Genomic DNA, 72,089 nt, shown 5'->3' with positions numbered 1-72,089 from the left:
AAAGGACCTCAAAGAGTGCCCCAAAGTTTCTACCGGAGAATCACGACGAAAACATGTGCCAACCCCTATGCATAGGTTCATGGATGGAACCCACAAGTTCATCACCAAAACATACATCAAGTGAATCACGTGGTATCCCATTGTCACCACAGATACGCACGGTAAGACATACATCAAGTGTTCTCAAATCTTTAAAGACTCAATCCGATAAGATAACTTCAAAGGGGAAACTCAATTCACTACAAGAAAGTAGAGGGGGGAGAAAACATCATAGGATCCAACTATAATAGCAAAGCTCGCGATACATCAAGATCGTATCACCTCAAGAACACGAGATAGAGAGATCAAACACATAGCTACTGGTACATACCCTCAGCCCCGAGGGAGAACTACTCCCTCCTTGTCATGGAGAGCACCGGGATGATGAAGATGGCCACCGGAGAAGGATTCCCCCCTCCGGCAGGGTGCCAGAACGGGTCTAGATTGGTTTTTGGTGGCTACGGAGGCTTCTGGCGGCGGAACTCCCGATCTATTGTCTGTTCGGTAAGTTTTAGGGTATGTGAGTATATATGGGTGCAGGAAGTACGTCGGTGGAGCTTCGGGGGCCCCATGAGGCAGGGGGCGCGCCCTAGGGGGGCGCCCCCACCCTCGTGAGCACCTCCCTTGGCTCCTGACGTGGGGTCCAAGTCCATCCAGTAGCTTTCCTTCCAAAAATAACTTCTCCAGTTGATTTCGTTCCGTTTCGACTTCGTTTGATATTCCTTTTCTTCGAAACACTGAAATAGGCAAAAAAACAGCAATTCTGGGCTGGGCCTCCGGTTAATAGGTTAGTTCCAAAAATAATATAAAAGTGGATAATAAAGCCCAATATTGCCCAAAACAGTAGATAACATAGCATGAAGCAATCAAAAATTATAGATACCTTGGAGACTATCAAGCATCCGCAAGCTTAATTCCTACTCGTCCTCGAGTAGGTAAATGATAAAAACAGAATTTTTGATGCGGAGTGCTACTTGGCATAATTTCAGTGTAATTCTTCTTAATTGTGGCATGAATATTCAGATCTGAAAGATTCAAGACAAAAGTTCATATTGACATAAAAATAGTAATACTTCAAGCATACTAACTAAGCAATCATGTCTTCTCAAAATAACATGGCCAAAGAAAGTTCATCCCTACAAAATCATATAGTTTAGTCATGCTTCATTTTCGTCACACAAGAATGCTCTCATCATGCACAACCCCGATGACAAGCCAAGCAATTGTTTCATACTTTAGTAATCTCAAACCTGTAAACTTTCACGCAATATATGAGCGCGAGCCATGGACATAGCACTATGGGTGGAATAGAATATAATGAGGGGGTTATGTGGAGAAGACAAAAAGGATAAAGTCTCACATCAACAAGGCTAATCAATGGGCTATGGAGATGCCCATCGATTGATGTTAATGCGAGGAGTAGGGATTGCGACGCAACAGATGCACTAGAGCTATAAATGTATGAAAGCTCAACAAAAGAAACTAAATGGGTGTGCATCCAACTTGCGTGCTCACGAAGACCTAGGGCACTTGAGGAGGCCCATTGTTGGAATATACAAGCCAAGTTCTATAATAAAAAAATTCCCACTAGTATATGAAAGTGATAACATGAGAGACTCTCTACTATGAAGATCATGGTGCTACTTTGAAGCACAAGTGTGGTAAAAGGATAGTAACATTGTCCCTTCTCTCTTTTTCTCTCATTTTTTGGGCCTTTTTTATGGCCTTTCTCTTTTTTGGGGGGCATTCTCTTTTTTTATGGCCTTTTATTTATTTATTCCTCACTTGGGACAATGCTCTAATAATGATGATCATCACACTTCTATTTATTTACAACTCAATGATTACAACTCGATACTAGAACAAAGATAACTCTATATGAATGCCTCCGGCGGTGTACCGGGATATGCAATGAACCAAGAGTGACATGTATGAAAGAATTATGAACGGTGGCTTTGCCACAAATACTATGTCAACTACATGATCATGCTAAGCAATATGACAATGATGAATGTGTCATGATGAATGGAATGATGGAAAGTTGCATGGCAATATATCTCGGAATGGCTATGGAAATGCCATAATAGGTAGGTATGGTGGCTGTTTTGAGGAAGATATAAGGAGGTTTATGTGTGACAGAGCGTATCATATCACGGGGTTTGGATGCACCAGCGAAGTTTGTGCCAACTCTCAATGTGAGAAAGGGCAATGCATGGTATCGAAGAGGCTAGCAAGGATGGAAGGGTGAGAGTGCGTATAATCCATGGAATCAACATTAGTCATAAAGAACTCACATACTTATTGCAAAAATCTACAAGTCATCAAAAACCTCGGCACTATGCGCATGCTCCTAGGGGGATAGATTGGTAGGAAAAGACCATCGCTCGTCCCCGACCGCCACTCATAAGAAGACAATCAAATAACACCTCATGTTTCAAATTTGTTACACAACATTTACCATACGTGCATGCTACGGGACTTGCAAACTTCAACACAAGCATTTCTCAAATTCACAACTACTCAACTAGCACGACTTTGATATTATTACCTCCATATCTCAAAACAATCATCAAGCATCAAACTTCTCTTAGTATTCAATACTCTATAAGAATTTTTTTAACTATTCTTTGAATACCAAGCATATTAGGATTATTTAAGCAAACTACCATGCTGTTTAGGACTCTCAAAATAATATAAGTGAAGCACGAGAGTTAATCTATTTCTATAATACCACCACCGTGCTCTAAAAAGATATAAGTGAAGCACTAGAGCAAATGACAAACTACTCCGAAAGATATAAGTGAAGATCAATGAGTAGTTGAATAATTATGCAACTATGTGAAGAATCTCTAACATTTAATAATTTCAGATCTTGGTATTCTATTCAAACAGCAAGCAAAGCAAAATAAAATGACATTCTAAGAATGGCAAACATCATGTGAAGAAGCAAAAACTTAGGATCAACCGAAACTAACCGATAATTGTTGAAGAAGAAAGGTGGGATGCCAACCGGGGCATCCCCAAGCTTAGATGCTTGAGACTTCTTGAAATATTATCTTGGGGTGCCTTGGGCATCCCCAAGCTTGAGATTTTGTATCTCCTTAATTCCTCTCATATCACGATCTCCCTAAATCTCAAAAGCTTCATCCACACAAAACTCAACAAGGACTCGTGAGATAAGTTAGTATAAACCATTGCCAAAACCTTATCATACTCTACTGTAGCAAATCACTAAAATTATTATTCAAAATTGCATACAAAAGGCCTCTGCATATTTAATAGTCCTATCCTCAAATAGAATCATTAAAGAAGCAAACATATGCAAACAATGCAAACATAACAGCAATCTGCCTAAACAGGACAGTCCGTAAAGAATGCAGCAACATCCATACTTCCCTAGCTCCAAAAATTATGAAAGAAACTTACCATTGTAGTAAATTTATCAGAACTTAATATGCAAAAGGTTTCAACATTTTATCACATTCTGAATTTTCTAGGGAATTATTGCAACAGCGGTAAACTTTCTGTTTTCAAACAGCAACATGTGGACTTCTAACATAGGCATAGTAAAGGCTATCAATGCCACTTTTATTGAAATAAAATATGCAAAACATTGTTCTAAATAACATAAATAAAATCCTAACAAAATAAATCGACGCTCCAAGCAAAACACATATCATGTGGTGAATAAAAATATAGCTCCAAGTAAAGTTACCGATGAACGAAGACGAAGGGTGGGATGCCTTCTGGGGCATCCCCAAGCTTATGCTCTTGGCTATCCTTGAATATTACCTTGGGGTGCCTTGGGCATCCCCAATCTTAGACTCTTGCCACTCCTTATTCCATAGACCATCGAATCCTTACCCAAAACTTGAAAACTTCACAACACAAAACTTAACAGAAAACTCGTAAGCTCCGTTAGTATAAGAAAATAAATCACCACTTCAAGGTACTATAATGAACTAATTCTTTATTTATATTGGTGTTAAAACTACTGTATTCCAACTTCTCTATGGTTTATAAACTATTTTACTAGCCATAGATTCATCAAAATAAGTAAACAACACATGAAAAAAACAGAATCTGTCAAAAACAGAACAGTCTGTAGTAATCTGGATCAAACGTATACTTATGGAACTCATAAAATTCTCAAATAAATTTCTGGACGTAAGGAATTTATCTATTAATCATCTTCAAAAAGAATTAACTAAATATCACTCTCCAAATAAAAATGGCAGCAACTCTCGTGAGCGCTAAAGTTTCTGTTTTTTACAGCAAGATCAACAAGACTTTCCCCAAGTCTTCCCAAAGGTTCTACTTGGCACAAACACTAATTAAAAGCATAAAACCACATCTAAACAGAGGCTAGATGAATTATTTATTACTAAACAGGAACAAAAAGTAAGGAACAAAAAAAATTGGGTTGCCTCCCAACAAGCGTTATCGTTTAACGCCCCTAGCTAGGCATGATGATTTCAACGATGCTCGCATAAAAGATAAGAATTTTAACATAAAGAGAGCATATTGAAGAATATGACTAGCACATTTAAGTCTAACCCACTTCCTATGCATAGGCATTTTGTGAGCAAACAACTTATGGACAAGAATCAACTTGCATAGGAAAGGAAAACATGCATAACTTCAAAACTTTAAGCACATAGAGAGGAAACTTGATATTATTGCAATTCCTACAAGCATATATTCCTTACTCATAATAATTTTCAGTAGCATCATGAATGAATTCAACAATATAACCAGCACCTAAAGCATTCTTTTCATGATCTACAAGCATAGAAATTTTATTACTCTCCACATAAGCAAAATTCTTCTCATTCGGAATAGTGGGAGTATCATAGGAAACTCGAATACTATAAATTGTTTCCACATTAAAAGAGTAATGTTCAGAAAAGGGGTAACCATAATCATGACAAGTTTTATAAATATAATCACTACTTTTTATAGCATAAGTATCATCACAATAATCATCATAAGTAGGAGGCATGCTATCATCATTATAAACTTGCATATCAAAACTTGGGAGACTAAAAATATCATCTTCATTAATCATAGCTTCCCCAAGCTTGGGACAAACATTAATTGCAGCAAATATATTCTCAAAAACATCATCTTCATCAAACATAGCATCCCCAAGCTTGGGTCTTTTCATATCATAAGCATAATCACTCTCATCATTAATAGTATAGATAGCACCAATAGTATAGCAATTATCATATTCTTCCAAGCAAGTGCCAAAAAGATTTTCAAGATCATAAGAAGTATCATTATCTTCCACAATCATATTTTCATGGGGCACAATAGTAATAGGAGCATCACTATTTGGGAGAGATATCTTTTTACCTCTCTTCCTTTTTCTTTTCTTCTTCTTCACCATATCATGTGTGGGTTCAATCCTCTTTTTGGAGCTCCTTATTAATGAGATTGGTTGAATAGGAGGCTCCTCCTCGTTACCTGATTCATCATAAGAAATAACAGGAGGATATTGGGAAGTCTCTTCCCTTTCATTAGTATTCTCTTCATCCTCTATTTCTTTTCTTTTCTTTATGTAGTTGGCAATATAAGGATTTTCAATACAATTCACCGCACAATACATATAAATTTTCTCTAGATCAAAATCAAGAAATCTATCAAGATTAAACTTTGGAATACCCTCAGTTATATGTTTCATTTCCTCATACCCCAAAAGAAGACTAAGCTCTTTATGATGCTCAAGGGTAATCAAATTATCACAATTTTTGGATACGATTCGGTCATGAAACAATTTGCATTGGAGATTTAAATGACCATGTTCATTGCAAAGTTCACAAGGGGCGCGGAAAATATTGAATTTTTCAGCACAATCATCAAGACTTTCTTGCAACTATTCAGTTTCTAAGTACTTATGCCTCTTGCAATATCTATCTTCCCTATTGAAGGAAATATGCCCTAGAGGAAATAATAAAGTTATTATTTATTTCCTTATAACATGATAAATGTTTATTATTCATGCTAGAATTGTATTAACCGGAAACATAATACATGTGTGAATACATAGACAAACAGAGTGTCACTAGTATGCCTCTACTTGACTAGCTCGTTAATCGAAGATGGTTATGTTTCCTAACCATGAACAAAAGAGTTGTTATTTGATTAACGGGATCACATTATTAGAAGAATGATGTGATTGACATGACCCATTCCATTAGCTTAGCACCCGATCGTTTAGTATGTTGCTATTGCTTTCTTCATGACTTATACATGTTCCTATGACTGAGATTATGCAACTCCCGTTTGTCGGAGGAACACTTTGTGTGCTACCAAATGTCACAACGTAACTGGGTGATTATAAAGGATCTCTACAGGTGTCTCCAAAGGTACATGTTGGGTTGGCGTATTTCGAGATAAGGATTTGTCACTCCGTTTGTCGGAGAGGTATCTCTGGGCCCTCTCGGTAATGCACATCACATAAGCCTTGCAAGCATTGCAACTAATGAGTTAGTTGCGATATTATGTATTATGAAACGAGTAAAGAGACTTGCCGGTAACGAGATTGAACTAGGTATTGAGATACCAACGATTGAATCTCAGGCAAGTAACATACCGATGACAAAAGGAACAACGTATGTTGTTATGCGGTCTGACCGATAAAGATCTTCGTAGAATATGTGGGAGCCAATATGAGCATCCAGGTTTCGCTATTGGTTATTGACCGGAGACGTGTCTCGGTCATGTCTACATTGTTCTCAAACCCGTAGGGTCCGCACGCTTAAGGTTTCGATGACAGTTATATTATGAGTTTATGAGTTTTGATGTACCGAAGGAGTTTGGAGTCCCAGATGAGACCGGGGACATGACGAGGAGTCTCGAAATGGTCGAGACGTAAAGATCGATATATTGGACGACTATATTCGGACATCGGAAAGGTTCCGAGTGATTCGGGTATTTTCGGAGGTACCGGTGAGTTACGGGAATACGAGGAAGAAGCAATGGGCCTTAATGGGCCTTAGTGGAAAGGACCAGGAGGTGGCGCGCGCCCCTCCCAAGCCCAGTCCGAATTGGACAAGGGGTTTGGGGCGCGTCCCCTCTCTCCCTTCCTTCCCCTCTTCTCCCCTTTCCCCCCTTCTCCTAGTTGGACTAGGAAAGGAGGAAACCTACTCCAACTAGGAGTAGGAATCCTACTCCCTGGCGCGCCCCTCCTAGGGCTGGCCTCCTCCCCCTTGCTCCTTTATATACGGGGGCAGGGGGGCACCTCTAGACACACAAGTTGATCTTCGTGATCGTTCTCTTAGCCGTGTGCGGTGCCCCCCCTCCACCATAATCCTCGATAATATTGTAGCGATGCTTAGGCGAAGCCCTGCGACAGTAGAACATCAAGATCGTCACCATGTCGTCGTGCTGACGGAACTCTTCCCCGACACTTTGCTGGATCGGAGTCCGGGGATCGTCATCGAGCTGAACATGTGTTAGAACTCGGAGGTGCCATAGTTTCGGTGCTTGATCGGTCGGGCCGTGAAGACATATGACTACATCAACCGCGTTGTCATAACGCTTCCGCTGTCGGTCTACAAGGGTACGTAGATCACACTCTCCCCTCTCGTTGCTATGCATCACCAAGATCTTGCGTGTGCGTAGGAAATTTTTTAAAATTACTATGTTCCCCAACAATGGTATCCGAGCCTAGGTTTTATGTGTTGATGTTATATGCACGAGTAGAACACAAGTGAGTTGTGGGCGATATAAGTCATACTGCTTACCAGCATGTCATACTTTGGTTCGGCGGTATTGTTGGATGAAGCGGCCCGGACCGACATGAAGGAAATATGCCCTAGAGGCAATAATAATGTTATTATTTTATTTCCTTATATCATGATAAATGTTTATTATTCATGCTTGAATTGTATTATTCGGAAACATAATACTTGTGTGAATACATAGACAAACCAAACGTCACTAGTATGCCTCTACTTGACTAGCTCATTAATCGAAGATGGTTATGTTTCCTAACCATAGACATGTGTTGTCATTTGATTAATGGGATCACATCATTAGGAGAATGATGTGATTGACATGACCTATTCCATTAGCTTAGCACCCGATCGTTTAGTATGTTGCTATTGCTTTCTTCATGACTTATACATGTTCCTATGACTATGAGATTATGCAACTCCCGTTTACCGGAGGAACACTTTGTGTGCTACCAAACGTCACAACGTAACTGGGTGATTATAAAGGAGCTCTACAGGTGTCTCCAAAGGTGAATGTTGGGTTGGCGTATTTCGAGATTAGGATTTGTCACTCCGATTGTCGGAGAGGTATCTCTGGGCCCTCTCGGTAATGCACATCACATAAGCCTTGCAAGCATTACAACTAATGGGTTAGTTGCAAGATGATGTATTACGAAACGAGTAAAGAGACTTGCCGGTAACGAGATTGAACTAGGTATTGAGATACCGACGATCGAATCTCGGGCAAGTAACATACCGATGACAAAGGGAACAACGTATGTTGTTATGCGGTCTGACCCATAAAGATCTTCGTAGAATATGTAGGAGCCAATATGAGCATCCAGGTTCCGCTATTGATTATTGACCGGAGACGTGTCTCAATCATGTCTACATGGTTCTCGAACCCGTAGGGTCCGCACGCTTAAGGTTTTGATGACAGTTATATTATGAGTTTATGAGTTTTGATGTACCGAAGTTAGTTCGGAGTCCCGGATGTGATCACGGACATGACGAGGAGTCTCGAAATGGTCGAGACATAAAGATTGATATATTGGACGGCTATATTCGGATACCGGAAGTGTTCCGGGCGATTTCGGAGAAAACCGGAGAGCCGGAGGGTTACCGGAACCCCCCGGGAGAAGTAATGGGCCATATGGGCCTTAGTGGAGAGAGAGAGGGGCAGCCAGGGTGGGCCGCGCACCTCCTCCCCCCTGGTCCGAATTGGACTAGGAGAGGGGGGGGGCGGCGCCCCCCTTTCCTTCTCCCTCCCCACTTCTTTCCCCCTCCTAGTAGGAGTCCTACTCCTACTAGGAGGAGGACTCCTCCTTGGCGCGCCATAGGGGCCGGCCGGCCTCCTTCCCTTGATCCTTTATATACGGGGGCAGGGGGCACCCCATAGACACACAAGTTGATCCACGTGATCATATTCTTAGCTGTGTGCGGTGCCCCCTTCCACCATAATCCTCGATAATATTGTAGCGGTGCTTAGGCGAAGCCCTGCGATGGTAGTACATCAAGATCCTCACCACACCGTCGTGCTGACGGAACTCTTCCCCGACACTTTGCTGGATCGGAGTCCGGGGATCGTCATCGAGCTGAACGTGTGCTAGAACTCGAAGGTGCCGTAGTTTCGGTGCTTGATCGGTCGGGCCATGAAGACGTACAACTACATCAACCGCGTTGTGCTAACGCTTCCGCTGTCGGTCTACAAGGGTACGTAGATCACACTCTCCCCTCTCGTTTCTATGCATCACCATGATCTTGCGTGTGCGTAGGAATTTTTTTGAAATTACTACGTTCCCCAACACGACATTACGCGTACGCTTACGCGAGACTGGTTCTACCGACGTGCTTTGCACATAGGTGGCTGGCGGGTGTCAGTTTCTCCAACTTTAGTTGAACCGAGTGTGGCTACGCCTGGTCCTTGCGAAGGTTAAAACAGCACCAACTTGACAAACTATTGTTGTGGTTTTGATGCGTAGGTAAGATTGGTTCTTGCTTAAGCCCGTAGCAGCCACCTAAAACTTGCAACAACAAAGTAGAGGACGTCTAACTTGTTTTTGCAGGGCATGTTGTGATGTGATATGGTCAAGACGTGATGAGATATAAGTTGTTGTATGAGATGATCATGTTTTGTTGAAGTTATCAGCAACTGGCAAAATCCTTATGGTTGTCTCTCTATTGCATAAGATGCAATTGCCCAATAATTGCTTTACTTTATCGCTATGCGATAGCAATAGTTGCAAGAGCAATTGTTGGCGAGACGACCATGTGACGACACATTGATATAGATCAAGATGATGGAGATCATGGTGTCATGCCGGTGACGATATAGATCATGGCAGTACTTTGGAGATGGAGATTAAAGGCGCAAGATGATGATGGCCATATCATGTCACATATTTTGATTGCATATGATTATCTTTTATACATCTTATTTTTGCTTAGTTTGACGGTAGCATTTTAAGATGATCTCTCACTAATTATCAAGAAGTGTTCTCCCTGAGTATGCACCGTTGTGAAAGTTCTTCGTGCTAAGACACCACGTGATGATCGGGTGTGATAGGATCTACGTTCAAATACAACGGGTGCAAACCAGTTGCACACGCGGAATAGTCAGGTTATACTTGACGAGCCAAGCATATACAGATATGGCCTCGGAATACGGAGACCGAAAGGTCGAGCGTGAATCATATAGTAGATATGATCAACATAGTGATGTTCACCAATGAAGCTACTCCATCTCACGTGATGATCGGACATGGTTTAGTTGATTTGGATCACGTGATCACTTAGAGGATTAGAGGGATGTCTTTCTAAGTGGAAGTTCTTAAGTAATATGATTAATTGAACTTTAAATTTATCATGAACTTAGTCCTGGTAGTATTTTGCAAATTATGTTGTAGATCAATAGCTCGCGTTGTTGCTTCCCTGTGTTTATTTTGATATGTTCCTAGAGAAAATTGTGTTGAAAGATGTTAGTAGCAATGATGCGGATTGGATCCGTGATATGAGGTTCATCCTCATTGCTGCACAGAAGAATTATGTCCTTGATGCACCGCTAGGTGACAGACCTATTGCAGGAGCAGATGCAGACGTTATGAACGTTTGGCTAGCTAAATATGATGAATACTTGATATTTTAGTGCACCATGCTTAACGGCTTAGAATCGGGACTTCAAAGACGTTTTGAACGTCATGGAACATATGAGATGTTCCAGGAGTTGAAGTTAATATTTCAAGAAAATACCCGAGTTGAGAGATATGAAGTTTCCAACAAGTTCTATAGCTAAAAGATGGAGGAGAATCGCTCAACTAGTGAGCATGTGCTCAGATTGTTTGGGTACTACAATTGCTTGAATCAAGTGGGAGTTAATCTTCTAGATAAAATAGTGATTAACAGAATTCTCTAGTCACCATCACCAAGTTAGTAGAACTTCGTGATGAACTATGATATGCAAGGGATAACGGAAACGATTCCCAAGCTCTTCATAATGCTGAAATTGACGAAGGTAGAAATCGAGAAAAACATCAAGTGTTGATGGTAGTCAAGAACACTAGTTTTAAGAAAATGCAGAGGGAAGAAGGGGAACTTCAAGAAGAACAGCAAGCAAGTTGCTGCTCAAGTAAAGAAGCCCAAGTCTGGTCCTAAGCCTGAGACTAAGTGCTTCTACTGCAAAGGGACTGGTCACTGGAAGCGGAACTACCCCAAGTGATTGGCGGGTAAGAAGGATGGAAAAGTGAACATAAGTATATTTGATATACATGCTATTGATGTGTACTTTACTAGTGTTTATAGCAACCCCTCAGTATTTGATACTAGTTCAGTTGCTAAGATTAGTAACTCGAAACGGGAGTTGCAAAATAAACAGAGACTAGTTAAGGGTGAAGTGACAATGTGTGTTGGAAGTGGTTCCAAGATTGATATGATCATCATCGCACACTCCCTATACTTTCGGGATTAGTGTTGAACCTAAATAAGTGTTATTTGGTGTTTGCGTTGAGCATGAATATGATTTGATCATGTTTATTGTAATACAGTTATTCATTTAAGTAAGAGAATAAATTGTTGTTCTGTTTACATGAATAAAACCTTATATGGTTACACACCCAATGAAAATGGTTCATTGGATCTCGATCGTAGTGATACACATATTCATAATATTGAAACCAAAAGATGCAGAGTTAATAATGATAGTGCAACTTATTTGTGGCACTACCGTTTAGGTCATATTGGTGTAACGCGCATGAAGAAACTCCATGCTGATGGGATTTTGGAATCACTTGATTATGAATCACTTGGTGCTTGTGAACCATGCCTTATGGGCAAGATGACTAAAGACTCCGTTCTCCGGAACAATGGAGCGAGCAACAGATTTGTTGGAAATCATACATACTGATGTATGTGGTCCGATGAATATTGAGGCTCGCGACAGGTATCATTATTTTCTGATCTTCAAAGATGATTTGAGCAGATATGAGTATATCTACTTGATGAAACATAAGTCTGAAACATTTGAAAAGTTCAAAGAATTTCAGAGTGAAGTGAAAAATCATCGTAACAAGAAAATAAAGTTTCTACGATCTGATCGTAGAGAAGAGTATTTGAGTTACGAGTTTGGCCTTCAGTTAAAAACAATGTGAAATAGTTTCACTACTCATGCCACCTGGAACACCACAATGTAATGGTGTGTCCGAACGTCATAACCGTACTTTATTAGATATGGTGCGATCTATGATGTCTCTTACCGATCTACCACTATCATTTTGGGGTTATGCATTAGAGACAGCTGCATTCACGTTAAATAGGGCACCATCTAAATCTGTTGAAACGACACCGTATGAACTATGGTTTGGCAAGAAACCTAAGCTGTCGTTTCTTAAAGTTTGAGGTTGCAATGCTTATGTGAAAAAGTTTCAACCTGATAAGCTCAAACCCAAATCGGAGAAGTGTGTCTTCATAGGATACCCAAAAGAAAATGTTGGGTACACCTTCTATCACAGATCCGAAGGCAAGATATTCGTTGCTTTGAATGGATCCTTTCTAGAGAAGGAATTTCTCTCGAAAGAAGTGAGTGGGAGGAAAGTAGAACTTGATGAGGTAACTGTACCTGCTCCCTTATTGGAAAGTAGTTCATCACAAAAATCTGTTCCTGTGACTACTAGACCGATTAGTGAGGAAGCCAATGATGATGATCATGTAACTTCAGATCAAGTTACTATCGAACCTCGTAGGTAAAACCAGAGTGAGATCCGCACCAGAGTGGTACGGTAATCCAGTTCTGGAGGTCATGTTACTTGACCATGACGAGCCTACGAACTATGAGGAAGCGATGATGAGCCCAGATTCCGCGAAATGGCTTGAGGCCATGAAATCTGAGATGAGATCCATGTATGAGAACAAAGTATGGACTTTGATTGACTTGCCCAATGATCGGCTAACCATTGAGATTAAATGGATCTTCAAGAGGAAGACGGACGCTGATAGTAGTGTTAGTATCTACAAAGCTAGAATTGTCGCAAAAAGGTTTTCGACAAGTTCAAGGTGTTGACTACGATGAGAGTTTCTCACTCGTATCTATGCTTAAGTCTGTCCGAATCATGTTAGCAATTGCCACATTTTATGAAATCCGGCAAATGGATAAACAAAACTGCATTCCTTAATGGATTTATTAAAGAAGAGTTGTATATGATACAACCAGAAGGTTTTGTCAATCCTAAAGGTGCTAACAAAATGTGCAAGCTCCAGCGATCCATCTATGGACTGGTGCAAGCATATCAGAGTTGGAATATACGCTTTGATGAGATGATCAAAGCATATAGCTTTATACAGACTTGCAGTGAAGCCTGTATTTACAAGAAAGTGAGTGGGAGCACTACAACATTTCTGATAAGTATATGTAAGTAACATATTGTTGATCGGAAATAATGTAGAATTATTCTGTAAAGCATAAAGAAGTGTTTGAAAGGAGTTTTTCAAAGAAAGACCTCGGTGAGGCTGCTTACATACTGAGCACCAAGATCTATAGAGATATATCAAGACGCTTGATAAGTTTTTTCAATGAGTACATACCTTGACAAGATTTTGAAGTAGTTCAAAATGGAACAGTCAAAGAAAGAGTTCTTGCTTGTGTTACAAGGTGTGAAATTGAGTAAGACTCAAAGTCTGACCACGGCAGAAGATAGAAAGAGAATGAAAGTCATTCCCTATACCTCAGCCACAGGTTCTATAAAGTATGCCATGCTATGTACCAGATCTATTGTATACCCTACACTATTTTTGGCAAGGGAGTACAATAGTGATCTAGGAGTAGATCACTGGACATCGGTCAAAATTATCCTTAATGGAATAAGGAAATATTTCTCAATTATGGAGGTGACAAAAAGGTTCGTCGTAAAAAGTTACGTCAATGCAAGTTTTGACACAGATCTGGATGACTCTAAGTCTCGATCTAGATACATATTGAAAGTGGGAGCAATTAGCTAGAGTAGCTCCGTGCAGAGCATTGTAGACATAGAATTCGCAAAATACTTACGGATTTGTATGTGACAGACCCATTGACTAAAATTATCTCACAAGCAAAACATGATCACACCTTAGTACTCTTTGGGTGTTAATCACATAAACGATGTGAACTAGATTACTGACTCTAGTAAACCCTTTGGGTATAGGTCACATGACAATGTGAACTATGGGTGTTAATCACATGGTGATGTGAACTATTAGTGTTGAATCACATGGCGATGTGAACTAGATTATTGACTCTAGTGCAAGTGGGAGACTGAAGGAAATATGCCCTAGAGGCAATAATAAAGTTATTATTTATTTCCTTATATCATGATAAATGTTTATTATTCATGCTAGAATTGTATTAACCGGAAACATAATACTTGTGTGAATACATAGACAAACAGAGTGTCACTAGTATGCCTCTACTTGACTAGCTCGTTAATCGAAGATGGTTATGTTTCCTAACCATGAACAAAAGAGTTGTTATTTGATTAACGGGATCACATCATTAGAAGAATGATGTGATTGACATGACCCATTCCATTAGCTTAGCACCCGATCGTTTAGTATGTTGCTATTGCTTTCTTCATGACTTATACATGTTCCTATGACTATGAGATTATGCAACTCCCGTTTGCCGGAGGAACACTTTGTGTGCTACCAAACATCACAACGTAACTGGGTGATTATAAAGGAGCTCTACAGGTGTCTCCAAAGGTACATATTGGGTTGGCGTATTTCGAGATTAGGATTTGTCACTCCGTTTGTCGGAGAGGTATCTCTAGGCCCTCTCGGTAATGCACATCGCATAAGCCTTGCAAGCATTGCAACTAATGAGTTAGTTGCGAGATGATGTATTACGAAACGAGTAAAGAGACTTGCCGGTAATGAGATTGAACTAGGTATTGAGATACCGACGATCGAATCTCGGGCAAGTAACATACCGATGACAAAAGGAACAACGTATGTTGTTATGCGGTCTGACCGACAAAGATCTTCGTAGAATATGTGGGAACCAATATGAGCATCCAGGTTCCGCTATTGGTTATTGACCGGAGACGTGTCTCGGTCATGTCTACATTGTTCTTGAACCCGTAGGGTCCGCACGCTTAAGGTTTCGATGACAGTTATATTATGAGTTTATGAGTTTTGATGTACCGAAGTGTTGGAAATATGCCCTAGAGGCAATAATAAAATGGTTATTATTATATTTCTTTGTTCATGATAATTGTCTATTGTTCATGCTATAATTGTGTTATCCAGAAATCGTAATACATGTGTGAATACTTAGACCACAACACGTCCCTAGTGAGCCTCTAGTTGACTAGCTCGTTGATCAAAGGATAGTCATGGTTTCCTGACTATGGACATTAGATGTCATTGATAATGGGATCACATCATTAGGAGAATGATGTGATGGACAAGACCCAATCCTAAGCTTAGCTCAAAGATCGTGTAGTTCGTTTGCTGTAGCTTTTCTGAATGTCAAGTATCATTTCCCTAGACCATGAGATTGTGCAACTCCCGGATACCGTAGGAGTGCCTTGGGTGTGCCAAATGTCACAACGTAACTGGGTGACTATAAAGGTACATTACAGGTATCTCCGAAAGTGTCTGTTGGGTTGGCATGATCGAGACTGGGATTTGTCACTCCGTATGACGGAGAGGTATCTCTGGGCCCACTCGGTAATGCATCATCATAATGAGCTGAATGTGATCAAGTGGTTGATCACAGGATCATGCATTACGGTACGAGTAAAGTGACTTGCCGGTAACGAGACTGAACAAGGTATTGGGATACCGACGATCGAGTCTCGGGCAAGTAACGTACCGATTGACAAAGGGAATTGTATACGGATTGATTGAATCCTCGACATCGTGGTTCATCCGATGAGATCATCGTGGATCATGTGGGAGCCAACATGGGTATCCAGATCCCGCTGTTGGTTATTGACCGGAGAGGCTTCTCGGTCATGTCTGCATGTCTCCCGAACCCGTAGGGTCTACACACTTAAGTTCGGTGACGCTAGGGTTGTAGAGATATTAGCACACGGTAACCCGAAAGTTGTTCGGAGTCCTGGATGAGATCCCGGACATCACGAGGAGTTCCGGAATGGTCCGGAGGTAAAGATTTATATATAGGATGTCCAGTTTCGGCCATCGGGAAGGTTTCGGGGGTCACCGGTATTGTACCGGGACCACTGGAAGGGTCTCGGGGGTCCACCGGGTGGGGCCACCTATCCCGGAGGGCCCCATGGGCTGAAGTGGGAGGGGAACCAGCCCCTAGTGGGCTGGTGCGCCCCCCTTGGGCCTCCCCCTGCGCCTAGGGTTGGAAACCCTAGGGGTGGGGGGCGCCACCCTTGCCTTGGGGGGCAAGGCACCCCCTTTGGCCGCCGCCCCCCTAGGCACCCTATATATAGTAGGGGGAGGGAGGGCTGCGCACCCAAGCCCCTGGCCTCTCCCTCCCATGACACTCCTCCGTCTCCCAGCGCTTGGCGAAGCCCTGTCGAGATCACTGTTGCTTCCACCACCACGCCGTCGTGCTGCTGGATCTTCATCAACCTCTCCTTCCCCCTTGCTGGATCAAGTTGGAGGAGACGTCTTCCCAACCGTACGTGTGTTGAACGCGGAGGTGCTATCCATTCGGCACTTGGTCATCGGTGATTTGAATCACGTCGAGTACGACTCCATCAACCCCGTTCTCTTGAACGCTTCCGCTCGTGATCTACAAGGGTATGTAGATGCACTCCTCTTTGCCTCGTTGATAGATGACTCCATAGATTGATCTTGGTGATGCATAGAAAATTTTAAAATTCTGCTACGTTCCCCAACAGTGGTATCTGAGCCAGGTCTATGCGTAGTTACTATGCACGAGTAGAACACAAAGTAGTTGTGGGCGTCGATATTATCAATTATCTTGCCATTACTAGTCTTATCTTGATTCGGCGGCATCGTGGGATGAAGCGGCCCGGACCAACCTTACACGCACGCTTACGTGAGACCGGTTCCACCGACTGACATGCACTAGTTGCATAAGGTGGCTGGCGGGTGTATGTCTCTCCCACTTTAGTCGGATCAGATTCGATGAACAAGGTCCTTATGAAGGGTAAATAGAAATTGGCAATTCACGTTGTGGTTTTGGTGTAGGTAAGAAACGTTCTTGCTAGAAACCTATAGCAACCACGTAAAAACTTGCAACAACAATTAGAGGACGTCTAACTTGTTTTTGCAGCAAGTGTTTTGTGATGTGATATGGCCAAAGGATGTGATGAATGATATATGTGATGTATGAGATGATCATGTTCTTGTAATAGGAATCACGACTTGCATGTCGATGAGTATGACAATCGGCAGGAGCCATAGGAGTTGTCTTTATTTATTTATGACCTGCGTGTCAACATAAATGTCATGTAATTACTTTACTTTATTGCTAAAGCGTTAACCATAGTAGTAGAAGTAAAAGTTGACGTGACAACTTCAAGAAGACACGATGATGGAGATCATGGTGTCATGCCGGTGACAACGATGATCATGGAGCCCCGAAGATGGAGCAAATGATATTGGCCATATCATGTCACTATTTGATTGCATGTGATGTTTATCATGTTTTACATCTTATTTGCTTAGAACGACGGTAGCTTAAATAAGATGATCCCTCGTAAAATTTCAAGAAAGTGTTCCCCCTAACTGTGCACCGTTGCGAAGGTTCGTTTTTTCGAAGCACCACGTGATGATCGGGTGCGATAGATTCTAACGTTCGAATACAACGGGTGTAAGCCAGATTTACACACGCAATACACTTAGGTTGACTTGACGAGCCTAGCATGTGCAGACATGGCCTTGGAACACAGAAGACCGAAAGGTCGAGCATGAGTCGTATAGAAGATACGATCAACATGAAGATGTTCACCGATGTTGACTAGTCCGTCTCACGTGATGATCGGACACGGCCTAGTTAACTCGGATCATGTTATACTTAGATGACTGGAGGGATGTCTATCTGAGTGGGAGTTCATCGAATAATTCGATTAGATGAACTTATTTATCATGAACTTAGTCTAAAATCTTTACAATATGTCTTGTAGATCAAATGGCCAACGTTGTCCTCAACTTCAACGCGTTCCTAGAGAAAACCAAGCTGAAAGACGATGGTAGCAACTATACGGACTGGGTCCGGAACCTGAGGATCATCCTCATAGCTGCCAAGAAAGATTATTTCCTAGAAGCACCGCTAGGTGACGCACCCGTCCCACAGAACCAAGACGTTATGAACGCTTGGCAGACACGTGCTGATGATTACTCCCTCGTTCAATGCGGCATGCTTTACAGCTTGAACCGGGGCTCCAAAAGCGTTTTGAGAGACACGGAGCATATGAGATGTTCGAAGAGCTGAAAATGGTTTTTCAAGCTCATGCCCGGGTCGAGAGATATGAAGTCTCCGACAAGTTCTTCAGCTGTAATATGGAGGAAAATAGTTCTGTCAGTGAGCACATACTCAAAATGTCTGGGTTGCATAACCGCTTGACTCAGCTGGGAGTTAATCTTCCGGATGACGTGGTCATTGACAGAATCCTTCAGTCGCTTCCACCGAGCTACAAGGGCTTTGTGATGAACTTCAATATGCAGGGGATGGAAAAGACCATTCCTAAAGTATTTGCAATGCTGAAATCAGCAGAGGTAGAAGTCAAAAAGGAACATCAAGTGTTGATGGTGAATAAAACCACTAAGTTCAAGAAAGGCAAGGGTAAGAAGAACTTCAAGAAGGACGGCAAGGGAGTTGCCGCGCCCGATAAGCAAGCTGCCGGGAAGAAGCCAAAGAATGGACCCAAGCCCGAGACTGAGTGTTTTTATTGCAAGGGAAGTGGTCACTGGAAGTGGAACTGCCCCAAATACTTAGCGGACAAGAAGGCCGGCATCACGAAAGGTATATGTGATATACATGTAATTGATGTGTACCTTACCAGTACTCGTAGTAGCTCCTGGGTATTTGATACCAGTGCGGTTGCTCACAGTTGTAACTCAAAGCAGGAGCTGCGGAATAAACGGAGACTGGCGAAGGACGAGGTGACGATGCGCGGCGGGAATGGTTCCAAGGTCGATGTGATCGCCGTCGGCACGCTACCTCTACATTTACCTACGGGATTAGTTTTAAACCTCAATAATTGTTATTTAGTGCCAGCTTTGAGCATGAACATTGTATCAGGATCTCATTTAATACGAGATGGCTACTCATTTAAATCTGAGAATAATGGTTGTTCTATTTATATGAGAGATATGTTTTATGGTCATGCTCCGATGGTGAATGGTTTATTCCTAATGAATCTCGAGCGTAATGCTACACATATTCATAGTGTGAATACCAAAAGATGTAAGGTTGATAATGATAGTCCCACATACTTGTGGCACTGCCGCCTTGGTCACATAGGTGTCAAACGCATGAAGAAGCTCCATGCAGATGGACTTTTAGAGTCTCTTGATTACGAATCATTTGACATGTGCGAACCATGCCTCATGGGTAAAATTACCAAGACTCCGTTCTCAGGAACAATGGAGCGAGCAACCAACTTATTGGAAATCATACATACTGATGTGTGTGGTCCAATGAGTGTTGAGGCTCGCGGTGGCTATCATTATGTTCTCACCCTCACTGATGACTTGAGTAGATATTGCTATGTCTACTTAATGAAACACAAGTCTGAGACCTTTCAAAAGTTCAAGGAATTTCAAAGTAAAGTGACTTGCCGGTAACGAGATTGAACGAGGTATTGGGATACCGACGATCGAGTCTCGGGCAAGTAACGTATCGATTGACAAAGGGAATTGTATACGAGATTGATCGAATCCTTGACATCGTGGTTCATCCGATGAGATAATCAAGGAGCATGTGGGAGCCAACATGGGTATCCAGATCCCGCTGTTGGTTATTGACCGGAGAGTCGTCTCGGTCATGTCTGTGTGTCTCCCGAATCCGTAGGGTCTACACACTTAAGGTTCGGTGACGCTAGGGTTGTTCAGATATTAGTATACAGTAACCTGAAAGTTGTTTGGAGTCCCGGATGAGATCCCGGATGTCACGAGGTGTTCCGAAATGGTCCGGAGGTGAAGATTTATGTATAGGAAGTCAAGTTTCGGCCATCGGGAAGATTTTCGGGGTAATCGGTATTGTACCGGGACCACCGGAAGGGTCCCGGGGGTCCACCGGGTGGGGCCACCTATCCGGGAGGGCCCCATGGGCTGAAGTGGGAGGGGAACCAGCCCCAGATGGGCTGGTGCGCCCCCCCATGGGCCTCCCCTGCGCCTAGGGTTGGAAACCCTAGGGGTGGGGGCGCCCCACTTGGCTTGGGGGGCACTCCACCCCCCTTGGCCGCCGCCCCCCCTTGGAGATGGCATCTCCTAGGGCCGACGCCCCCCTAGGGGTCCTATAAATAGTGGGGGGAAGGGAGGGCAGCCGCACCCTAACCCCTGGCGCCTCCCTCTCCCTCCCGTGACACCTCTCCTTCTCGCAGTGCTCGGCGAAGCCCTGCCGAGATCGCCGTAGTTTCCACCACCACGCCGTCATGCTGCTAGATCTCCATCAACCTCTCCTTCCCCCTTGCTGGATCAAGTTGGAGGAGACGTCTTCCTAACCGTACGTGTGTTGAACGCGGAGGTGTCGTCCGTTCGGTGCTAGGTCATCGGTGATTTGGATCACGACGAGTACGACTCCATCAACCCCGTTCTCTTGAACGCTTCCACACGCAATCTACAAGGGTATGTAGATGCACTCCCCTCTCCCTCGTTGCTAGATGACTCCATAGATTGATCTTGGTGATGCGTAGAAAATTTTAAAATTCTGCTACGTTACCCAACATACGTGGTATAAAATTCTTTTTCACATTATTCTAGCTTACCCGAATCCTGATTGGTTCCACAATGTGCACTAATATGTTGAGCACATGTTCGAATGACAAAAATACCTTCAAATCGAATGGAAACCCTTGAGATGATGTTGGCATGGAACCCTTCTACACCTAAATGTCAGTGAAAATGGATGGAAGGGGGAGCTTACTTTTTGGATGTGGGTGGGCTAATGGGCATTGAATTTAAGATATCGCTCCACCAATCTATGACATCTATAGAAAAAGAGGGGGAAACTAGTGAGTTAATAATGTGCTTTAAGGAAATGCATAGGTTCATCAAAATGACTAGACCGAAGGCTTCTTGGGCATCATATTGAAGAATTTGTGAAGATTTGGGTCATGGCCTTCCAAATCTTTTATATCTAAATAGCTAGTCTTCGGTCTTCGCTAGCCTATTTCTCTCGACAACCTCAACAGGCAATATGCATGAGAAAATACGCACATGAACATGCAACGATGCATAGTAAAAAGTCTACTCAACATGCAAACATGCATGATAATTGTCATTCTATTATGCCATTTATATTTAATACATATTTTTACAACTATACAACAATCAGGCACAATAAACCATATGTATCTTTAGTTTAGTACTCATACTATTACTCCAAATATTCATGTTCAATACAATCAAATCACATTGAAATATTGCAAAACATTCTCACAACAACGCGTCGGGGTATCATCTTGCTTAACTAAATGTTGCATCACAAAAGAAATCAACTAAATACAAACACATGTGACGCTATTCTTTCGGAGTGGGTAGCTTCTCTCGTCTGAAGGAATTTTTATCTAGTGTAGCAACAGGGTCGCCCCGTTTCTTTGTTTTTTTCGCTCCCTGGCTAACAATCGCTTCACTGGTTCAAACACGGTTTCCTTTTTACTTTTGTTTCTGTTTTCGGTTTCTTTGTCTTTTTGCCAGTTTTCTTCGGTTTTTTTGTTTTTCATTGGCTTTCATTGTTTCTTTATCGGTTTTTCATTTTTCTTTCATTTTCCTTATTTTTCCTTCATTTTCTTTGATTTGTTTTTGTTTCTTTTCTTGGTTTTCACTGGCATTTTTTCCTTTTCTTCTTCTTTTCCTCGGTTTTCCTTTTGCATTTTTCTTGTTTTTATCAGTTTTTGTCATTTTATTTGTTTCTTTCTTGGTTTTCCATTCTATTTGTGGTGGTTTTCTATTGTTTTTTCCTTTTTATAATCATTTACTTTATTTCTTTTTAAGTTTTCATTGGTCTTCTTTTTTTATATGAAAAATATTTGATCACGCATTTTCAAAAAATTAAATGTGTATAAAAATGTTACCGATGTATACAATAAATGTTCACCGTACATTAAATAAAAGTAGACACCAAAAAACATATATTTAAAATATATTAATTCTATATTTTCAAAATGTTAAACATGTACATAAATTGTTTCTGATGTATATTAAAAGTGTTCATTGTGTGTGACAAATGTCTATTGCCATCATTAAAATGTTCAACACATGATCAACATTTTTTATACATGTTTAACATCTTTACATATATGATCAACATTCTTTTATACATGTTTAACCTTTTAAAAATACATGATCAACATTATTTTCATACATATAGTATATTTTTTGTATACATGGGAAACATTTTTCTATACATATTTAACATTTTCCAAATGTGTGATTAACATTTTTCAAATATGTAATTTACATTTTTGAAATGATAGATTAATATTTTATATTTTTTGTATACATTTTTCATAGACACGAGAAATTTTCTTATAAACATTTAGAAACATGAAAAAATAAAAAAAAATCAAGTTGTGGCCTGTGCCCTCCCGCACACCTGGGCCGGCATAGTTTGACAGTCGCCTTCAGGAGAGGCTGCCCTATATCTTGCTATAAGTGAGATATAGACGTGCCCGCTTGGCGGCTTGGCGCTTCCCGCAATTAGGGTTGGGCCTTCATGCGGTCGGGGCCGGATGGCAGGATTGATATTTTGTCGGTTCGAGTAACACAGCGCACACTTGTGGGCTTGAAGATATCAAAAGGTTCTGTAGGAACATTTTACTGCTCCGCAACTAAACTATATGCATCAGCGTCACAATAAACTAGTACATACTTAGTACTCCCTCCGTTTTTTTTTACTCCACATATAAGATTTGTCTGGAGCCAAACTTTGTAGCGTTTGACCATATTTATATTAAAATATATCAACATCTACAAGTCTAAAGTCATATAATGGAAAAGTTAAATTCGTGATGCATCTAATAATGTTGATTTCGTGTTGTGAATGTTGATACTTTTTTTATAAAATTGGTCAAACTTTCTGAAAATTTACTTTAGATGAATCTTATATATGACGTAGAAAAGACCAAAGGGAGTAAGATTCTGTATATAGGCCCAGAAAACAGAGCAAATGCACGGTTTCTATCGCACGTATTGACGTATTGTTGATGTTTTGGTTGAGTATGGAGCATTTGTGATTTGGACGCACTTTTATTTTTGCGGGTGAGGACGCTCTTTTTTTTAGGGCACGCAGTCACTTTCACTAATCTTTGATGAACCGTTGATCAGTCCTAGTATAAAATTATTTAGCATGGAAACATACCGGCTGCAACGAAATTTGTTCTGCACCTCAGCCTTAGTTAACCGCAAACATTGCCGGTAGATTTAGACACCGGAACGGACAAGCGACGGCACGAAACGAAATCCACTAAAGAAAGCGTCCATGACGCTCCACCGAGACAATATAAAATCCAAACATACCCAATATCCATCACAACTCACAATACAGAGCGCACCTTCTCACTACTGCCTCGGAAGCAGCTAGCTAGGTATGCTTCGCTTGATCCCAGCCATGGCAAGCCGAGCTCTCCCCCTCCTGCAGCTCACTGCCACCCTCTTGGCGGCGCTACTCGCGACGTGCCATGCCGGCAGCATCGCCGTCTACTGGGGCCAGAACGACGGCGAGGCGTCGCTAGCAGAGACGTGCGCCTCCGGGAACTACGAGTTCGTCATCCTCGCTTTTCTCCCGAAGTTCGGCAAGGGCCAAACGCCACAGCTCGACCTTGCCAGCCACTGCGACCCTTCGTCCGGTGGCTGCAGAGGCCAGAGTAAGGACATCAAAATGTGCCAGAGCCGTGGCGTGAAAGTCCTTCTCTCCATCGGCGGCGGCGATGGTAGTTATGGCCTCTCTTCTCCCGGCGACGCACGGCAGGTTGCCTTGTACCTCTGGAACAACTACCTGGGCGGTGTGTCCTCGTCCGGTCCCCTCGGCAACGTCATGCTGGACGGCATTGACTTTGACATCGAGCAAGGCAGCGCCAACTTCTGAAACGATCTCGTCACTGACCTGAAGAATTTGGGAAAGAACGGAGGCAAGACCGTATTGCTGAGCGCGGCACCGCAGTGCCCATTCCCGGATGAATGGGACGGCGGTGCGATCAGCACGGGGCTGTTCGACTACGTGTGGGTGCAATTCTACAATAACGAGGAATGCCAGTTCAGTGCAGGGCGGGGGGCATTCATGGACGCGTGGAAGAAGTGGGAGTCAGTGCCGGTCGGGAAGATCTTCTTGGGGCTTCCGGCCTCCAAGGACGCGGCGGGCACGGGGTTCGTCCCTGCCAGCGAGCTCACTTCGCGTGTGCTGCCGCTCATCAAGGGCTCTTCAAAGTACGGTGGTGTCATGCTATGGTCCAAGTTTTATGATGACCAAACTGGCTACAGCTCCGCCATCAAGAGCGATGTGTGATAGTTCTCTCTAGTGTGTTTGGTTTAGTTGAGTTGTTATTATTGTGTGTCGTGTGTCGTGTATCATAGGATCATGTGTTAATTGTTTGAGATGACATCAGATATTGCCATATGTAAATATATGAATAAGAATAAAGTATAGTTTCTTTGAACCAAGTCCCATATTACATAAAATTTTGAACTCCATATTTTACATCATGCACTACACTGCTTTTGATTATAAAGAAAAGTACGTGTGTACAATATTTGGTCAATCAAATGTGGTTCTTGTTAAATATTGGTCCTTCAATTTGAATACCATTAACCGACAACATGAATCCACGAATTTTTAAGAATAATAACTTTCACCATCTTGCAACTAGAAGAAATTTTATAGATGATGTTGAACTAGGACTAGAGCTAGAACTAGAACTAGAAGAAAGTTAATCCCTCCATTCTCTTATACAAGGCTACTTCATATTTTTATGTCTAACTTTGACTATTAATTTTACCAGTAAAAGGTGAGTTATATGTCGCAAAAAGTATTTTATCGGATGCACATTTCAAAGAACTATTCGTTGGTATATCTTTGATGACATATAATCCATATTTGTTGACTAAAATTATAAGTCAAATTTTGAGACGAAAACCAAAGTGGCCTTGTATAAGGGAATGGAGGGGGTATTATTCTTTTTTAAGAATAATAACTTTTTGGAAAATACTTCCCTGCTTTTGTGATTCGATTATTCCTGTGCACTTGCAAGACATCAACAAGTCATTTGCATCTCTCAAGAGACAAAAGAGACTAATATTTTGTGGGACGATGAAGGGAGAACAACCGGCTAGATTTATTTTCCAAAATTTCCGGAGTACAAAGTTTACAATACAACTAAACTAGCCAAGAAATGCCAAAACACTATTCAAACAACAAAAAATATACAAAGGTAAATAATGTAAGAGAACATGAGTGGCTATTTTACCATATGAGAAAGTTATTTGCATAGCATAGACAAAATGGGTTGCCTCATCTTCATTTATCAAACCTTGGCCTTACATCACATGCTCAGTTTGGAATATGATCTAGAGGCAACTATAGAGATGATTATGTTCCCATGTATCCATGATTTACTAATATTGTCCTCCAATATCATCTTGACATAGGTTGGTGAATACTTTATTTTTTGTGAAACTCTTTGTTGTATGATGTTATGATAACAATCGCTAGCCATTGAGGATATGAGCATATCATCTTTCAATTACCTTGTTTCGTAGGTCATGAGTACATGTAATATCAATATGATAATAAGAGTTGCGTTGGTAGAACATAGTGTGAGACATACCTATTTTGAGATGCAGTGTGAATTTTCATTTGTTGGTCTAAAGTATAGTGTATATGCCATGATCTACACCTCAGGTCATCATACATTCTCGGGATGTGAATAGACCTTCTTAGGGTCTATCAACACTTGTTCAAAACTGGATAGTCATAAATGTGATTTTAGAGCTTGTTGCCAAGCATTCCGCGAGGCATGGCCGACCAATATAGGATTTTTCCCTCCGACTTGGAGAGATAACTCTAGGGCTCTAGATTGGTTATACTAAAAAGATGCATGGCTGTGTGGTCAACTTTAAGTGCTAACCTTATCGAGGAATCTATATCATGAGTTCGGGAGATGTTGAGCCGCTTGAGAAGGATTCCAAATACTCACAGTGGGTTCGACAACATATATCCTGAGGCAACATATGACACATTATGAGGTTCTTCTACATGAATTTGTGAGTACTTGTGCGTTGCCACATCCAGCTATAGGTTCACTACCAACTATGGTCCAAGTTAGAGTAAGTCAAAGCTTGAGTAGTGTACTCAGGGCCTAACTAGGTACTCGAGGGTCGATTCAGTTTATGTAGGCTGCTCACGACATGTGTAACTGAACAAGAACATATGGGGTTCCACACTTAAGGGGGCAACACCCACTCTAATTCGATCTAAGTGGATAAGCGAATGAAGTCATGTTGGGTTATGGGTGTTGTGGCCCATCTAAGAAGATCTATATAAATGGACAAGTATGGTTTGGTTAAGATGTGCTTGATTGATTATCTGAAAAGGGGTTTGGGAAACTCAGACTGTAACCAACTCCGTAACCAAGTCTTGTGATCAAATCTGGCAATCTGCCATGTTATGTTCCGCCTCATACACGTGGATAACTTGTAGGCTGGGACAAACAACACAAGGGAAACCACGAGGACGCAACACTGATGCTCGTCATCATCTCTACTTCTATTGGGTCCGCGCATCTAGTGGTAATCTTGTGGTCTATAATAGGATGGTATTATTGGTTTACGTGGTAGAAAACTCTTTTTTACATTAGTCTAGCTTACCTCATTCCTGATAGGTTCCACAATGTGCACTAATATGTTGAGCACATGTTGGAATGATGAAACTACCTTCAAAATCGAATGGAAACTCTTGAGATGATGCTGACATGGAACCCTTCTATACCTAAATGGCCATAAAAATGGATAGAAAGGGGAGCTTACTTTTGGGATGCGGGTGGGCTGATGGGCTGTGACTTTAAGATATCGCTCCACCAATCGATGCCATCTATAAAAAAGAGAGGGGAAAACTAGTGCGTTAATAATTTAGAAACATTACAACCGAGCACTTTTCTAGCCCTCTCAAGCTATTAGTATCTCAACCGTCGGATCTGCACTTCTAGGCGTTTTTGGCCGTTGGATGCACCTTCCACCCCGCTCGGAGCCCTAAACGGACTGGGCCGATGCTCCCGCAACAAAATCAGCGATCTGCTGTTGTTTGGGCCTGCCGGGCCGATGCTCCCACTACATGCATGCGCAGTCCTCCCCTCGCCCCACTCCTTGACGGCCTGACCTCTCGTCTCTCGTCTCTCGTCTGGGATTCAGTTGCGCAGCCACCGCCGAAATCCCCATCCCCATCCGTGGAAGGACGCCTCTTCTTCGCCCAGCCGCCGCCATCCTCCTTCTCACGTTTTTACCCTCAAGATGCAACAGGAAGAATCCCCTCCCCGCACCCTCCACTCCACCCGATCCCTCCAGGTGCGCCGCCGCTGTGGTCGTATCCGCAGAGAGAAATAGAGAGAGGTGTGGTGAAAATGTCAACGGCGGGCCAAACGAATCGCCAAGCACATCATGCGGAGTGGAGCTACTCAAATCGCTGCCCTTCTAGACCGAACCTCCAAATCTCGCACGAAAAAAGGAGATCATGGCGAAGGAGGCAGCCGGAGTCACTTCCCCCATCCGTCCTCTACAGGTCTGTGTATCTCTCCTACTTCTGTGCATCCTCCGTCACCGACCAACCCAGTCTCATTCCAATCCCTCGTGTGCGAGTGATCTCCTGATGCGAAGCGACACGAAGCCATGCGTGCTTCACCGATCGATGCGGGGCGAGGCGATGTAGGGCTTCACCGATCGATGCAGGGCGAGGCGATGTAGGCGGCCGATGCGGGGAAGGAGAGGGGTTTGGAAGCAGCTGTCGTGGCGCGCTGGTTGAACTCGCAAGGGCTACTATGTGGTTGCAGCGGACACCTCTCGGGTAAAACCTAGGCTAGGCACCGACTTCACCGTTCTGGTCCTTCGGACCCGATCTGAATCTCTTCCTGCTTGTCAAGTAGGTCGTCAGCCACATGTGCGTTGCCATCCAAGTTCCAAGATGGCCTCTGCCCTGCTGCACTTACTACACGCTGGTCATCCTTGCCTACAGGTACATCTCAAGATGGCCGCCGCCCTGCTGCACTTGCTCCACGTTGGTAGTCGCTTGCCTACAGGTACAGTTCTCCTTCCCCCTTATGCCATATGCCTAGGCCACAGGGGAATGCCATGCTTCAGACGACGAAAACACGAGAATCATCCCAAAAGAAATGGCTGTAGACACTCTCATGCAGCTTGCTAGGTCTTAGATATCTGCTTTACGCGAGAGCTTTGACATGATACAAGGCCCCTGACAATTATCACTGATACACTCGATTGAATCATGTGAGTTCCATTGTATCTATTTAATCTTTTTTTCTACTTGTTCAAGATATTCCAAATAAACTCAAATTTCTCTTAATTCTTTTATGTACAGTTTGATCATTTTCTGAAGTGTAAAATTTATGTTGGTGATACTTTTTTAATTTGTTCTTTCTCTTTTACAGAATTGAGCAGAAAGAAAAGAATATGATTTTTTGTTTGCTTTAACAATGAAAGGTTCGTACTTGGAAAATACTTCAATTCTGTCACAGGAGTTGATGCTCAAGTTTCTTATGCATTTAAATCTGAGGGGAAACCACATGCAGAAAAATTCAAGAATCAGTTGTATAACCAGGTTTACCAACATGTATGTGTTTCTCTTATTTATTTTGTGCATTCATTACTATTTTTAATTTCTCTCTTCATCTCTTGAAATTAGTACAGTAACCAATCCACTTTCTGATTTGTTGTGCAGCAACTATACTAGAAGCTGGGATGTACAACGAGGATGGTTGCGTGCCTCTTTTAAGTTATCCAGTGTTACATTAATTCTTTTCTTTGTACTAATTTGGTAAAAAAAAGTGGAATTCCATCTTTGAAAAATGATGTTAGTGAGCATCTCAATTTAAATTTTTACATTCCAAAATAGTCAAGTTTTTTACGTAAAATTTTATTTGGCTCGCATAATTCTTGAATGCCTTCCATGGGATGACATGAATCTTGCTCATCTAGCAAAATAAAAGATTTTGAAAAAAATTGGAAGGTGGGAAAACTTGGAATTTCTCGGAGGTATTGTGATGGCGGTGCCCATGTAGTTTGGGAAATTTTGCTTTCAGCTTGGATGAAGCTTTGTCATAAATGACGGCACATATAATCTTAAAGGTAAGAGGCTTTAGTTCCTTATAAGTAATAAGGTTTATACATCTTGCGGTGGATTCAACCTGCAAACCTCATAAAGTGCTCTCCCAGTGTCCGACTAATCAAACCCTGAAAGCTTTCGCTGATGGTATTTAAAAAAAGTTGTGTGGTTACAGGTTTCCTACATTTTTTGGTCACCATGCATTTCCTTCCCATTTAATAAATGAATTCGCACAAAATAAATAGTCAAATTATAACTTCTGAGATAGGGCAAAGTCAATAACAGTGGAACATATAGTATGTTAAATGTCGATTGCTCTGGCTTACATGATGATAGATTGCTTCTTGAAAGCTCTTTTTGTACAGAGTAATGCTTATACTAGATATTTGAGGGGGGGTTTAACTCAATAGATATTGTTATAGATTGTTTTCTTCTTATTTTTTGAGTCTACCTGATTTGTGAGTTTAGCACTGTAACGATTGATATCTAGAACTCTTTTAAATTGGTGTCATAGTTGCTTTACCCATTACTAACTTACCATTCTCAAACTTTTTGTATCACATATTTTTGTGACTCTGCACTTGCCTGTTGCCTCTAGGTAAAATTTCTAAGCAGAGATAACCATTGATATATGTGTTACAATACTTACTATGAGCCACATGTGAGCCCTTTTCCTTGCAGTTTTATGGTTTTTTTCATTTTCTGTTGTCCATCAATTAGTTGAACCATTAACATGACTGCAGACTATTTCATAGGTGAGCCTGGGTCCATGACTAAGATTTCGTCCCGCTAGCGCAGCCTAAGCCCACTAAACATTACTTTTATTGTACTAGGAAAATATTTAGGCTAGGAGAAAATAAGTAAAGAATAATATTCTTTAGGTTATGACCTTATCGTTTCTAAAGCTTGGCCAGCTTCGATCATCATGACCATCTATGACAATAATAAATTGAATATTTCTCCTTTTTTACTATATTTGTAGTGGACTTATCGTTCGTATGGGTAATGTAGTTTACTAATTCCGTGAGAAGTACCAAGAGGACACAATGTTACAATTGGAACTATTTGTAGCTCTTGACTTTCCTGGTTAGGTTGTTATCCCATGGAATAACTCTCTTTGTTCTGCCTGTTTAGGATAGACTCTGACTTAACCAACTTCGGCACTCTGAAGTTTTGCTACAGTGCTCTTCTCTAGCTGCTGAGCTCCCTCATTTTGTGAGATTTAGTTAATCTATGCGTTCCTCTTATTCCACAAAGTAGAAAGTTGGCAAACTATTTGACCATGTGTACGATTACATGCAATTATGAGTACAACATTTTGTGTATTTCGTTACAGCCCAAGCTAAGATATCTTCATTTTATTATAAGATCAAAGATACATAATCAGTAAATCTACATGCTTTCTTATATCATATTGCTGCATATTAATTATTTGTGCTGTACTAATGTAGGATGTGGTTGTATTTGATCGAAAGATCCAGGTTGGGAAAGGCACATTTCTTTGACAAGCACAAGTAATGGAAGGACCAAAAGATCCATATTAGGAGGACACCGTTCCAAGGTACAAGCACATGTCATGGAAGTATTGCTACCAGTGGTTGTAAAGTCCACATTTCAGTATGTGATGTGGATGAATGATGTTATATCTTCTTGCTTTGTATGTCTAATTTTATGATAGTGAATTGATGGATGTTGACTATTGGACGAGTGATGCCGATTATTTTACCTTGCTAATTTCTAATGAGTAATGCAAAATTGTCTCGGATAAAAATGACTTTACTTTCCAATTTGGTGATCAAGAACTCCCTTATATACTTATGGAACTTATTATCACTATATTGTCAAAATAGACGGGTGCGGCAACGCGCGCCATCATGGATCTAGTGTGCTTTAAGGAGATGCATAAGTCCATCAAAATGACTAGACCAAAGGCTTCCCGGGCATCATATTGAATAATTCATGAAGATTTGGGTCATCGCCTTCCAAATATTTTCTATCTAAATAGCTAGTCTTCGGTTTTCGTAGCCTATTTCTCTTAACATTCAAACATGTCACCTCAGCATGCACTATGCATTAGAAAATACGCACCTCAACATGCAACCATGCATAGAAGAAAAGTCTACTCAACATGCAAACATGCATGATAATTTCATTATATTATCCTATTTATATTTAATACATATTTTTACAACTATACAACAATCAGACACAATAAATCATATGTATCTTTAGTTTAATACCCATATTATTACTCAAAATATTCATGTTCACTACAATCAAATCTCATTGAAATATTGCAAAATATTCTCACAACAACGCGTGGGGCTATAATCTTGATTAACTAAATGCTGCCTCGCAAAAAAAATCAACTAAATACGGTGTGACTCTATTCTTTTTGAGCTTTCTCCTTCTTGTCAATACTCTACGGCCTCATTTCTACAATGTGCAATTTTCAGAGCAACCTCAACTTGTATGAATGACACCATTTGTAGATTTGGGAAAAATTTCTCTGTGTTAATCATCTAAAAATCGTGTTTGGATGGCCGATTGGCTCGAACGAGGATGACTTGTATTTCTTGTCTTTGCTCCTTATGCAAAAGAATGTCCGAAAATGGTGGCCAACCTCCTTTTTGAATGCCGCTAGGCATTGAGAATTTGGCACATGATTAAAGATTGGCTAGGGCACACATGATACATGAAAGAAGAATGCTAAAAAAACATGTCGTCATTGACGCTTGGGTCATATTTTTTCAAGGAAAAAGTCTTTTCTTCTAATTAATTTCCACATGATGTACTATGTCAATTTCTTTCTAACTATTGCATCGAGGCAAATCTTTTGCCTCAAGTTCAATGTTTTTAGAGTAAAATGCATCTGGTTGTCATACTTGTGTCGAAAGCTCACTTTTTTCTAATTTTTTTTATAGAAAAGGAGGATGCACCCCGGCCTCTGCATCTGGACGATGCATATGGCAATTTTATTAATTATTAAGCACAAAAGACCTTACGAAATAGTACATCAGTAAGCCTGAAGCCACCATCTAGGCAACATATGTCGCTACTCCTACCCCCTTGATGTAGTGGTGCCGAATGTCCGAGCTTAATACCAAATAGACATCGCACCAAATCCTAACATCTAATGCCGGATGCCCCATCCTAGCCACATACCGGGACTGGGTCACACGCCGGTCCGGCGCACTCACCGAGGTTGCCGCCGCCTTCTTCCACCGATCCATCTCCAGAGCAGGTACTGACGCACAGACCTTGCCAGGCCTGCCGTCGACGCCACCATGGCGCCAGACAACTCGACCACCCTGCGCTCGTCCATCCAGCCGCATCCGTCGTTGATATGCAGCTGCACCATGCCGCCACCACTCGTCGTCAATGACGTGGTAGATACAACGCCGCACCACCTGGCAACCTCCACACCATCGCCACTGCTGGAGCTACTCGGAGCCCACCATCCACAACATCTCTCCCCCGAACAGCAGTTCCTCCCAAGACGGCGCCTCCATGGAGGATACGACGCGCAGGACGCCGCCGCCGCCCAATCCAGATTGAATTTTGGACTTTCGTCCGGGAGGGGTTCGGGGGTGGATAGGGGGGACCTCGGCTTCGCCTCCAGGAAGGGTAACGGCGTCAAGTGACGTCGCCGATGCCGGGCCGAACACGCTGACCAAAGTTTCCTCCGGTCCCCATCCTATTCCACCAAACCTCCGTGTACTCCGGATCCGGCAAGCCATGATCCGAAACCCGCGAAGATGAAAGAGCCATGGGGCTCAACCCACCAGAAAGGAGGATCGAGAAGAACTCCTTGTAGATCTCCAGACGTCGAATCCAACGATCCGACGTGGCCAGCGACGATCATCACCACCCCGCGGCGGCCCAACGGAGTCCGAAGAAAGGATTCAGATGGATCTGATCTGGATCCGGCGGCACCCGCGACCACCGGTCAGGCCAACGCAGCCACCACCTCACGACACGCTGGTCGCCACCGCCGTGCCGCGCACGACGCCGATGGGAGACCCGCCCGCCGCGCCACCGGACCCCACGTTCGCCCGACGTTCCTCTGGATCCCGCTGTCCCGCGCCAGCCAAGACGGAGAGGATGGGGAAAAGCCCCGCCGGCGCCCAGCCGGCCAGGCTTCACCCGACGGCGCTATGGACGGCGGCGAGGAGGGGCGAGGAGGAGACTTGAAAGCTCACTTTGGTCACTATATACGCCTTTCGGTGATTATATGGTCACTGAGTATAATCATCAAAAGGCATATATATTGGCCGTATTCTTGAGTAAAAATGACCAAAGTGAACTTTGGACACAAAATACAAGGGTGCTGCAAGCTGCCAAGCTGCGTATACGTTTTGTCCAGCACTCTGCCGGGATAGGAAACAGAGGAGTTGAGTGCGGCGCAGCATTTGCAATTTGAACGCAGTCCGTTTCACTAATCTGTCCGACTAAATTAAGCAAGGAAACAACCCGCCGCAAACGGAATTTTTCTACCCCTCAGCTTTACTTAACCGTAACCACTCTACTACAGTATATAGGTAACTAAATTCAGATGCAGAAGCGGACGTGAGACGGCACGAAAGCCACTAAAAAAAGCGTACCTGACGCTCCCCAAACCACTATAAAATCCAAACATCCCCAATAGCCATCACAACGCAAAACACAGAGCACGTCTCCTCACTAGCCTCCCCCGTCCTGTACTAGGCTACTTGCATAGGCACGTGCCGATTGATCCCAACAATGGCGAGCCGTTCTCTCACTCCCGTCCAGCTCACTTCCACCCTCTTCGTAGCACTTCTTGCCACGTGCCACGCCGGCAGCATCGCCGTGTACTGGGGCCAGAACGACGGCGAGGCATCGTTGGCCGAGACGTGTGCGTCTGGGAACTATGAGTTCGTCATCCTTGCTTTTCTCCCAAAATTCGGCAAGGGCCAGACGCCACAGCTGAACCTAGCCAGCCACTGCGACCCTTCCTCCGGTGGATGCAGAGGCCAGAGCAAGGACATCAAAGCGTGCCAGGGCCAGGGTGTTAAAGTCCTGCTCTCCATCGGCGGCGGCGATGGTAGTTATGGCCTCTCTTCTCCTGGCGATGCACGACAAGTTGCCTTGTACCTCTGGAACAACTACCTGGGCGGTTCATCCTCGTCCGGTCCCCTCGGCGACGTCGCGCTCGACGGCATTGACTTTGACATCGAGCAAGGCAGCACCAAGTTCTGGAACGATCTTGCCACTGACCTGAAGAATTTGGGAAAGAACGGAGGCAAGACCGTATTGCTGAGCGCGGCACCGCAGTGCCCGTTCCCGGATGAATGGGACGGCGGTGCGATCAGCACGGGACTATTCGACTACGTGTGGGTGCAGTTCTACAACAACGAGGAATGCCAGTTCAGTGCGGGACAGGGGGCCTTCATGAATGCATGGAAGAAGTGGGAGTCAGTGCCGGCCGGGAAGATCTTCTTGGGGCTTCCGGCTTCCAAGGACGCGGCAGGCACGGGGTTCGTCCCTGCCGGCGAGCTCACTTCGCGTGTGTTGCCGCTCATCAAGGGCTCTTCAAAGTACGGTGGTGTCATGCTATGGTCCAAGTTCTATGATGACCAAACAGGCTACAGCTCCGCCATCAAGAGCGATGTGTGATAGTTCTCTCTAGTCTATTTGGTTTGGTTGAGTTGTTATTACTGTGTGTCTTGTGTCATGTATCATAGGATCGTGTGTTAGTTGTTTGAGATGACATCAGATATTGCCATATGTGAATATATGAATAAAAACACAGTATAGTTTCTTTGAACCAAGTCCCATATTACATTAAATTTTAAACTCCATATTTTACATCATGCACTACACTACTTTTGATTCTACAGAAAAGTAAGTGTACAATATTTGGTCAATCAACTGTGGTTCTAGTTCAATATTGGTCCCTCAGTTTGAATACCATTCACCAACAACATGACACCTCGACTTTTTAAGAGTAATAACCTTCGCCATCTTGCAACTGGAAGGAATTTTATAGATGATGTTGAACTAGGACTAGTGCTAGAAGAAGAAGTTATTATTCAAAGAATAACTTTTTGGAAAATACTCCCCTTGAATTATGATTCAGTTATTCATGTGCACTTGCAGGACATCAACAAGTCATTTGCATATCTCAAGAGACAAAAGAGACTCTAATATTTTCTTGGATGATTAAGGGAGAATAGTCGGCCAGATTTATTTTCCAAAATTTTGGGAGTACAAAGTTTACAATACAACTGAACTAGCCAACAAAGGCCAAAACACTATTCAAACAACAAAAATTATACAGAGGTAGATAATATAAGAGAACATGAGTGGTTGTTTTACCATATGAGAAAGTTATTTGCATAGCGTAGACAAAATAGGTTGCCTCATCTTCATTTATCAAGCCTTGGCCTTACGTCACATGTTCGGTTGGGAATATGATCAAGATGCAATTATGGAGATGATTATGTGTCCATGTATATCCATGATTTACTAATATTCTCCTTCAATATCATCTTGACATAGGTTGGCGCATACTTTATTTTTTGTGAAACTCTTTGTTGTATGATGTTATGATAACAATCGCTAGCCATTGTGGATATGAGCACACATATCTGAAGATTAGCATATCATCTGTCGATGACCTTGTTTAGGAGGTCATGAGTATATATGATATTAATATGATAATAAGACTTGCGAGTTGGTAGAACATAGTGTGAGACATACCTATTTTGAGATGTAGTGCAAATTGTCATTTGTTGGTCTAATGTATAGTGTATATGCCATGATCCACACCTGAGGTCATCATACATTCTCAGGATGTGAATAGACCTTCTTAGGGTCTATCAACACTTGTTCGTAACTGGATAGTCATAAAGGTGATTTTAGATCTTTCTCCCAAGCATTCCGCGAGGCATGGCCGAACAAGATAGGATTTTTCCATCCGACTTGGAGAGATGACTCTAGGGCCTCTTGATTGGCTAGACTAAAAAGATGCATGGCTGTGTAACCAACTTAAGTGCTAACCTTATCGATGAATCTATATCATGAGTTCGGGAGATGTTGAGCCGCTCGACAATGATTCCAAATACTCATAATGGGTTCGGCAACATATATCCCGAGGTATAGCATATGCCACATTGTGAGGTTCATCTACATGACTTTGTGAGCACTTATGAGTTGGCACATCTTGCTAGGGGCCACTACCAACTATGGTCCAAGTTAGAGTAAGTTAGAGTTCGAGTAGTGTACTTGGGGCCTGACTAGGTACTCAAGGGTCGACTGAGTTTATGTAGGCTGCTCACAACATGTGTAACTGATCAAGAACATATGGGTTCACACATTTAAGGGGGCAACACCCACTATGATTCGTCTGAGTGGATAAGCAAATGAAGTCATGTTGGGTTACGGGTGTTGCAGCCCATCTAAAGATATATGTAAATGCAGAAGTATGGATTGGTTAAGAGCTGCTTGATTGATTGTCTCATGAGGGGTTTGGAAAACTCAAGCTATTACCAACACCACACCCAAGTCTTGTGACCGAATCTAGCAATCTGCCATGTTATGTTCCACCTCATGCACATGGATAACTTGTATGCATCACATCTATGATGCTATGACAAACAACACGAGGGACACAGGACGCAACACCGACGCTCGTGTCATCTCTACTTCTGCTAGGTCTGCGCATCTAGTGGTAATCTTGTGGTCTATAGTAGGATGATATTATTGGTTTATGTGGTAGAAAACTCATTTTTACATTAGTCTTAGCTTACCTGAATCCCGATAGGTTCCACAATGTGCACTAATATGTTGATCACATGCTCGAATGATGAAACTACCTTCAAAATTGAATGGTATCCCTTGAGATGATTTTGACATGGAACCTTCTACACCTAAATGACCGCAAACATGGATGGAAGGGTGAGCTTACTTTTGGGATGCGGGTGGTCTAATGGGCATCGACTTTAAGATATCGCTCCACCAATCCATGCCATCTGTAAAAAAGAGAGGGGGGAAATTAGTGTGTTAATAATGTGCTTTAAGGAAATACACAGGTCCATCAAAATGACTAGACCGAAGGCCTCTCGGGCGTCATATTGAAGAATTCATGAAGATTTGGGTCATCACCTTCGAAATCTTTTATATCTAAATAGCTAGTCTTCGGTCTTTGCCAACCTATTTCTCTCAACATTTAAACATGTCACCTCAGCATGCAATATGCGTGAGAAAATACGCACCTCAACATGCAACCATGCATAGAAAAAAGTCTACTCAACATGCAAACATGCATGATAATAATCATTATATCATGCTATTCATATTTAATACATATTTTTGCAACTATACAACAATTAGACACAATAAAGCATATGTATCTTTAGTGTAGTATTCATATTATTACTCCAAATATTCATGTTCAATACAATCAAATCTCATTGAAATGTTGCAAAACATTCTCATAACAACGCATGGGGGTATCATCTTGTTTAACTAAATGTTCCCTCGCAAAAAAGAAATCAACTAAATACGGACACATGTGACTCTATTCTTTTGGTGTTTTCTCCTTCTTGTCAATACTCTACGGCCTCACCCTACAATGTGCAATTTAGCAACCTCGACTTGTATGAATGACAACGTTTGTGGATTTTCGTAATTTTTTCTCTATGTTAATCGTCCAAAAAATCATGTTTGGATAGCTGATTGGCTGGAACGAGGGTGACCTTTATTTGTTGTGTTTGCTCCTTATGCAAAAGAATGTCAGAAAATGGTGACCAACCACCTTTTCGAATGCCGCCAGGCATTGATAATTTGGCACGTGATTACAGAAGATTGGCTAAGGCACACATGGTACATGAAAGAAGAATGAGAAAAAACAAACATGCCATCGTTGACGCTTGGGCCATATCTTTTCAAGGAAAAAGTCTTTTCTTCTAATTAATTTCCGCATGATGTACTATGTCAATTTCTTTCTTATTTACTGCATCGAGGGAAATCTTTTGCCTCAAGTTCAATTTTTTTAGAGTAAAATGCATCTGGTCATCATACTTGTGTCGAAAGCTCACTTTGGTCAATATATACGCCTTTCGATGATTATATGGTCACTGAGTATAATCACTGAAAGACATATATATTGACTGTATTGACTATATTTTTGAGTACAATGACCAAAGTGAACTTTTGACATAAGTATGATGACTGCATTTTACAAAGGAAAATGCTTGCCTTCGGCGTGCCTGCTGAACGCTTCGGCCGGCCGCACACGACCCATGCGATCTCCTTTTATCGTATGGCTAGCCATATACGCGGCCTCCCTCGCGTGGTGGGACGCGTGGCTCGATGCCCACCAACCGCCAGCACCTCGCCTTATCCATTCGTGGATGCTTTGCTTCCATTCATTTTTCTCGCCCTGCGCATCTGCGCTGTTTCCTCCTCGGTCTATTCTCTCTTTCCACACATCGATGACCACCGCGCGCAGCTAGATCAGGCAACTCGAAGGGGACTGGAGATCCACCGCGGGCTCTCTGGCGATGTTGCGCCTGCGGCGGCAGTGGAGACTTTTTGCTGTGAGCTGCAAGTCGCCGTCGGCTACCGTTCCATGTCCGCGGAACTCCGGCGATCCCCAGCTTCAATTAAATCTTCCCATGTCACCGGTGGAAGATTTCTTCTATCTTCGATTTGCCCACGCGGTTGTAGCTCTTTAAATCGCTGGTATAGCAGCTTTCTGCTTAACCGGTGGAATCTTTTTTAAATCACTTTTAGATCCAGCTTTGGTCCAAATATATGTGATTTTTGCATATATTTTTTCCAAATCGCCGGTTCCAGCTTACCAAATCACCGGTTGTAGCTTTTTATTCAGCCGGTTGTAGCTTTTTTGGATTTCCAGTGTCAATTCAAACTCAACTGTTGTAGCTTTTTTTCAGCTGATTAAAACTTTTCCAATCACCAGTTCCAGCTTTTGCCCAGCTTAATTCATCTTCTTTGCTGGAACCAGGTCATTTTTTGCTGGAACCGGGTCTTTTTTTGGCTGGAACCGGCAAATGATTTTGCTACGACGAGTTTCTTGCCGCTTGAGATTATTTGCTACGATCAGGCGGAGGCGAGCATTTTTGCTGGAACCGTATTAATTTTTGCAGGAATCGTGAATTTTCTTGCTTCAAGCAATTTACTGGGTTTGCTAGGTGCTCAAGTCGATTCGCTGGAAACCTTTTTGTTTTTTTGCTGGAACCAATTTTTGGTTTTGCTGCAATTACCCACCGGAGTTCTTTTTTGGGCTGAGATGTGTTTTTTAGCTGGAATCAAGTGGTGCAGGTCGACCGTGGCGGCAACGTTGTGCTATGATGGGCGGCGCCGGCGCGAGTTGCTGCATCCGACGTTTGGCAAAGATGCATCTGTCAAGGGGTGGTGCTGAAACGACGGGAGATGAGGAGGACGGCGAATTGGAGCCGCGGAGAGAGGCGGCGAGCGGTGGAGATCCGGCGGGTCAGGTCGCTCGTCCATGGTGCTCGCACCCGCTATGTGTGCTCGCGTGATTTGCATAGTAGAGAACGGCATGGTGGGGATGAAAGCGTCCTAAATCTGACGGCTAAAAGAGTTTTAATCAGACGTACAGGGTGTGGCCGGCCTAAATTTGGGCCGGCGCACCGACGCCTAGTACTGCCCTTTGGGCAGTCGAGGGTGCTTCAAGCTGCGTATACGTTTTGGCCGGCACTCTGCCGGGACAGGAAACAGAGGAGTTTGGGTTGAGTACGGTGCAGCGTTTGCGATTTGAACACAATCAGTTTCACTAATCTGTCCGAGTAAATTAAGCAAGGAAACAACCCACCGCAAACGGAACTTTTCTACCCTCAGCTTTACTTAACCGTAACCACTCTACTACCATAGGTAATTAAATTCAGATGCAGAAGCGGACGTGAGACGGCACGAAAGCCACTAAAAAAGCGTCCATGATGCTCCGTCAAGACACTACAAAATCCAAACAGGCGCCATAGCCATCAGAACGCAAAGCACAGAGCACGTCTCCTCACTAGTCTCCACCGTTTCCTCTACTAGGCTAGACTACTTGCACAGGCACGCGCCGATTGATTCGAGCAATGGCGAGCCGTTCTCTCACCCCCTTCCAGCTCACTGCCATCCTCTTCCTAGCACTCCTTGCCACGTGCCACGCCGGCAGCATCGCCGTGTACTGGGGCCAGAACGACGGTGAGGCATCGCTGGCCGAGACGTGTGCATCTGGGAACTATGAATTTGTCATCCTCGCTTTTCTCCCAAAATTCGGCAAGGGCCAGACGCCGCAACTGAACCTAGCCAGCCACTGCGACCCTTCCTCCGGTGGATGCAGAGGCCAGAGCAAGGACATCAAAGCGTGCCAGGGCCAGGGCGTTAAAGTCCTGCTCTCCATCGGCGGCGACGATGGTAGTTATGGCCTCTCTTCTCCAGGCGACGCACGGCAAGTTGCCTTGTACCTCTGGAACAACTACCTGGCCGGTGCATCCTCGTCCGGTCCCCTCGGCGACGTCGCACTCGATGGCATTGACTTTGATATCGAGCAAGGCAGCGCCAAGTTCTGGAACGATCTTGCCACTGACCTAAAGAATTTGGGAAAGAACGGAGGCAAGACCGTATTGCTGAGCGCGGCACCGCAGTGCCCGTTCCCGGATGAATGGGACGGCGGTGCGATCAGCACGGGACTGTTCGACTACGTGTGGGTGCAGTTCTACAACAACGAGGAATGCCAGTTCAGTGCGGGACAGGGGGCCTTCATGAACGCATGGAAGAAGTGGGAGTCAGTGCCGGCCGGGAAGATCTTCTTGGGGCTTCCGGCTTCCAAGGACGCGGCGGGCACGGGGTTCGTCCCTGCCGGCGAGCTCACTTCGCGTGTGTTGCCGCTCATCAAGGGCTCTTCAAAGTACGGTGGTGTCATGCTATGGTCCAAGTTCTATGATGACCAAACCGGCTATAGCTCTGCCATCAAGAGCGATGTGTGATAGTTCTCACTAGTGTGTTTGGTTTGGTTGAGTTGTTATTATTGTGTGTCTTGTGTCATGTGTCATAGGATCATGTGTTAATTGTTTGAGATGACATCAGATATTGCCATATGTGAATATATATGAATAAAAACACAGTATAGTTTCTTTGAACCAAGTCCCATATTGCATCAAATTTTGAACTCCATATTTTTCATAATGCACTACACTGCTTTTGATTCTATAGAAAAGTAAGTATACAATATTTCGTGAATCAACTGTGGTTCTAGTTCAATATTGGTCCCTCGGTTTGAATACCATTAACCGACAATATGACTCGTCGACTTTTTAAGAATAATAAATTTCGCCATCTTGCAACTAGAAGATATTTTATACTAGACGGTGTTGAACTTGAACTAGAGCTAGAACCAAAACTAGAAGAAAGTTATTATTCTTTTTAAAGAATAATAAGTTTTTGGAAAATACTTCCCTGTAATTTTGATTCAATTATTCCTGTGCACTTGCGGGGCATCAACAAATCATTTGCATATCTCAAGAGACAAAAGAGACTCTAATATTTTGTGGGACGACGAAGGGAGAGCAACCGGCCAGATTTATTTTCCAAAATTTCTGAAGTACAAAGTATACAATACAACTGAACTAGCCAACAAAGCCCAAAACACTATTCAAACAACAATTTTTTTTACAGAGGTACATAACATAAGAGAACATTGAGTGGTTGTTTTACCATATGAGAAAGTTATCTGCATAGCACAGACAAAATAGGTTGCCTCATCTTCATTTATCAAACCTTGGCCTTACGTCACATGTTTGGTTGGGAATATGATCTAGAGGCAATTATAGTGATGATTATGCTCCCATGTATCCATGATTTACTAATATTGTCCTTCAATATCATCTTGACATAGGTTGGTGAATACTTTAGTTTTTGTGAAACTCTTTATTGTATGATGTTATGATAACAATTGCTAGCCATTGAGGATATGAGCGGACGTATTTGAAGATTAGCTTATCATTTGTCGATGACCTTGTTTCGTAGGTCGTGAGTATATGTGATATCATTATGATAATATGACTTGCGTTGGTAGAACATAGTGTGTGACATACCTATTTTGAGATGCAGTGTGAATTGTCATTTGTTGGTCTGAAGAATAGTGTATATGCCATGATCTACACCTAAGGTCGCCATGCATTCTCGGGATGTGAATATTGAATAGGCCTTCTTAGGTTTTATCAATACTTGTATGTAACTGAATTGTCATAAAGGTAATTTTAGAGCTTGCTGCCAAGCATTCCGCGAGGCATGGCCGACCAAAATAGGATTTTCCCCTCAGACTTGGAGAGATGAGTCTTGGGCCTCTCGATTGGCAAGACTAAAATGATGCATGGCGGTGTAGCCAACTTTAAGTGCTAACTTTATCGAGGAATCTATATCATGAGTTCAGGAGATGTTGAGCCACTCGACAAGGATTCCAAATACTCATAGTGGATTCGGCAACATATACAACATATGACACATTGTGAGGTTCTTCTACATAACTTTGTGAGCACTTGTGAGTTGGCACATCCTTCTAGGGGCCACTACCAATTATGGTCGAAGTTAGAGTAAGTCAGAGTTCGAGTAGTGTACTCGGGCCTGACTAGGTTCTCGAGGGTCGATTGAATTTACGTGGGCTGCTCATGACATGTGTAACTGGTCAAGAACGTATGGGGACACACACTTAAGGGGGCAACCCCCACTCTAATTCGATCTGAGTAGATAAGTGAATGAAGTCATGTTGGGTTAGGGCCGTGCTAGCCAGGTGATCTTTTTAAAAGATCAACCGGATCATGAGCCGTCCAATCGTTTCTTTTTATCTATTTTTCCCGATCGTTCTGCTTATCTACTTTCCTACAACAAGGCCTTTGTTGCAAAATATTTCTGTAACAAGACCCTTATTGCAAAAAATTGCAATAGTATCTTTGATTTTCTTATCTATATTCATGCAACAATACCCTTGTTGCAAAAAAGTAGCAACATAGCTCACGTTGTAGAAACATCACCTTCCCTAACCTTTTTCCCATGGCGGGCTGAAGACGGCCCACGACCGGGCCGAGAGGGGTGAGCATAGATGAACGACGTGGTGGTTGTGGCTACTGCCTGCGTGACAGTATGATGACAAGGTTGGCGGCGCTTTGCGCCGGCGTGTAGGATCTTGTCGGATCAGTTGATCCAGTGGCGGGGAGGCGTTTGGCGGTGGAGATCCGACATGGAGGCGCTCGAGCGTCCACGAACTATAGGCGGGGCTCTACTGAAGGGTCGAGGAAGGGGCAGCTCCGGCGGCGCTGACAAGGAGGAGAGGAGGCGTGTGGTGGGGCCCGGCGACCTCGCTGGTGGTCGTCGGAGATCGGCCATCGCGGGGCGCATCTCCCTGACTTGGGTGGTTGTGGATGGGGCGAAGCAACAAGTAGGCAGATGGATTGGTCGGTCTGCAACATGCCATGTGTTGTGCTCTGTTGTTTGCAATAAGGCCGATGTTGCAAACCACACGTGCGATAGGGAGGGGTGTTGTACTCCGCATGATCATGCACTGATCAGACGGTCGCGAAGACTGTCGACGTGTGCGTTAAATCTGCTGGCTGATTTGAAGCGTTTTCCATTGGGTTATGGGTGTTGCGGCCCATGTAAGAAGATCTATATAAATGGAGAAGTATGGATTGGTTAAGAGCTACTTGATTGATTGGCTGATAAGGGATTTGGGAAACTCCAGCTGTCACCAACTCCACACCCAAGTCTTGTGATTGAATCTAGCAATCTGCCGTGTTATGTTCCACCTTATACACGTGATAATTTTAGGCATCACTTCTATGATGCTAGGACAGACAACACGAGGGACACCACAAGGACGCAACACCAACGCTAGTCATAATCTCTACTTCTACTGGGTCTGCGCATCTAGTGGTAATCTTGTGCTCTATAATAGGATGATATTATTGGTTTACGTGGTAGAAAACTCTTTTTTACATTAGTCTAGCTTACCTAAATCCCGGTTGGTTCCACAATGTGCACTAATATGTTGAGCACATGTTCGAATGACAAAACTACCTTCAAAATCGAATGGAAACCCTTGAGACGATGCTGACATGGAACCCTTCTACACCTAAATGGCCGTAAAAATGGATGGAAGGGGGAGCTTACTTTTGGGATGTGGGTGGGCTAATGGGCATTGACTTTAAGATATCACTCCACCAACCTATGCCATCTGCAAAAAAAAGAGAGGGGAAAACTAGTGAGTTAATAATGTGCTTTAAGGAAATGCATAGGTCCATCAAAATGACTAGACCGAAGGCTTCTGGGGCATCATATTGAGGAATTTTTGAAGATTATCGCCTTCCAAATCTTTTATATCTAAATAGCTAGTCTTCGGTCTTCGCTAGTCTATTTTTCTCGACATTCAAACATGTCACCTCAGCAGGCAATATGCATGAGAAAATACACACCTCTACGTGCAACCATGCATAGAAAAAAATGAAAAATATTTCAGGTGAGCTGCAGGACATATGGAGGAGGGAAGAAATTAAGGCCAGACAAAGATCTAGAGAGAGAGAAGTACTGGAGGGGGAGCTAAATACATGATACTTTCAAGTTGTTGCAAACCAAAAAAGAAGGAAAAAACAGATTGCAATCCTGGAAGGAGAGGATGGACCTGTTGAAGACCCCAAAGGTATACTTGACCTTACTGTTCAGTTCTATAAAAAAATATTTGGCTTTACCCCCAAACTTAATATTCACCTCAAAAAAGGGTTTTGGGGAGAGGATGGGATAGTTTCCAGGGCTCATAATGAAAAACTTGATGCTCCTTTTTCTGAGGAAGAAATCAAGGCTGCTATCTTTGGCTCTTATGCTGAAGGGGCCCCAGGCCCAGATGGCTTCTCCTTTTTATTTTATCAGCACTTTTGGGATTTGATTAAGCCAGACTTGCTTGCTCTTTTTGCAGACTGGGAAAAAGGGGAGCTTGATTTATATAGGCTTAATTTCTCCCTTCTTACTTTGGTTCCTAAAGAACCAAATGCCGTTAGACTAGAAAGATTTAGACCTCTTGCCATGACTAATTGTAGTTTTAATTTTTTTTCTAAATGATGTACAAATAGGTTTGGTCCAGTGTGTGATGAAATTATCTTACAAAACCAAACTGCCTTTATGAAAGGGAGGTTCATTATGGAGAGCATAGTTGCTGCTCATGAGATTGTGCACTCTTTGGCCTCCTCTAAACTTCCTAGTTTTGTTTTCAAACTTGACTATGAGAAAGCTTATGACATGATAAATAGAGATTTCCTTTTTGAAGTGTTATCTAGTAGAGGCTTTAGCCCTAAATGGATTGAGAGAATTAGAACTCTAATAGTTAATGGATCTATTGGTGTCAGAGTTAATGACACCAATAGTGACTTCTTTATCACAGGTAAAGGGGTGAAAGAGGGTGATCCTATTTCCCCTTTACTTTTCAATGTGGTTGCTGATGCATTCACTAGAATGTTAGTTGAAGCAGCCAGGTATAATTTGATTTCTAGTGTTTTCCCAAACACCAAACCTTTTGGGGTCATCAGTATGCAGTATGCAGTATGCAGATGATACTCTTCTTTTCATGAGCAAGAATTTAGATCATGCCAAAAATCTCAAATGGCTCCTGTCATGTTTTGAGCAAATGTCTGGCATGAGAATTAACTTTCACAAATGTGACTTGGTTCCCATAAATGTAGATGGGGATGAAGCCCAACTTTTTGCCCAAACTTTGGGGTGTAGATTAGGTGTGTTCCCAATTAAATATTTAGGTGCTCCTCTTCATTATGCTAAGTTGAAGAGAGAAGATCTACAACCCCTGGTAGATAAGATTCTTAAGAAAGCCTCAGGGTGGAGGGGACGTCTCTTATCCATAGGTAAGAGACGTGTGCTAGTCCAATCTAATTTGGCTAGCATCCCTGCCTATTTGATGGGGGTAATTAAACTCCCAAAATGGGCAACCACTCTCATTAACTCGCAGCTAGCTAATTGCTTCTGGGATGATTATGAAGGCCATCATAAATACCATCTTACTTCATGTTGCCCTTAAGAAGGAACATGGTGGTCTTGGTGTTACTAATATTGCTGATATGAACTTATGCCTCCTTGCTTCTTGGGCTAAAAGATACTTTTCTGGAGATAATAAGATTTGGAAACTTATTATTGATGACAAGTACAACACTAGTAAACCAAATATTTTTGCTTGCTCCAGCAATGGGGCCTCCCCTCTCTGGAAAGGTATTTTATGGGCCATTAAAGCCTCTAAGTTGGGGTACTCCTGGGTTGTGGGGAATGGCAAGAAGATTCGTTTTTGGGAGGATGAGTGGTTTGGTAATGCGCCACTATCCACTCAATTTTGGGATCTATATTCTTTGGCTAATGATCATAACATTTCTATATATAAAATATGGGATGGGATTGATCTTAAGATCACCTTTAGGAGGTGTCTAGGGGGTGATCAAATCTCTGACTGGATGGACCTTGTCTCTATTGCTAGTACTATTACCTTTAAAGATTGTGAGGATACTCCAGTATGGAAGTACAGTGCAAATGGGCAATATTCAGTTAAATCTTTTTACAACATTGTGAACTTTAGGGGAATCCTCCCCGTCCATACACAGTATGTGTGGAAGCTGAAGATTGTCCCTAGAGTACAAATTTTCCTTTGGCTGGTCTATAATAACAAGATTTTAACCAGAGATAATCTTGTTAAAAGGCAGCATGTCCCTAACATGACCTGCATGTTTTGCTCTGAGCCAGAATCTTGCCAGCATTTTTTTTGAATGTAGTGTCGATTGAACTCTGGAGAGTTATTGGAGACATGTCAGGAGTTGGCAAGGTCTCTGATATTGAGAAACTTGCGGCTTGGTGGGTTTCCAATAAGAAACATGCAGTTGTGAATGCTTTACATGCAGCTGTTATGTGGTCTCTCTGGAAAATCAGGAATAACCTGTGTTTCAATCGCTCTGTGTGGTCTGGAATGCAGAAAATATGGAGACAGGTGGCTATGGAGCTAGCAGCATGGGAGGTTCTGTTCTCAAACGATGCAAAAATCCAGGTCTCTGCTGTGGTGAAAAACCTCGAGAAGCTTGCCAGAGATCCTCATATGCTGATGTGGCCAGACCCCGGTTGATCCTTTCAAGCTGCACGTGGGGGCGAAACTGAAAAAAGAAGATTGATACTGATGTTGCTACTCTCTTTCTGTTTTGAATAGAGAGAGCACAAGATGTAAACCCCCCCTGTGTACCTTTTAATTTTTTTTCTTTTGTTCCAGTAGACTTGAGGGTTGCTTTCTATGTTAGCTTGGTGTAGTTCAGCTCCAGGATAGTTTTGTGTTTCTTGCTGAGACAGCTTGGTGTGCTGTGCTCCGCAGGCTGTATTGGTGAATGCTTGTCACACTGGTTTTGTTGCTTGCAATGGAACCGGGGCTGCGTGCCCTTTTGCTCTAAAAAAAGTCTACTCAACATGCAAACATGCATGATAATTGTCATACTATTATGCCATTTATGTTTAATACATATTTTTACAACTATACAACAATCAAACACAATAAATCATATGTATCTTTAGTTTAGTACTCATACTATTACTCCAAATATTCATGTTCAATACAACCAAATCACATTGAAATATTGCAAAACATTCTCACAACAACGTGTCGGGGTATCATCTTGCTTAACGAAATGTTGCCTCGCCAAAAAAATTAACTAAATACAGACACATGTGATTATATTCTTTTGGAGCTTTCTCCTTCTTGTCAATACTCTACAGCCTCATCCTACAATGTGCAATTTCCAGAGCAACCTCAACTTGTATGAATGACACCCTTCGTAGATTTGGGAATTTGTTTCCCTGTGTTAATCATCCAAAAATCGTGTTTGGATGGCCGATTGGCTCGAATGAAGGTGGCCTGTATTTGTTGTCTCTTCTCCTTATGCAAAAGAATGTCAAAAAATGGTGGCCAGACTCCTTTTCGAATGCTGCTAGGCATTGAGAATTTGGCACATGATTAAAGTTTGGCTAGGGCACATATGGTACATGAAAGAGGAATGCGTAAAAAATATGTCATCGATGCTTGGGCCATATTTTTCCGAGGAAAGTCTTTTCTTCAATTTTTTTCCGCATGATCTACCATGTCAATTTCTTTCTCATTTACTGCATCGAGCAAATCTTTTGCCTCAAGTTCAATTTTTTTTAGAGTAAAATGCATCTGGTGTCATACTTGTGTCGAAAGCTTACTTTAGTCACTATATACGCATTTCAATGATTATATGATCGCCGAGTATAATCATCTAAAAGCATATACTTCCTCTGTCCCATAATATAAAAACGTTTTTGGCACTACACTAGTATTAAAACGTTCTTATATTATAGGACGGAGAGAGTATATTGACTGTATTCTGGAGTATAATGATCAAAGTGAATTTTCGACAAAGCACGATGACCGCCGACCGCCGATGCATTTTACTCCTTTTACAAAGCTGTCAATGACCGTCGAGGGTGCTTGAAGCTGCATATACGTTCTGTCCGGCACTCTACCGGCACAGGAAACAGAGGAGTTTCGTTGAGTACGGTGCAGCATTTGCGATTTGAACGCAGTCCGTTTCACTAATCTGTCCGAGTAAATTAAGCAAGGAAACAACCCACCGCAAACGGAAATTTTCTACCCTCAACTTTACTTAACCGTAACCACTCTACTACCATATATAGTTAATTAAATCCAGATGCAGAAGCGGACGTGAGACGGCACGAAAGCCACTAAAAAAGCGTCCATGACGCTCCTTCAAGACACTATAAAATCCAAACATACGCAATAGTAATCACAATGCAAAACACAGATAAGTCCTCACTAGTCTCCACCGTCCTGTACTAGGCTACTTGCACAGGCACATGCAGATTGATCCCAACAATGGCGAGCCGTTCTCTCACCCCTTTCCAGCTCACTGCCACCCTCTTCGTGGCACTCCTTGCCACGTGTCATGCTGGCAGTATCGCCGTGTACTGGGGTCAGAACGACGGCGAGGCATCGTTGGCTGAGACGTGCGCGTCTGGGAACTATGAGTTCGTCATCCTCGCTTTTCTCCCGAAATTCGGCAAGAGCCAGACGCCGCAGCTGAACCTTGCCAGCCACTGCGACCCTTCCTCCGGTGGATGCAGAAGCCAGAGCAAGGACATCAAAGAGTGCCAGAGCCGCGGCGTGAAAGTCCTGCTCTCCATCGGCGGTGGTGACGGTAGTTACGGTCTCTCGTCCCCCGGCGACGCACGGCAAGTTGCCATGTACCTCTGGAACAACTACCTGGGTGGTGCGTCCTTGTCAGGTCCCCTTGGCGATGTCATGCTCGACGGCATTGACTTTGACATCGAGCAAGGCAGCGCCAAGTTCTGGAACGATCTTGCCACTGACCTGAAGAATTTGGGAAAGAACGGAGGCAAGACCGTCTTGCTGAGCGTGGCTCCGCAGTGCCCATTCCCGGATGAATGGGACAGCGGTGCGATCAACACGGGACTGTTTGACTTTGTGTGGGTGCAGTTCTACAACAACGAGGAATGCCAGTTCAGTGCGGGACGCGGGGCATTCATGGATGCGTGGAAGAAGTGGGAGTCGGTGCCGGCCGTGAAGATCTTCCTGGGGTTGCCAGCCTCCAAGGACGCGGCAGGCACGGGGTTTGTCCCTGCCGGAGAGCTCACCTCACGTGTGCTGCCGCTCATCAAGGGCTCTCCAAAGTACGGTGGTGTCATGCTATGGTCCAAGTTCTATGACGACCGCACGGGCTACAGCTCCGCCATCAAGAGCGACGTGTGATTCTCACTAATATGTTCGCGTGATTCTCACTAATATGTTCGCCCGAGCAGTGTGTTGCATGTGGGTATCTTTGTAAGTACCATGTTCTTTGGTCTTTTCATCTTTGTGCTTATGTATTTGTGTGTGCATATTCTTTGTCCATATCTCAAATTTGTTACTGGATGTAAAACAAAGTTTTGGGGGAACTGGCTCGTCCCTCTATGGGGTGGCCTATCACATATATATAATGGTGTCATACAAGTCCTATACCAATACGGTATGGATTACACAGTAAGACTACAATACAAAGTCTAACACCCTCCCTCAATCTCAACTCACTCCTGAAGCATCTAGGAGGTTGAGATTGCGCCTACAGGCCTCAAACATGGGAGAAGGTAGAGGCTTGGTGAAGATGTCTGCAAGTTGATCTTTTGAAGAGATAAACCTGACTTGTAGTAGCTTCTATACGACACGTTCTCTCACAAAATGATAGTCAATCTCAATGTGTTTGGTTCGTGTATGGAACACCGGGTTTGCTGACAGAAACGTAGCACCGATGTTGTCATACCAAAGGACCGAAGGATGTGGCTGAGCAACTCCTAGCTCTCGAAGTAGGGACTCAATCCATATGAGTTCGGCAGTTGCATTGGCAACTGACTTGTACTCGGCCTCTGTGCTGCTGCGGGAAATAGTGGCTTGCTTGCGTGCACTCCAGGCGATATTATTAGGCCCCAAGAACACAGCATGTCCCCCCCTAGATCGCCTGTCATCGAGACACCCAGCCCAATCAGCATCCGAGAATGCAGAAAGAACTCCGGAAGAACCGGGGCGCAGGTGAAGACCAAAGGAGACAGTGAGACGCACATAGCGCAGTATGCGCTTCACAGCAGACCATTGCACATTAGTAGGTGCATGAAGATATTGGCACACCCTGTTAACCGCAAAGGAGAGAACAGTATGCGTGATCGTCAGATACTGCAGGCCACTAACGATACTCCTGTACTTAGTAGCATCCACAGGAGATAGAAGAGTACCATCATCAGCTGAAAGTTTGTCAGTGGAGGACATGGGTGTAGGTGAAGTCTTGCACTTGAGGATAGCAGCATGACTCAAGAGATCAAGAGAGTACTTCTTCTGGGTGAGAGCCAAACTGCCACGAGACTGATGAGCGACTTCAATACCCAGAAAGAAATGAAGTTTTCCCAAATCCTTAACTGCGAAATCACGACCAAGCACAGTCACAAGAGCATCAGCTATCGTCGGAGAGGAGCTAACCAGGACAATATCATCCGCGTACACAAGGAGGTACATGGTCAAACTCGGTCGCTGAAACATGAATAGCGAAGTATCAGTTGTCGAAGGAATGAATCCATGAGTGCGTAGAGCTGAAGCCAAACGAGCATGCCAGGCACGAGGTGCCAGTTTCAGTCCATAGAGAGCCTTGGTCTGAGGACAGAGATGATGAGGCTGAGTGTGATCAACAAATCCAGGTGGTTGCCTCATGTAAACCTCCTCTTCAAGCAATCCATGAAGAAAAGTGTTTTGCACGTCAAGCTGGCGGAGAGACCATCCACAAGAAACTGCCAGAGACAGAAGAAGTCGAATGGTGGTAGGCTTGACAACTGGACTGAATGTATCCTCGTAATCCAGACCCTGACGCTGTTTAAAGCCCTTAGCCACGAGACGCGCTTTGTAGAGCTCAGTGGAGCCATCAACATGTTTCTTCACCTTGAAAACCCACTTCGAATCGATGATGTTGACACGAGGTGGAGGGGGAACAAGTGTCCAGGTCTTATTCTCCAAAAGAGCATGATATTCTTGTTCCATAGCAGCCCACTAGTGTGAGATACTCATAGCGGCTTGATAACTGCGTGGTTCGGCGGTTGGATCATCCACAGCATGAGCCAGGCAAGTAGCAAGGTATGTGACCGTGCCATCGGTGTGTTCCTTGGGACGAGCAATGCCACTGCGACTGTGTGTGTGTGGACGCCGTGGAGCAGCAAACACCTGGGCAGGCGGGGCCGGCGGGACATCCGGAGCGGGCGAGGCCTCCGGAGCAGGCGAGGCTGGGCCAGGGGACGCCAGCGAAGATGGCCCGGGCGACGGCAGGCCCGACGATGTTGGCCCGGGCGGCGTGTGAGTCGCTGCAGGCCCAGGCGACGTAGGCGGCAGCGACGCCCGTGCAGATGGCGGGGGTGACGACGGAGGAGAAGCTAGGCGAGGAGGCGGCGACGAAGGCCGCTCCGTTGTGAGCTCCGACCTAGCCACCACAGTATCCGATGCAAGCTCCGGCCCAGTCGGAGTGGTAGACAGGGCTCCTGAGACGGAGTCGAGGGCTGGAGGCAGTGCAGGCGTATGCACCGACCGATCGCCGTGTGCCACGGGTGGCGTAGTGGGTCCGTCAGGGAGAAGTTCCAGGCGAACTCCGCGTCCAGTTCATGCACCATGATTAGGTAACAACACAGGCGAATATGCAACATTTTCAAATTGACCAGGCATAAGAGGAGATGAATGCATAGATGGTGCCATGATAGATGATTGAGGCATGGCAGAAAACGGGAAGACGTTCTCATCGAAAACAACATCCCAAGAGATGAAGACTCGATTTGTTGGGACATGGAGACACTTGTAGCCTTTGTGGAGATAACTATACCCCAAGAACACACACTTTTTGGAGCGAAACTCAAGTTTGCGATCATTATAAGGACGAAGATGAGGCCAGCAGGCACACCCGAACACCTTGGAAAAGGTATAGTCAGGAGTTTCACCCAAAAGAAGCTCAATAGGAGTTTTCATATTAAGAACACGCGTAGGTAATCTGTTAATGAGAAAACACGCGGTGGCAAAAGCATCACTCCAAAAGCGAAAAGATACAGAAGCATGAGCAAGAAGTGTGAGGCCGGCTTCAACTATATGGCTATGTTTGCGCTCAACAACGCCATTCTGCTGATGTGTATGTGGGCATGACAAACGATGGGAGATCCCAATCTTATTAAAGAAGGTGTTGTGGTTGCGATATTCGCCCCCCCCCCCCAATCTGACTGAACATGGATAATTTTATACTTGAGTAAACGTTCAACATGCAATTGAAACTGAATGAATATATCAAACACATCAGATTTACGCTTGAGAAGATAAAGCCATGTGAAACGACTATAGGCATCAACAAAACTGACATAGTAGTTGTGACCACTAACAGATGTTTGTGCCGGACCCCACACATCAGAAAACACAATTTCAAGAGGACTCTTTACTTCTCTAGTAGATGAAACAAAAGGTAGTTGATGACTTTTGCCTTGTTGACAGGCATCACACACGGACATCTCTTTATTGCTAGACTCTAATGGCAGCCCATGGCGGTGGAGTATGTGGCAAACGATGTGTGTGGCAGGGTGACCAAAACGAGAGTGCCATTGGGAAGGCGACACACGAACACCGCTGAAGACGTACGGGGCGGATGGATCCTCCAAACGGTACAAGCCTTGGCTCAAGCGACCACTAAGCAAAACGTCTCGGGTTGCTCGGTCCTTAACAAAAAGATTAAAAGGGTGAAATTCACATAGGACATGATTATCAAGGTTGAGCTTAGGGACAGATAAAAGATTACGAGTCACCGAGGGAACCCGCAAAACATTACGAAGATGAAGCTGCCTAGAAGGATGACTAGTTAAAAGAGATGCTTGGCCAATGTGAGAGATGGGCATAGCTACACCATTGGCAGTGTGAACCTGATCGTGCCCATAGTAGGGCTGGTAGGTGGAGAGTTTGTTGAGCTCGTCCATCATGTGATCCGTGGCATCGGTGTCCATGTACCAGGCTGGATCAACAGGATAGGACGGCGTGTACCCCTGTTCGATGCGGGGGTCCTTTCCCTTGGTGGCGATGTGGGCGGTCGGGGTGGTAGTGAGGTGGGAAGCCGAGGCGGCAGCGGGGGCTCCAAAGTCTGCCATGGAAAACTGGAGCTCGTTGCCCTTGCCGTCATTGCCGATGCCAAGGAAGCTTCTCTGAAAGCGGCGGTGACACTTGGAGGCGACATGGCGTTCACGACCACATAGCTGGCACACCACCCGAGAGTTCGGACCCCCACCCAGGGTTAATGCAGGGGGTGGGCGGCCTTGCCAGGTGACAGAGCGGGGGAGCGCTGGCCGCGAGAAGCCCAGAAGGCCGCCGGCTGTGCGGTGATGGTGGCGGAGGTACGACGAGCCTCAACGCGTTTCTCGGTGAAGAGGAGGCGTGAGTAGAGCTCGTGCGGGGGCATCGCTGGCTTGGCGTTGTGAACAGCCTCGGCGAGATTGTTGTAGTTGGCGTCGAGACCTTTGATGGCAAAGCCAGCGAACTCCTCGTCGCTGAGCTGCCGACCGATGGAGGTGAGTGTATCCGCCAACACCTTCATCTTGTTGAAGTAGGTCGTGGCAGAGGAGTCTAGCTTCTTGATGTCGGCGAGCTCGCTGCGAAGGGCCATCGAGCGGGAGGTAGAGACCTTAGCAAAGGCATGCTCCAGGGTCGTCCAGGCGTCCATAGAGGTGGCGGCGAAGAGGCAGAGGCTGGCGACCCAACCGCCGAGGGAACCCTGGATGGCAGAAAGAATCGCCTGGTCCTGCTGCACCCACATACGGTGTTCCGGGTTGATGGCCGGACCATGGATGGTAGGGATGACCTGCGAGGACACGATAGCGAACCATCAATAAAAAACCCTAGGAGAGACCGGCTGCGGAGCAGCGGTAAGACCTTGGCTCGCCAGAACAAGTAGTTGTCCGGCTTGAGTCTAATGGCGATCAAGTTGTCGAAGTGGAACGGCCCGGTGGGCGTAATGACGCCAGCAGCAGGGGCGGTGGGCGGCGGAGCCGTGACGGGGACCACGGCAGCGACCGACGTCGCGGGTGACGACGCGGGCAGGGTCAGGATCGCGGCTGCGGGCGGGGCCGTGAACGAGGCCACAGGTGGCACCGCGGGTAGGACCTCCCCCGAGGCCGCCGGGATGACGACAAGTGTCGAGGAGGAGCCGGTTGAGGCCACGGGTGGCACGGGAAGAACCAACAACACGTCACCGGAGGTTGCGGGCGACGGCGGCGGGATTGGCGCGGAAAACATGGAGCTGACAGCAGTGGTGCTGAAGAACTGGGGCACCGACGGAGCCAGAGGTTGAGGAGGGCGGCAAGCGACGCAGGGATCGACCCGGAGCTGGCGGCGCCCGAGGCGGAAGCAGTCATGGTGCCGGCGGTTCAGCCCTAGGGTTTAGGGTTTCGGATGCGGTGGCGGTGGGGTGGGGTGTAGGACCTAGGTTAGACTCTGATACCATGTAAAACAAAGATTTTGGGGGAACTGGCTCGTCCCTCTATGGATGTCCTATCACATATATATAATGGTGTCATACAAGTCCTATACCAATACGGTATGGATTACACAGTAAGACTACAATACGAAGTCTAACACTAGAGGTGTGATTCTTGTGTTGGAATCAGACGGTAGTGTTGTTAGCTTATCGTTGTTTTCGTGACATGTCATATGCAGTATGGAAGTGTCCGTATTTTCACCTTGTGAAATTGGGTAAAGAGTTTGTTGTATCCAATAGCAAGGACCATGTGACACATGTGGTAAGCAATCTAAACTATTCAAAAAGCAGCGGGACTCGTATGTGCTTATATATGATAGACGAGCACAAAAGATTACATTCGGTATATTTAACTTAACTCCTAGGTATACACACACAGAGAGAGAGAGAGTTGTATTTGAACCCTCCCCTTGTGTCTCTCTCCCATGCAACACAAGGTGGAAACCCTAGTGTCGCCTCCACGGCTCCACCAGACCCCTCCTTCCTTGCCCTCTTATCGTCGCTGCCGTCGGCCTCCACTACGGAGCATTCTCTTTTGTTGACGGCGGTGGTCGGCTGGCTGGCATGCATGGCTGGGCTCGTGAGTCTGGTTTCGGGGTGGGACGGTGGGTATTGCAACAGTAGCAGCTAACTTGATTTGGTTTTGCAGTGTAATGTGGCGGGAGGCATTGGGCATAGATCTGGTTGATCTCACAATAGGCTTCACGTTGACTCGGGGTCGTGTTTGTGCACAGGAGCAGCGACTCCAAGCATGAGGAGGCGCAACGGGCGCTCTGGGTCGCGAGGTCAGCGTCGGCGATGGCTTGAGGCATCTCCCGCCATGCAAGCATGTTTGGCGGCATACAAGTGTCCAGAAGCTTGAGTACGGTTGATTGGCCGGCTTGGCCGGCTGCACTGCGGATAAGTTCCAGGTGAAACCCTAACTTTGAGGCCTTTTTTGGTTTGGAGGAATTTCATAGGAATTTTAGAGGATAGGATTCTTATAGGATTTTTTCCTTTAAAGCCCTTTGGTTCATAGGAATAGATTCCTATTCTTACATAGGATTAATTGCTATCCTCCATATTTCATAGGAAAATAAAAATGAGCCTAAACTCAATGAAAAAATTCCTTTGTTGTCAACCAAATGACATCTCGTTTCCTATTCCTACTCATAGGATTTGAGATACATGTCATATCATTTTCTATAAAATTCCTATTCCTACGATAATCCTATCCTATGAACCAAAAGAGGCCTGACTCTGATGATTGTCGGCGACGATGATGTTTTTTGACGTCGTTCCCTCTTGCAGGCATTGTTGTGAAGCTCCAACCACCCACCATCATGGCCTTGTGTTCTTTCAGATGAAAACTCAAGGTTTGGCCTTGGGAAAATGAGTCGAGCAGCCTCGGGGGCCAGGTAGGTGATGGTGGATTGCATATCATGCATTGTCGTTTTGCCGGTGTGGGAGGCGGCTTTTGGGGCGGCAGCCATTGAACGTTCATGGACTGGGCACAGCTGAACGTATGTATGGTTTTCAGTCTGGTGCCAGACTTTATTTTATTTTCTAATAGAATTGCAAGAAACTCTTGGCTAGGGTTCGTTAGAAAATGAGGGAGGCTTTGATTTTGAAGCAGAGGGTGGAAGCAGAGCAAGGTGACAACATAATCCATACACATTTAAGGTTTCGACGCAGTCATTACATGTTGGTAGCACATGCTACAGACCTTGACATTCCAGCATGTTTAAGTTTCATGATATTGGCCATAAGACACCCACATAGGTCCAGGTCTCCTAGTCGGGCTTAAATTGCTCTGAGCTGAAATTGTATGGCGATCTTCACGAGCTGGAGCTAGAAGCCTTGAAGGTGTCTGGCTCGTGCTTCTCCATCAGAAACGTGAGAGCGGCATCGAGCTCCTTCTGGAGCTCCACCTCCTTCTCCATATACTCTCTCTTGAGCTGCACCTTCTTCTTCTCGTGTGCCTTTATCAGTTCGTCCCTTTTAGACATAAACTCCTCCACGCCCTTAGCCTGGCAATCTATGAAATGCTGCACTTCCTCCTTCCTGCAGAGGGTGAGATGGATTAAAAAAGATAGCGTTTCGCTATTTTGAGATGGGTACGAGAAGCCAAGAATACATGGCATGCTGATCAGGAGAATTCTGTCCCCAAACACACATTTGAAGATTACATCCTAGAAAAAAGATTGATCCATCTCGCCGTGTCAAAGATGGAATACGAGTGTTCCATAAAAAATATTATAACATCCTAAGGGCATCTACAATGCACAACCTCTTAACCAGGCGCTTAAAGAGGGAAAAGAGTGGGATCTCATTAAGCACCTATCGCAAAAGCCTGAGCTTCCAACGCGCAGCCGCTTAAATAGACGCTTGGATTATTAAAAAAAAAATCAACAGTGCACAACAAATTGGCCTAGGCGCCCGACTCCTCTTATGGCAGCGATGCCAGCCTGATGCCGACCGATGCTGGGATTGAAACAGGTGGTTGCCAGATTGGCTAGAATTTTATTCCTTAGCGCCTGCTCTAAGCGCCTCCATTGTAGATGCCCTAAGAGCACGGACTCATATTTTGTGACGTGGACCGACAAAATAGAATCATCCAGTCAAGTACCAGTTACGCACCTTAGCCTGCGATTTTCAGTAGTCCCAGAATCCACATCATACTGTCTAGCCTTTGCACGCTCCTCCTGCAGTCTCTTCTCATATTCACTTTCTTTCTCCTCCATGGCCTTGTAAAGGTTTTCTATCTGGTCATCGAAAAATTTCTCCTGGGAAGACATCTGCAAAGTGTAGGAAACAAGGCGAACAAGGCAATGAAATCATAACAAGGAAAAGAAAAATAGGAACCATCAGGAAGACAAATTGGAAAAAAAATATGTATTGCACAGAAAAAAAAATAGGAACCACCAGGAAGTTTCAGTCTAATGTTGGGCATGCCCATCTTATTTTAAGTCATTGGCATGCATAGAGTTTGGAAATAAATGTATGCTTAATGTTCATATGCAGGTTCACAAAATTATATATATGAGAAACACGTTAGCTATATCCATAATTTCGTGTTTTGAGATTTGCATGTTTTCATCACCTTCATTGCGGCGCATCCACATTTGACACCTTAATAAAGTCAAATTCAGAACAAGGTCAATATTGCTTAGATGTGACTATCACTCAACCACTAATACATTCTCAATGGCTGACATGCATACACATGTATTAGTTCTACCTAAATATGGATTGCTTTAACACGAACAGTATAATGCTGCATAGTGCCGAGACATAAATAATGCAAACTTTAAATTAATTAATACTGTTGTATACCCCAGTAGAGATAAGAAAATCTGCACTCAGTCATATATACTGGTGTAACTGTTGAGAAACCATTACCTCTTCCTCATGCTCCAAGTGCTTCTCTTTAATCCGACGCATGAGCACCTTATTCTCTTCACTAGTCTCCCGACATTTCTGAGTGATGACACCAAGCGATTCTTCTACAACTTTAGAGTGTTTCTCTGTCTTCACCACCCTGTTCTTCATATGATTCAGTCGCTGATTGTCTAGACTCATTTGTTTCATACCTACCACTACCATTTCATTATAAGATCTCATATCGTATTTCAGGCAACTTTTTCCTGAAAACATAATAAAGCACTTATGTTAAAAGTATAGTACAATAGGCAATGTACTCCCTCCGTGAAGAAACATAAGAGCATTTATAGATCACTAAAGTAGTGATCTAAATGCTCTTATATTAGTTTACAGAGGGAGTATCTGCTAAGAGCATCATATAGTATTGAAGGTCATATTCAGTAGATGCATAACAGATTGTGTGGGTGATACATTTTTTTACAGTGCTTCAGTGTGAATTGAACTTGCAGGCCGCGTCTTCATGATAAACAGAACTTGCAGGTCATGTTCAGTAGACGCATAGTAGATTGCGTGGGTGATGCATTTTTTTACAGTGCTTCAGTGTGTATTGAACTTGTAGGCCACGTCTTCATAATAAACAGAACTTGCAGGTCATATTCAGTAGATGCGTAACAGATTGTGTGGATGATACATTTTTTTACAGTGCTTCAGTGTGTATTGAACTTGCAGGCAACGTCTTCATAGTAAACCGAATAAAGCTGCCTTTGTTTCTTCTTACGGATGTAATTGGCTTCTTGTTACTAGGAGTAATAGCTTTTACTAATATAATGTGAACCAAGTCCTGGCCATCAGAGCAGGTATCCATATATAGTATACACACAAAAATGATACAGATGAACTATGAATTGCCACATGGATGCAGAATCTATGCATATTATATGAACAAACAACAAAGGATGGCATGATCAGAGAAAAAACTGCAAATACATAGGTGAACAAAGAGGGGCAGGGATCTCTATCCCTCATCTTCTCCGAATTATCCCAAGCTACCCATTGCATATTGGCTTCTACTACTAACATAATGAAGAAAACATGCCATCTGAACAATCACATGATCATAATGCAAATGCTACCAAGCCCCAAAAGTTAGTAATCAAATACATCGGAAAACTTAACAGATCGGGTGTATTCTGCTTCAAATACACGTTCTGAAGTTCGAATGAGGTCCAGGTATTGTCAATTGCGAAACATAAATATCAATGTCAAGTTCCTTAAAAAAGTTAAGATGTCAATGCAGGAAAGAACAGAGAAATATGCAGCTTGACAGGTGTATCATGTTGCATCTGCAGCAATTATCATTGGTGGCAGAGAATTTAAGGCTACAAAATTTCAGCATCAAACAGGTATTTACCATATAACTGAGCAATCATATGGAAGCAAAAGCATTAAATGCATGAAAATAAGTTAAACAGTATACCCGGGTGGTGCTTATTGAAAATCTCCATATCCTCTTTGTTGGCTAAGAAACCATATAACAGTCTTTTCCCACCAGGTAAGAACCGACGCTTAGACGGAGCTTGCCATGCTTCCCTGTCTGTTCTTTCACCGACGAAGTGCTTATGCAGACTTTCAGCATCCATATAACCCACGGCAGAGCTTTCAAATATTAACACACTCATGCCACGGTGCCCACCTGGACCGTAGGCATGTCGTGCTTTGTTTGCATCATATTCATGGAAATAATCGAGAAGCTCTTCATTGCCCATGCCTAACCACTAGAGAGCATCAAAGTACAGCAATGTCAGAATACAATAATCATCATCGCTGATCATTGAAAGATTATTAAAGAGATGTTCTATTAAAGTGCAACCAACATATTTTTTGGGACAACAATTAAAAAAGTGTGGAAAACATAATTGTAATCAAAGTTTTACTATAGGAACCTGGTACAGGAATTGGTCTCTGGACTTGCATGTAGAAAATGATGTAAATATTCGATGGAGTGGTAATTGAACAACAACCATATTCTTGTGCTCATTTGTGGATTAATTTTATATCGACGTGTGCCAAAAAAAAGCTAAATGCAAACTGAGACCATGACTACTAAAACAAGCATTGACACCATGGTTTTTGCAAAATTTAAGACGATAGACCCATATCTGTATTTTGCCTATTTTAGTGCAGAAACATACTTATTTTAATTTTATAATTTTATAAGAAAATATATAATTGTATCACCCAATCTCATTGCTAAATTAGGATAGCACATATGAGGCTAATAAGTACCTTCCAGTTTCCATTTAGCTTCTGGATGTGTCAATAACACAGTTTCTGTTTTTGCTCAGTGGCATATAAAGTGAAAATGCCAAATATGGTACAAGTGCCAACAAGTACATTAATCGCAACAAATATAAATAAATGAATATGTAGATTTGTATACTTGATAAATTAATGATGTGGTATGCAAAGAATCTTTTCTACGAGTCGAGCTTAGCAAAGCCAATGTAATAGTGTACCATAAGGCACATACATGAAAGTGCAACGGATTCACCAACTCTTACCATATCAACACAGTAGAAACACATATTTGTATTTGATGTGGAAGAGGTTCATGACCAGAAGGAAGAAAATACATCACCTTGTCATCATTATCTTGTTCCAGTAAAGTGTTCATGACAATAACCATTGGTGGCCATACAATCTCGCGATCAGTGCTTCCTCGTAATCCTTCCCATTTCCCAAATTGCTCACCAGGTGGTAGCAGTGTAGTTCCTAACTCATGTTCTAGCAATGTGGCAAATTCTCTGTGGAGCTTAACTCTTCTAGAGCCCTTCGTTCTAGCATGTCTCACTAAAGATTGTAGCCCATTGAACCAGTCAATTGCCCCAGGTCCATTTTGGCATGCCGGACAATGCCATGGCCTAGTCTGATCATGTATTTGCTCCTCATTTAAAGTATCGATGACTTCAAAGAATTTCTTGAACCATTTATTCTTTTTTTGAGTCTCAAAACTTTTTTCACTTTCATCAGAATCATCCTCCTCGCTCATATCATCATCAATGTCATCATCTGACAAATCCTCAACTTCAGAGCTGTCCTCGGGGTCAAAACTAGATGAAGGAACATTGTCCTTATTGCTTTCAGGGCCATATGGATGAGACCTGGATGACAACTGCGAACCATTTGCCAGAGCTGGCCACACAACTGGATTTTCTCTCGGATATGTTTGTGATGATGGCCCGCGATTGTCTACGGCAGCAGGTCTACGATCAGAAGGTTGCGTTCCATAGTTCCTCAAAGGAAGTGAAGATCCTCCACTGCCATTGCAAGCTTGCCATGCTGCAGTATGTGAAGCATTTGAGGAGGAGCCTGATGGTGGCCATTGTCCCCTCCCAGCTGCTTGGCCTGATTTCTTCTTCCAAATCTCCCCTGGATGCAGGACATGATTATGCAAGCATTATTAGATAGAACAATCTATACATATTTTTCCGAACAACAATTCAAAAAGTGTGGAAAACATAAGTGTAATCAAAGTTTTACTATAGGATCCTGGTACAGGAATTGATCTCTGGACTTGCATGTAGAAAATGCTGTAAACATTCGATGGAGTGGTAACTGAACAACAACCATATTCTTGTGCTCATTTGTGGATAAATTTTATATTGATGCGTGCCAAAACAAAGCTAAATATCAACTGAGACCATGACTACTAAAACAAGCACTGACACCATGGTTTTTGCGAAATTTAAGACAACAGACTCTTATCTGTATTTTGCCTAGTTTGCTGCAAAAACATACTTATTTTAATTAATAATTTTATAAGAAAATATATAATTGTATCACCCAATCTCATTGCTAATAAATACCTTCCGGTTTCCGTTTAGCTTCCAGATGTGTCAATAACACAGTTTTTGTTTTCGCTCAGTAGCATATAAAGTAAAAATGCCAAATAAGGTACAAATGCCAACAGGTATATTAATCGCAACAAATATAAATATTGTATACTTGATAAATTAATGATGTGGTATGCGAAGAATCTTTTCTTTGAGTTGAGCTGAGCAAAGCCAATGTAATAGTGTACCATATATGGCACATACAGTGGTGCTATCGATGTAATTTCTTAACTAAAAGATGATTTCTTGTGGTAACGAAGAGAGTCAACTATCACCCTTATACTAACCCCAATATTGATAGGTCTACGCCGGAAAAAGACTCTAACTGGTCTTGGTCAAACTTTTCAAGAAAATAAAACTTTGCTCACACACTAAACTTAGAAAGAGAAGGCCTACGTCGTTAATTTTCAAGAAACCAAATTAATATGCATAGCTTAATTTACAGAAAAAGAGAAGATTATGCGGCACTCCTTTTTGTTTGAGACCTGATAACCAGTACAACACAAATTGCATGTGGTGGCTCTTCTCTAGAGGGGCTTCACAGATTGTCTATTAATATTCAATGATTTTACCAGTAAATGCATCAAATATTTTAAGATTTCCAAATCAATTGAGGGGCGAAAGAAAAGACAGGGCAGGTTTTTGCCCGACATGAGGCAAAAACAGAATCAAAGTCCAAAACAAGGCAGTACCACTGTACCAGGATCAGGCGATTATTTACACATAATCTTTTTGGGGGGTAACCGCAACACGAACTCAGAACCGACCAGAAGGCTTAAGAGACAACATGCCCATATAAATTTGCAGAAAAACCTCTCCAAGAAAAGGAAGGTAAAAAATATTCCTTAGGTAATCTTGCAACTGTCATTGCAGCTGCTAACCGTCGCCGCACTCGTAGGAAACCATTATTTACACTTACCTTTTTTAGTGTAACCGCAACACACATGCTGAACCGACTAGAAGGTTCAAGAGACAACACGTGTCCACCAAACTTTTCAGAAAAACCTTCCGAGGAAAAAAAAAGTACAAAGGAGTCCTAGGTAATCCTGAAACTGCCATTGCTGCCGCTAACCGGCGCTGGACTCGTAGGAAAGCAATAGCCCAGAAGATCGTTGTGACTGGATGACGAAGCCAGCCTTCGGCAAGGGCTTTGTCGATGTGGTGTGTCGACCGGGGATCATCCCCACCCTCCATGAGTCTCATGGCCGCCGTCAGCCATCAACATCATCATGGTCAATCGCCAGATCCGCCGCCATCAATCCTCAAGCGCCAGATCTGCCGCCATCAATCCTCGCCAGATCTGCCGCCATCAATCCTCAAGCGCCAGATCCGCCACCATCAATCCTCAAGCCCCAGATCTGCCGCCATCAAGCCTCAAGCCCAGATCTAAAACTGTTATCCACGCTCGCTCACCGGTAACAATGTCAGCCACAACAGCCACCGGCCGAAGACCTAAACCCTCAGGCCCGAAGAGTCGATGGAGACTGAGCCCACGGTTCATCAACGCCGGCAAGACAAGACTTGAGTCAGGCATCATTCTTGGATGCATTGCTGCCGTCACCGTCAGAAGCAGCGCCGCCCTACACACAAAACCTACCCTATCTACAGCGGGAGCCAAACCCACCCACCCCCCCTAGTCACCGGAGTAGACGACGGAGGAGGCACAGACTGGCGGCGTTGAATTGCATACCAGCAATGGCAATAACTGGCTAGATATCATCGCCAAAAACCCCCTAATCGGCAAGCAGAGAGAAACCGGTTAATCTGCATAAAACTCCCAGCCAGATGAACCAAACGCCCAAACGAAACATCCAACAATTCCGCACCTACACGAATCAGCATTACCGAGCCCCTCCCCTCCTCCTCAGTGCTCACCGCGATCGAGCGAAACCAAGACCCCTATCGGAACAATCCGCCCGCCCCACCAGCCAAATCGACCCACATCCGGCGATCCCCGGGAGACGAGGAACAGGGGAACACGAACCCGGCCGCAACATCTTTTGCGGAGGAGACGAACGGACAACTGAGAAAAAGGTAACAGCAAGGACGACGCGTACGGGTAAACACCTCACCTCTTCCGCGAGCAGCCATTCCAGGGTTGCCGTTGCCGCTGCCGCTGCCGCCGTTGCCGCGAGGCCCGCCGCCGCCGAACATGTCGGGCGTCTCGGCGGCTCGCGGCGTGGGTTTTAGGGCGGGCGGGAGGAGGGAGGCCACCGTAGCGGCCGGAGGGGGAGGCGCCTTCTATACAGGAGAGAAGTGCATATTTCAACCCCAAACTTTTGGACTAGTCTAATTTACAATCCCGAACTTTAATACCGTCTAAACTACAACCCTCAACTCTCAAAACCGGCCAGTATTCAATCCTTTCCCCTTTATTGACCGGTTTTGACCAGTCAACAGGTCCAGTTAGCATGCCATATCAGCAAAAAATGCAAAATTTCCAAGAAAACAACTTATAAAATCAAAGAAAATACAGGAAAAGAAATAAGAAATCCAATTTCTAAAAAACACGGAAAATAGAAAAACGAATTTCCAAAAAAAATCCAGAAAAAACCCAAAAACTCAAATTCTAGAAAAAAATATTTTCAGAAAAAATCATTTTTTATTTTCCCTAGCTTTTTTCGCGAACAATTTTTTCGGAATTTTGCTTTTTTATATTTTTTTTCCTAATCTTACAGATTTTTATTTACTTTTTCTTGAAATTTTGAAAAAAAAATCTGACGTGGCATGCTGATTGGACCCGTTGACTAGTCAAAACTGGTCACCCTAGGTCAAAACCGGTCAACAGAGAGGGGAGGGTTGAATCCTGCCCGATTTTGAGACTTGGGAGTTGTAATTTAGACGGGATTAAAGTTCGGAATTGTAAATTAAATTAGGGCAAAAGTTCAGAGTTGAAATATGCACTTCTCTCTCTATATAGCCAGCGCCCAGCGGAAGGCTAACTGACGAGTGGGCACACTGCCCGTTGATTGGGGGAGCCCTCGCCCGCTTCGCATCCCGGCCGGGCGCACCCCTCACGCTGACCAGTGGGGACAGGAGGTTCGCCCCAGGTTTCAGTTGGCGGAGCGGCGTTCGACGGTTGACGGGGTGTTTCCTCCGCGCAAACCCGCTTCGTTTCACACGGTTCGTCTTGCCTGCCAGTTTGGTGAAATTTAAGTGTGAAGAACATTTTTTTTTCTTTTGCGTGTGAAGTGTGAAGACCATTGCAAACGTCTGATTTGCCAACGGCGGGATTGTTTCTTTTCCAATCGCGCATTTGACTTTCACCGAGTTGGTGAGGAATCGAAGGGTGTAATCGGCATGATCAATCCTTGGGAAATGTTTGCTCTTCTCACTAAAGAGTACTATCTCTGACTTCCGTAAGCACATGCCCAACACTGCGATGCATGTAAGTCTGTTGTCACTATTTTTTTAAAATTCATTATACTCTCTAACTTCAGAGCTCTCCCAATCGGTCAAGGTGTTTGATTTAGATTTGGTCTAGATTAATGACTTGTCAAATCATCAAATCAAAATCAACAACAACCGGCCTACAAAAACACATCAGCTCTGTGCAACCTCACCAATATTAGTACATGGGGTCACCAGCGCAAAAAAATTTCCCACATATGTGTGGGTTCGCTAGGTTGATTAATAGATATCATAAAATCGCACCACCTAGAAGGGCCCACCAAAGCACCGCATTAAACCCATTAACTGCGACTTCTTGAGCGCCTTAGGGCTATGCCACGTCATCATCAACAATTTAGCGATAAAGGGTAAAAACATGCACAGTTCTACTCGTTCCTTCCTCTCGTCTTGGTCATTTTGATTGGACCATTTGCCATACGTTGGATGAGAGGGAAAAGGAAGGTTCCTGGAAGTTGTCTGCAATGAAGCCATCAAAGCCCGCTAATTACGATGCCTCCCTCTTGTTTCCTCTTCCTCTCCTCCCACACGCAACCTTCTACTCCTACCCATGACATCTTCCCCTTCTTCTCCTTAACATCGTCATGAGCGTGGGGGTCATGACATCGAGATTGGTGACATAAGCTAGTGGGGAATGGGGATACAACATCAGCGTTCCATATCCGATGGAGGGGTCGCTTAGCAGGTATAGGCCCAGAACACTACTAAGAAGGAGGTGCCCTGGAGGAGCATCATCAGGAGGTTGGGGGAGGCTATGCGGATCGGATCGACCACAGCTCCGCCGAGTTTCCTCCAATGCGATGAACCTTGATACGTCTCCAACGTATCTATAATTTTTGATTGCTCTATGCTATTATATTATCTATTTTGAATGTTAATGGGCTTTATTTTTCACTTTTATATCATTTTTGGGACTAACCTACTAACCGGAGGCCCGGCCCAAATTGTTGTTTTTTTTGCTTATTTTAGGCTTTTGAAGAAAAGGAATATCAAACGGAGTCCAAACGGAATGAAACCTTCGGGGACGTGATTTTCTCAACAAACGTGATCCAGGAGACTTGGAGTGACCGTCAAGAAACAAGGGAGGAAGGCGCGAGGCAGGGGGGCGCCTACCCCCCTGGGCGCGCCCTCCACCCTCGTGGGCCCTCCGTTGCTCCACCGACGTATTTCTTCCTCCTATATATATATCCACGTACCCCCTAAACATCCAGGAGCACCACGAAAACCTAATTCCACCGCCGCAACCTTCTGTACTCGAGAGATCCCATCTCGGGGCCTTTTCCGGAGCTCCACCAGAGGGGGCATTGATCACGGAGGGCCTCTACATCAACTCCATGGCCTCTCTGGTGATGTGTGAGTAGTTTACTTCAGACCTACGGGTCCATAGTTATTAGCTACATGGCTTCTTCTCTCTCTTTGGATCTCAATACAAAGTTCTCCTCAATTTTCTTGGAGATCTATTCGATGTAATCTTGTTTTGCGGTGTGTTTGTCGAGATCCGATGAATTGTGGGTTTATGATCCAGATTATTTATGAACAATATTTGATTCTCCTCTAAATTATTTTTATGTATGCTTGGTTTATCTTTGCAAGTCTCTTCGAATTATCAATTTGGTTTGGCCTACTAGATTGATCTTTCTTGCATTGGGAGAAGTGCTTAGCTTTGGGTTCAATCGTGCGGTGTTCGATCCCAGTGACAGAAAGGGAACCGATACGTATTGTATTGTTGCCATCGAGGATAAAAAGATGGGGTTTATATCATATTGCATGAGTTTATCCCTCTACATCATGCCATCTTCCTTAAAGCATTACTCTGTTCTCTTGAACTTAATACTCTAGATGCATGCTGGATAGCGGTCGATGTGTGGAGTAATAGTAGTAGATGCAGGCAGTAGTCGGTCAACTTGTCTCGGATGTGATGCCTATATACATGATCATACCTAGACATTCTTATAACTATGCTCAATTCTATCAATTGCTCGACAGTAATTCGTTTACCCACTGTAATACTTACGCTCTTGAGAGAAGCCACTAGTGAAACCTATGGCCCCGGGGGCTATCTTCCATCATATTAATCTTCCAATACTTAGTTATTTCCTTTGCCGTTTATTTTACTTTGCATCTTTATTTCTCTTTATCATAAAAATACCAAAAATATTATCTTATCATATCTATCAGATCTCACTCTCGTAAGTGACCGAGAAGGGCTCGACAACCCCTTTATCGCGTTGGTTGCGAGGTTCTTATTTGTTTATGTAGGTGCGTGGGACTTGAGCGTGATCTTCTACTGGATTGATACCTTGGTTCTCAAAAACTGAGGGAAATACTTACGCTGCTTTACTGCATCACCCTTTCCTCTTCAAGGAAAAAACAACGCAGTGCTCAAGAGGTAGCAAGAAGGATTTCCGGCGCCGTTGCCGGGGAGATTCGCGCCAAGTCAAGTCAAGATTTGACTCCCACAACGAGTCATTTCTGGCGCCATTAACAAGTCAAAATATACCAAGTACCCATCACAAACTCTTATCCCTCGCATTACATTATTTGTCATTTGCCTCTCTTTTTCCTCTCCCCCACTTCACCCTTGCCGTTTTATTCGCCCTTCTTCTGTTCGTCTCTCCATTTGCTTTGATGTATTACTTGGCTCGTTTGCTTGTTTGGTTGGATTAGTTGTTTATTTATTGCTAAACAGAGAACCTAAGATCTATGGATCCTCATCCGCTTGCTAATCTTTTTAAGAGATCCAATTATGATGAACCAATTGCTAGTGAGTTTTGTGCACTAGATTATCCTTATGAGGTTTTGCTTGAAATTCGTGAATCTGAAAAGTGTGATGAATTACTTTATGAAGCGATTCACGATAGATCTTTGAATAAAAAGCATGATTGCAATGTTTTTATAACAAATTCTATTTATGTAAATTGTGCTAATGATACGTCTCCAATGTATCTATAATTTTTGATTGCTCCATGCTATGTTATCTACTGTTTTGGGCAATATTGGGCTTTATTATCCACTTTTATATTATTTTTGGGACTAACCTATTAACCAGAGGCCCAGTCCAGAATTGCTGTTTTTTGCCTATTTCAGTGTTTCGAAGAAAAGGAATATCAAACAGAGTCGAAACAGGACGAAATCAACTGGAGAAGTTATTTTTGGAAGGAAAGCTACTGGATGGACTTGGACCCCACGTCAGGAGCCAAGGGAGGTGCTCACGAGGGTGGGGGGCTCCCCCCTAGGGCGCGCCCCCTGCCTCGTGGGGCCCCTGAAGCTCCACCGACGTACTTCCTGCACCCATATATACTCACGTACCCTAAAACTTCCAGAACAGACAATAGATCGGCAGTTCCGCCGCCAGAAGCCTCCGTAGCCACTGAAAACCAATCTAGACCCGTTCCGGCACCCTGCCGGAGGGGGGAATCCTTCTCCGGTGGCCATCTTCATCATCCCGGTGCTCTCCATGACGAGGAGGGAGTAGTTCTCCCTCGGGGCTGAGGGTATGTACCAGTAGCTATGTGTTTCATCTCTCTCTCCCGTGTTCTTGAGGTGATACGATCTTGATGTATCGCGAGCTTTGCTATTATAGTTGGATCCTATGATGTTTTCTCCCCCTCTACTTTCTTGTAATGAATTGAGTTTCCCCTTTGAAGTTGTCTTATCGGATTGAGTCTTTAAAGATTTGAGAACACTTGATGTATGTCTTGCCGTGCGTATCTGTGGTGACAATGGGATACCACGTGATTCACTTAATGTATGTTTTGGTGATCAACTTGCGGGTTCCGCCCATGAACCTATGCATAGGGGTTGGCACATGTTTTCGTCGTGATTCTCCGGTACAAACTTTGGGGCACTCTTTGAGGTCCTTTGTGTTGGTTGAATAGATGAATCTGAGATTGTGTGACGCATATTGTATAATCATACCCACGGATACTTGAGGTTTTGGTTGATTTGTGTCTTAAGGTATTATTCTAGTACGAACTCTAGGGATGTTTGTGACACTTATAGGAATAGCCCAACATATTGATTGGAAACAATAACTTTGAGGTGGTTTCGTACCCTACCATAATCTCTTTGTTTGTTCTCCGCTATTAGTGACTTTGGAGTGACTCTTTGTTGCATGTTGAGGGATAGTTATATGATCCAATTATGTTATTATTGTTGATAGGACATGCACTAGTGAAAGTATGAACCCCGGGCCTTGTTTCAACGCATTGCAATACCGTTTACGCTCACTTTTATCATTAGTTACCTTGCTGTTTTTATATTTTCAGATTAGAAAAACTATTATCTACTATCCATATACCACTTGTATCACCATCTCTTCGCCGAACTAGTGCACCTATACAATTTACCATTGTATTGGGTGTGTTGGGGACACAAGAGACTCTTTGTTATTTGGTTGCAGGGTTGCTTGAGAGAGACCATCTTCATCCTACGCCTCCTACGGATTGATAAACCTTAGGTCATCCACTTGAGGGAAATTTGCTACTGTCCTACAAACCTCTGCACTTGGAGGCCCAACAACGTCTACAAGAAGAAGGTTGTGTAGTAGACATCAAGCTCTTTTCTGGCGCCATTGCCGGGGAGGTTAGTGCTTGAAGGTATATCTTTAGATCTTGCAATAGAGTCTTTTAATTTCTTGTTTTATCACTAGTTTAGTTTATAAAAGAAAACCATAAAAAAATGGAATTGAGTTTGTCTCATACGCTTCACCTTTTTAATATCTTTTGTGAGTATGATGGAAAGGATAACTGTGCTCAAGTGCTAGAAGAAGAAATCTATAAAATGTTTGGCATACAATATGTGAATGATGAGCATGATTGCAATGTTCTTAGTACGAATTCTTTGAATATCCATGATACTAATGATGATTGCACTAGTTATGATGAAAATGTCTCCTATAAACATGTCAATTTTTGTGGAGTGCATTGGGTTTGTAAGTACACACCAAATAGGTGTTGGGGAACGTAGTAATTTTAAAAAAATTCCTACGCACACGCAAGATCATGGTGATGCATAGCAACGAGAGGGGAGAGTGTGATCTACGTACCCTTGTAGACCGACATCGAAAGCGTTATGACAACGCGGTTGATGTAGTCGTACGTCTTCACGGCCCGACCGATCAAGCACCGAAACTACGGCACCTCCGAGTTCTAGCGCACGTTCAGCTCGATGACGATCCCCGGACTCCGATCCAGCAAAGTGTCGGGGAAGAGTTCCGTCAGCACGACGGCGTGGTGACGATCTTGATGTTCTACTGTCGCAGGGCTTCGCCTAAGCACCGCTACAATATTATCGAGGATTATGGTGGAGGGGGGGCACCGCACACGGCTAAGAGAACGATCACGAAGATCAACTTGTGTGTCTAGAGGTGCCCCCTGCCCCCGTATATAAAGGAGCAAGGGGGAGGAGGCCGGCCCTAGGAGGGGCGCGCCAGGGAGTAGGATTCCTACTCCTACTTGGAGTAGGTTTCCTCCTTTCCTAGTCCAACTAGGAGAAGGGGGGAAAGGGGAGAAGAGGGGAAGGAAGGGAGAGAGGGGCCGTGCCCCAAACCCCTTGTCCAATTCGGACTGGG

The 72,089-nt window shown here is 43.7% G+C and overlaps 4 protein-coding genes and 1 pseudogene across 4 annotated transcripts; 4 read left to right on the top strand and 1 right to left on the bottom strand.

The window, feature by feature from the left end:
• The first annotated feature begins 23,994 nt into the window (after window positions 1-23,994).
• Window positions 23,995-24,897, top strand: LOC125548848 (acidic endochitinase SE2-like; annotated as a pseudogene).
• A 9,534-nt stretch (window positions 24,898-34,431) lies between these two features.
• LOC125548849 (acidic endochitinase-like) lies at window positions 34,432-35,355 on the top strand. The gene has a single exon (XM_048712377.2). The coding sequence runs from the start codon at window positions 34,462-34,464 to the stop codon at window positions 35,353-35,355; it is 894 nt and encodes a 297-aa protein (XP_048568334.2). The 5' UTR covers window positions 34,432-34,461.
• Window positions 35,356-39,028: 3,673 nt separating this feature from the next.
• Window positions 39,029-41,849, top strand: LOC125545348 (acidic endochitinase-like). Its single transcript, XM_087513545.1, has 2 exons — window positions 39,029-39,426; window positions 39,710-41,849. Exon 2 carries the CDS (start codon window positions 40,809-40,811, stop codon window positions 41,700-41,702), a length of 894 nt encoding a protein of 297 aa, XP_087369671.1. The 5' UTR covers window positions 39,029-39,426; window positions 39,710-40,808; the 3' UTR covers window positions 41,703-41,849.
• Window positions 41,850-49,618: 7,769 nt separating this feature from the next.
• Window positions 49,619-50,542, top strand: LOC125548850 (acidic endochitinase SE2-like). Its single transcript, XM_048712378.2, has one exon. The coding sequence runs from the start codon at window positions 49,649-49,651 to the stop codon at window positions 50,540-50,542; it is 894 nt and encodes a 297-aa protein (XP_048568335.2). The 5' UTR covers window positions 49,619-49,648.
• A 6,915-nt stretch (window positions 50,543-57,457) lies between these two features.
• LOC125548851 (protein SUPPRESSOR OF GENE SILENCING 3 homolog) lies at window positions 57,458-65,360 on the bottom strand. The gene is made up of 6 exons (XM_048712379.2): window positions 65,182-65,360; window positions 61,855-62,645; window positions 60,694-60,991; window positions 59,235-59,479; window positions 58,473-58,630; window positions 57,458-57,896 (listed from the first exon to the last, which is right to left on the bottom strand). Exons 1-6 carry the CDS (start codon window positions 65,261-65,263, stop codon window positions 57,671-57,673), a joined length of 1,800 nt encoding a protein of 599 aa, XP_048568336.2. The 5' UTR covers window positions 65,264-65,360; the 3' UTR covers window positions 57,458-57,670.
• Between the last annotated feature and the right edge of the window lie 6,729 nt (window positions 65,361-72,089).

The sequence above is a fragment of the Triticum urartu genome, chromosome 3A (genome assembly GCF_056163025.1).
Source record: "Triticum urartu cultivar PI428250 chromosome 3A, HENAU_Tu73, whole genome shotgun sequence".
NCBI lineage: Eukaryota > Viridiplantae > Streptophyta > Magnoliopsida > Poales > Poaceae > Triticum > Triticum urartu.
This window is presented reverse-complemented; position numbering and strand designations above follow the sequence as displayed.

What these genes read in the sequence shown, in the direction of transcription:
- LOC125548849 (XM_048712377.2), top strand. Translation starts at nt 34,462, where the DNA reads ATGGCGAGCCGTTCTCTCACTCCCGTCCAGCTCACTTCCACCCTCTTC.
- LOC125545348 (XM_087513545.1), top strand. Translation starts at nt 40,809, where the DNA reads ATGGCGAGCCGTTCTCTCACCCCCTTCCAGCTCACTGCCATCCTCTTC.
- LOC125548850 (XM_048712378.2), top strand. Translation starts at nt 49,649, where the DNA reads ATGGCGAGCCGTTCTCTCACCCCTTTCCAGCTCACTGCCACCCTCTTC.
- LOC125548851 (XM_048712379.2), bottom strand. Translation starts at nt 65,263, where the DNA reads ATGTTCGGCGGCGGCGGGCCTCGCGGCAACGGCGGCAGCGGCAGCGGC. An exon ending in TTTCAATAAGCACCACCCGG is followed by an intron (nt 59,480 to 60,693) that starts GTATACTGTTTA and finishes TTATGTTTTCAG; the next exon opens with GAAAAAGTTGCCTGAAATAC. An exon ending in ACTGAAAATCGCAGGCTAAG is followed by an intron (nt 57,897 to 58,472) that starts GTGCGTAACTGG and finishes CACCCTCTGCAG; the next exon opens with GAAGGAGGAAGTGCAGCATT.